The sequence below is a fragment of the Pithys albifrons genome, chromosome 7 (genome assembly GCF_047495875.1).
Source record: "Pithys albifrons albifrons isolate INPA30051 chromosome 7, PitAlb_v1, whole genome shotgun sequence".
NCBI lineage: Eukaryota > Metazoa > Chordata > Aves > Passeriformes > Thamnophilidae > Pithys > Pithys albifrons.
The window spans coordinates 21687623-21759711 of record NC_092464.1 but is presented as its reverse complement, the minus strand read 5'-3'; the positions used below and the strand labels follow the sequence as shown (position 1 = coordinate 21759711).

General features: G+C 41.1%; 2 protein-coding genes across 4 annotated transcripts; one reads left to right on the top strand and one right to left on the bottom strand.

Moving 5' to 3' along the window:
- The first annotated feature begins 33765 nt into the window (after positions 1 to 33765).
- PTER (phosphotriesterase related) lies at positions 33766 to 56679 on the top strand. Of its 3 annotated transcripts, none has more exons than XM_071560425.1 (5): positions 33766 to 33788; positions 45624 to 46089; positions 48436 to 48701; positions 52197 to 52337; positions 55793 to 56679. In XM_071560425.1, the coding sequence occupies exons 2-5, from the start codon at positions 45658 to 45660 to the stop codon at positions 56001 to 56003; spliced, it is 1050 nt and encodes a 349-aa protein (XP_071416526.1). In that variant the 5' UTR covers positions 33766 to 33788; positions 45624 to 45657; the 3' UTR covers positions 56004 to 56679. The 3 variants fall into 3 exon arrangements, with proteins under 3 accessions (XP_071416526.1, XP_071416525.1, XP_071416524.1); XM_071560424.1 differs by lacking the exon at positions 33766 to 33788 and adding an exon at positions 34325 to 34400; XM_071560423.1 differs by lacking the exon at positions 33766 to 33788 and adding an exon at positions 39059 to 39296.
- Positions 56680 to 56782: 103 nt separating this feature from the next.
- Positions 56783 to 65260, bottom strand: C1QL3 (complement C1q like 3). Its single transcript, XM_071560426.1, has 2 exons — positions 63985 to 65260; positions 56783 to 59530 (listed from the first exon to the last, which is right to left on the bottom strand). The coding sequence occupies exons 1-2, from the start codon at positions 64570 to 64572 to the stop codon at positions 59351 to 59353; spliced, it is 768 nt and encodes a 255-aa protein (XP_071416527.1). The 5' UTR covers positions 64573 to 65260; the 3' UTR covers positions 56783 to 59350.
- Between the last annotated feature and the right edge of the window lie 6829 nt (positions 65261 to 72089).

Here is a 72089-nt window from a genome sequence, read left to right as displayed (position 1 = left end):
CAGCCTCTATTAGTACCAGGCAGTTGCCCAGGCCCAGGCAAGTCAGCTATGTATATTCCAGAAAATACCTAATGAAGCTCACAGATAGTTTCTGTAAAAGGCAAATGCGGCAGGTAAACTCCACATTACACAGTGATATACGTACAGTGCCACATGAAGCTTGAGCTCTACAGAGACAACACAGCCTGTGAGGGACTCCCCTCATTAGGGTTCATCCAGGAGACAACTTGTCCATTAGCAAGATGATTAATTATCCTTTCTTTTGCTCACTGTTATGCCTCGTGTGTACTAGGACAAATGCGTAAGGACAAATTATCAAAAACAACCTCTGAAAATCCCATCTGCCCCTCTCTTGATTCCCAGCTTTGTGTACACGCTGTCGCTTGCTGCTTCCAGCAAAAGGCCAGATCCAAGTCTCACTGGCACCAGTGAAGGAAGGGGGATAGAAAATAGCACATTTAAAGTGGAAGCAAAATACCTACAGTTCCAAATATGCAAAATAAGGGACTGGAATTTCCCCCTGAAGGGTCTCCAGTGAACTAGTAAAGTGAGTGATATGCCACATGTCAAAGATCAATTAATTGAATATCTATAATTATGAGGCTCATCAACAGTATGCAAGACTTGAGAAAGAATTCTTAAGGAAAGAAAAGTGAAAGATATAGACACATACAGGAAATAAGATAGAGGTTTTTTTTCCAGAATAGATAAAGCCAAACTGTCCTGGTAATTTGGGGGTTTGTATGGTAATTGCTGATGAAATGTCCTAAATTTCATTTACCTAAATTTAAGATAATCCACATATTATGCCATATGGGAAACAGTTTAGGTGGAAGAGATTGGTTAGTGTAAGAATCACAAATCTGCTTAAAAACTGACTGTGATGGCAAAGAGAAAAGAAACAGGAAAGTTACTCGCAGAACTCCCAAACACAAGTCTTAGGATGTTGCATACTTAAATTTTTTACTAATGGCACTGACATAAGTGTAAGGATGCACAAAATTATCTGGGTTCTTCTGACACCCTACTTGGAGTAACAGCATCATGATGGGGATTCAAAACAGCCCAAAGGAAAAAACCCAAACAACTTAGAGACAGGGAGGGGAGGAACAGAATAGTAACACAATTGGCACAAAAGCTTTACAGGGATTTAGTAGGAGGGGACAAAAAATAGTCTTTTTTAGCTACTCCAAGAAAGCAGTCTAAATTCCATATTAAATTTTCAGCAATCATCATCCACAGCCTACCTCAGTGCAATTAATTTTTAAATCAAAGTGATATAAAATGCTCAGCAGAGATGTCTGTTGTTCTGTGCCTGAGTTTCCTCAGGATCAGAAGCTGACCCCCTTTCTGGGATGGGGCCTGTTCTAAGACCAGGCTGAGGAATGCCAGTCAAAACTGGGAGAGGACAGGTGCTTGTGCTCCCATGGCAAGCAGATCTACATAGGTGACTGAGCTGCTGCCAGTGAGAACTGAAGATGATGTTTCTAATACACATCTCAAATGTCTAGAGAGGTCTCTTTTTGGCAGATTTTCCTTTTTCTTTTTGGCAAACCATTCTGCCCTGTGCAGTAATACCTCAGCTTTGATCTGAAAGCCCTTGGGCCCAAGAGCTGTGAGGAAGGATTTGAGCAGCACTAACATCAAAAGCCCCTACCCTCCCAAAGCACCTTCAGTACTCAACCACAGTGGGATTTACTGGGTCAGCTCTCCCACATGCACTGCAGTGGGGAATGAAGGGGAGGAAGAGGGATAAGATCTTGCTGGATGTCATGCTTGCTTTGACAGTGCTCTATGTAATTCTGCATGGGTGTTTTTGGACACAGAAGCTCACTAAGGCTTTCAGTCAGGTGCTGGTTTGCAATCAGCTTGAAAAAATAACTGAAATAATGTCTGCCAAAGAAATAATGCAGCATTACAGAGGAAGTGAAAGACTGGGGAGCTGGGACAGAAGCTCTAATATTGTCCATGCTGCTGGACGAGGAATCAGAGAGTGCATGACTACATTTTTTATCCCAGCATAAAGGCCCACGGGACACAACATGATAGTCACTGTTTGGAAGACAGATAAGGGAGTATGTGCTTGAAAAGTAGCATCCCTTATTAGGACAACCTCAACCTGAGCAACACTCCAAGCTGGAAATCCCTCTGTTAATATGTTATGTATTTCAACTAGTTTACACTCATTCATTACCAGGATATGATTTTAAAGGCTCCTAATTTCATCTATTGCAATTTTCCACAAATAAGAATGATTGTGGGTATTTGCTAGTTACCATTATTTATAACAGTAATTTCAAAGACTAATTACTCTTAATTAAAATCAGTTTCAAAAGATGAAGGTTGCTGGTGTTATGTGAACAGGATAGAAACAAAAGTTAGAAACTACTCAGACTGTTTTTTTTCCAATTCTACTTCTGGGGAATCTCAACCAGCACTCAGTGGACACCCTGCTCATTCCTTGATGATAAGGAGAAGTGTCATCTGAGTTGTCTCTAATTTGTAAGACTAATAGAGTGGTTTAGGTCATCTGTCACAGGGCAGTGATAACAACTAGGCAGAAAACAAACATGGGACCCTGTGAAACTGGCAAGAGAATAGAATCTCTACAGAAGAAGGATGGGCTACAGATTATTCATCAATGTTGAACTAAACATATTCAGCCAGGAGAAATAGGGAAATTAGACAGTGAAGCTAAATTTATATTTATTTTATACTGGTGATAAACACAGATTTAAATAAATACCAAATACCAACAACACCCAAAGCAATGGATTTCTTCTTGAGGAGAGGCTGTGTTCTGGTCTTTTGCCTAATGGATGATGCTAGGCAGAGACTGTAGGCCACTCCTCCATGGTTGAATATCATGAAATACCAAATTTTAAAAATCACAGTCTATCTAACAAGTGCAAAATCTTTATCCCATGGCTGTAGTTGCATATGCAGTTTTCTTTCACTGTAGGCACAAAATCAGCAGTACAGTTGTATGTCTTTTGTATCTTGTTCCTAAAGATAGTTCAGTCTAGCTTGAGGCTAAGATTTTTAAATAGCAAAATCATTGCCCATTAAACAACTGTATTTTTAAGCTGTGATTAAGCTTTATAGCAACAAGCAAACAAGAATCTGATGTAAATAGAAATATACTAAGTGCAAAATATAAATAAAGCACATATATACCTTAGGAACTTATGATTTATTTGTTTGGGGTTTTTTTCTTGTTTCTGAAGTACCTCAGGGGCACAAGTCTGGTCACCACAGGGCCTGTCCTACTACACTTTCCCTTAGTACCAGCTTTGTACATTTTCTGATAAACATTTTTATTCCTAGACGCTAAACTTCCACCATTCCTCTTGAACTGATTAACAAAACTGTATCATACTGTAAGATTTGTGTTTCATTCATTAGCAGATGCTGATAATGGCACAGATTTCTCAGATTAAGCTCGAGAAAATCTTTTATACTTTAAAATAATTAAAATGGTCTGGCATGCAAATGTCAAAATGGAAGAAATTTAGCAGAAAATGGAGGAGAAATGGCCAGATCTTCCTATTATCACTTGCTGTACATCTCACAAGACAGCTGATTCCCGGCTCTGTATGGGTTCCAGCATTCAGTGATTTATTGGGTAATTCAGCATTTGCCAGTATGTCTTGTGCTAATTAAATGCATCGCACTCTATTCAGAAATGTCACAATTGATTTGTCTTCTGCAAGCACTGACTTTATTTCAATCTTCTAAAAAAGATTTTATGAGCCCCAGATAACTTATCCTGGCACATTCATCTCCCAGGGCAGCTTCTGCATCTGAGGGCAGTATGGGAAGAAACCAACAGTGAACATCCAATACAAATGTCTTCTTTGGACAGCTTATTTATATCATATATCCTGTACATCCAGGATTGTGTAGCCTATATGGTGAAATTACAAGCTGCTCCATTAATGTATAAAAACACATAAACATGACAGAAGTTATACACTGTATTGGCAGATTACATTGGCTGATAGACTGGGCCAGAGAGCCATGAGGATTGAGAACGCTGTAATCTGTAACAAGGTGCTTATTTACAAGTGGTTTTCTGACTGAATTTCGCTGTAAACTAAATTGCATCAAGAGGAAGTGAGCATAAAATAGCTTACTCTAAATATAAGATGCCAAAGCATGCTTAGTATAATATTCAGAGTCTAAGGACAATTCTGTCATTTTAATTCAGTACTTTTCCCCACATCCTATGCATAACAGTGCTGGGGGTGAATTGCAGCTTTTGCTACTCAGCCATGGAGAACATAGTTACAGTTTGTTCTGAGAAAGTCCAATTCCTGACACGTAATTGTGCTTGAAGCTTAATCAGAATTGAAAATCTGTGATGCACCTTTTCATGTGACAAAGAAGAAAATAATTACCTGTTTTAAGGCAGGGAATGATTATTCAGACAGCCAGCAGGAGGGTCAATGCAAACATTTTGAGTATTTTACTATAAACCAATAATATTCTGTTACTGTTACTCCTGTCCCTGACCCTTTTCTTCTTAGATTCTTCTGTGACAGAAATTGTTGCAGACAGAAAATTCACTGCCTTGACTAGAACCTTTCCAGAATAGGCTTGAATCAGTTAAACATGGTTTGAATTTGTCATTTTTACATTAGCAACTGAATGTTGCATTTGTAGCAGTTTGGTGTGTATAACAGAGGGAGGACTCTATTTTTTGCTGTGCAGGCTTCTGCTCCTGGGCCCCAACCAAGGATGCCTCCTATAAGTGGCTGTCTGAGATAACTGCAGCAGTGATGACATTTAACTGGAAGACAGTGATTCACACAGTTTACTCCCTGGTGTCAGACAGTGACTCTATATGCTGTCTTAAGAAAAGCCATTACAATGGCCATGAACATAGTTGTTTGGCTATGGCTGTTCATCTTGCCAAAACGTGGATGGGTGTGGAGTAAAACTGGATTGTTGGTTAGAGGTTCCTGTCCATTTGTAAGTCTTTGTCTCCTCTTTGTTGACTTGTCTGTGAAAGTGAGAAAACACGGGTTAAAAACTGGAACAGGAAGGAAAGTTGTGTCCTTTATTCTGTGTAGCCAGTGTTCAGCTAGTGTACTATACACTGCCTCTCATCAACTCATCATGCTCAGATGGCTGAAATTACCTTATGTGAGGCTGTTCCAGAATCACACCAGCAATTGGAAACATTTTTCTTCTAATTTCCATCTTCAAATGTATATTTATTTGTTCTGTGCTTGTATGATTCTTTGGCTTATATAGCTTGCCTTACTCTGACTACATATGTCCTTTATACATTTATAGAGCACAATTATATGCACTCCAGGTTTCCACCCAGCCAGTCTGCTAAGCTGTACCGACCAACTGTTCTCTATTCCTCTGGTCATCCTCAGTCCCTGCACCAATTCTAATTTTAATTCATGTTTCTAGCATACAGACAGCCAGAACTATTTCCAATAATCTATATTGTACAACGAATTTCATACTTTCATCTTTTTTCTTCTGAAAATACTTCGTATGCTAGTATCAAATTCAAGTTTTTCACAATTGCATGATAATTATTGCTTACAGCCATTCTGTCATTGAGTCACGCACTCCATTTTTTTTCTCCTTTTTCATTTCAAACCTATGAATTCCCAGTTTACCTTAAAAGACCACATCACTCTCACTTAAGTGCAATTACATTTTACCAGATTTTTATTACCTAACCTATGGCAGTCCTCTGGTTACCAAGTTCTTCATAAAATTCTGATTTGTGTCTCTGCACTATTTTCTGCTGAAACAATTTCTTTTTCTATATTCAGAATGTATTTCATGTAAAAACACAAATATGGTGTTTACATGAACAAGGGGAAAATTACATATCAGAAGACATCTTTGCTCCAACCTTATTTTACTATTGCTTAATTTTTCCATGTCACTTATAAAGAAGAGTGCCATGCAAGTAGCTATCCCTTTACTACTGAAAGGAGCATCTGCTTCTGTAATAAAGGGTAGACATTTGTCTCCAGGAGTATTTTAGGATATCATTACTGCAGAAGGCTGAGACTACTCACAGAAAAGCAGTATTTTCAAAACGACAGTTTTTCATAAGTGGCTGTTGTAAAGCAGGAATTAGCAGTTCAGCAAAGCTGGTATTTTAGAGAACTGAGATGAAGGAACAAATCTGGTTAATGAAGAGGATCACATCACATATGGAAACTTTGCTGATTAGTAGAGTCAAGGAATATGCCTCCATTTATCAGGAAGATTTTGTGATGATCCAGAAAGCTCAAGTCTAACACAGTGTGACTGATGTTCTGATAAGTTTTGCTTTCAGCTATGATTGCCAAGCTACTCTTTCAAGTGACCAGTTTAAGGTTATGCAGGGAATCAGCATTCTGGGGTATCCTCCAGAGTACTCACTGCTTATTTGCCAACCCAAGAAATCATGAACTATTCCCATTTACAATATTGTATCTTCCCACACAAACTTTTACCACCAGAAGTCATGTTTTCAGAAGGGCCCTCCAAATTTTCAAATTGAATTTAATGTCCTACCCATTGTGTTTGGTAAGTCTTCAAAAAATTTGCACAAACTGGGTAATGACAAAGGTGTGGTTGAGTGAGATGGCTGAGGGTTGGTACCCCTAGCCTGCTGTATACACAGTAGGGAAGTCATGTTTAAATGTGTGTCTAGCTGGAGACGCTGACAACAGTGTCACTTCTTGGTCTGCCCTTGGCACAGGTCAGCACTTGATGGGAAGGGACTGGTGGAGTCTCAGTCAGTCTCTGAAGAAAGAACACACTCATACACTCTACTGTGTAAGACTTCTCTCATTTCTTCTAAACTTAACTTCTGTCTTGAGCCCATTACATTGCATACAGGGAGGAGGGTAAAGGGACTCAGCTCAATTAAATGTTCTAATTGGAAGTTAGAGTAAAAATGCACAGTTAATGCCTGGATGATAGAAGCAATGAATCTTGATTCCCTTGAGCGCCTTCTAATGGGACAGTTGCTAATGTAGCTGCTTTTTCTTCTATATATGCAAAGCTGATGCACTTCTCTACAAATATTTCCCATTCTCTTTCCTGCCAATTCACTCCTATTTGTGTAATTGGCAAAACTCCCATTGATCACACAGGCAGCATGATCAATGCCTTCTGTACCTGGATGTTTGTCTTCCTTTTCAGGAAATATCTGACTGTGTTTCTTCTTACCAGCACACTTGTTCTGGCTACTTGAAGGGTTTTCCTTCATGGCAATGTAAAAAATGAAGATGTTCATTTAACAGAGGTGAGCAAAATCTTACCTCTGAGTCTTTCTAGGTGTAAGACCAGAGACGGAGACAGCTAGACAGGTGATAGTATGCATATCTACTGGTGTTTAGATTAAAAACTATGTAGAAACATCTAGGTAGACAGGAAAGCCTAGCTGCTGATTTGCAGGGTACATAAATCAAACACAAACCTTGTCTTAGACCCCTAGGATGCCCATGCACCACAGACGAAGTCTATGTTAGAGCACTCCAGAGGTCCACAGACACAGCACTGCTAGCTCAAGTCCTGAGAGAAGGCTGTTCTTTCTTCCTGGCTACAGGATTGCTCTTCTCTGCCTTGGAGAGGTCATAGCATGCTATTGTGAGCAGCAGAGACATCAGAGAATCTTCCCTGAGTTGTAAGGGACACACCAGGGTGGCCGAGTCCAGTTCCTGGCCCCACACAGGACAGCCCAAGAATCACACCATGTGCCTGGGAGTATTGTCCAAATGCCGCTTGAATTCTCTTCTCTTTCTTCCCATACTATTTACAGTTCTCAACCAGGAAACTAACTCCCTTTTCTCTATTTCTCATTCTTTTTTTGTATTCCCTCTCTCTTTGTTATGTCCCAGTAGCTCCAGTCCTGAGTATGGTTCCCCAAGGCAGGCACACTTCTTTCCAAGCTTGGGAATTTTCATTGGATTAAGGCAGAGAATGATTCTGTCTAGGACTATGCAGGACTGTTCTGCCCTTATTTTTATGTAGACTTCTGTCAAATATAAGCAAGCATTTGCTGTCTGAGCTGTCCTCTCACTATGGCAACAAACACAGATCTTAGAGAGGGGAAGGGAAAACAAGTTACAGAGAAATCATGTACACAGAATAGTGATGCTGAGCCCACTTTTAATGGTTCCTTGAGACGCCCCAGCTCAGAGGAACTGTTGCAGGATGATCCCGCGCGGCACTCTCACAGCCTCCTCTCCACCACCCACGCAGCCACAGCGTTGGTGCCAGGGACCGTCCCGCGCCTGCTGAGTCACAACACCTGCCACCCACCCAACAGAGGAGCCCGTTTGCCCCAGCATTACTGAGCTCCTTCACACTCGTCTTCTTCCCAAGGATTTCTGAGGGGAAAGCCAAAAGAGCCTTCTTCTCTCAGTCATTCTTGAAAGGCAAGCATTCATCCCACAGAAGCAAGAAGGCTATGTTTCTTTCATTTGCAATTAAAATACAGTTCTTAAGTACCACATTTTAATGTAGAAACAAAATAAACAATAAATCAACAAAGGCATGATTTCCTAGATAAGAGAAAACTGCTAAATTCTGTCTTTTCTGCTTGCTTTCTGGAATGCGATAGTATCCAGCCAGTCCCTGGGTGCCAAGGATTCAAACAAAAACTGTATACATAAAAACAGAGAGTTACTTCTAGCAGAATGTCATGATTCGTGCATGATAGGCTCTAGAATAGATATTACTCACTAGTTGCATCTGCTGAAAGTCTGGATCTTTCCCTGGAATCTGTCATCTTACCTTCAAGCCACAAACTGAACCAGCAGGTTTCTTAGGGGCTGTGGGCTCATATCTGCTGCGAGGGTAAAGGTGGCCACAGGTATTCAGAACAGCTGAGACAGCTGTGTGCAACTCATCCTCTTTCTCTATCTCATGGCTAGGCTTTACGAACAAAGATTTGGGAAGGGCTCTACCCACACTTGCTGCAAATGCATTGATGGCTTAAAGGGCAATGCATGATAGGCAAATCTGGTTGCAAAAGGCACAGAAGAAAGTCTCCTTAGGAGGTATTGGCAAGACACGGTTCTTTCTGTATTGTGTTTTCTCCTCAGGAATAATTCTGCATGCATTCTCAAAGGAAGCAGCAGCGTCATGAATGGTGTGTCTCCATGAATCCCAATTGGAGGCCAGAGTGGACCATTGGTGGCAGTCCATATGGCCAAGGCTGAGGTAATGTTTCAGGGAGTCCTTGTATCTCCTCTTCGGGGCTCCTCTCTTGTAGCAGTCGGTGGTGAGTTCACCACAGAGCACAATCGTCGGAAGGTGGTGATCTTCCATCCTGGAGACATGCCCTGCCCAGCACAGCTGCATTCTCATCAGCATGGCCTCGATACTGGTGACCCCTGCCTGTTCAAGAACAGACACATTAGTCACGTAATCAGTCCAGTGAATGTTTAGGATTGTATGGAGGCAGCACTGATGGAAGCATTTGAAGAGCCACAGGTGGTGGCGGTAGATGACCCATGGCTCAGACCCGTATAAAAGAGTGGACAGTACAGTGGCTCTGTAGACACTGATCTTTGTACTTTCCTTCAGATGTTTATTACACCAGACTCTTTTATGGAGTTTTCCAAAAGCTCTATATGCTTTTGCTAACGTGTTGTCTATCTCTCTATCAATCTTACCATCTGAGGAAATGATACTTCCCAGATAAGGTAGTTAAATGCCATCCTGGTGCCTGATTTCGTCAGATCTCAGAAGCTTGGCAGGGTCAGCCCCGGTTAGTACTTGGATAGGAGACCTCCTGGGAATACCGGGGGCTGTAGGTTCTCGTCCTGAGGACTTCACTGTCACCATCCAAGCTCACTCGGCCATGGCAGATGAACCTCAGGAGTTAAAGGGTGGGGCCAGTTCCACGCACACTCTGCCTTACCTAAAAAATCCACTATGCAGGCTCAAAGGACACACCCACATGGGCAGAGCCCTTTCCCAAATCTTCGTTCGTGAAGCCTGGCCATACATACAATACTTCCCAGATAAACTGCTGGACTGACTTGTGCTCTGATTCACCAATGATATGGGGATGATGGAAGACTTCCTGAGGTGCAGGTTGGTAGAAAATTTCTGTCTTCTTCAAGCTTTCAGTCCTTAAGTCCACACAGTAGGTGAATACTGGCAAGGCAGCTGGGGTTGATGGAATTCCACCTGAAGTTTGGAAGCATGGAGGCCAAGCACTCCATACTAAATTTCATGAGCTTATGGTACATTTTTGGGAACAAGGTGAACTACCATTGGAACTTCGTATGCAACTAGAACATTGAAAAATATTAGTCTTATTGCCAGGAAACTGACAGGAAATAACAATGATTTATGATTCTGGTGTACAGGAAACAACTGAGTTCATTTAAATTAGTTGTACACATTCAAACGAGCTGCACTTGGCCTCATCTGACTTCCTGATCATTTTGCAGCATGAGAAATTACATGCGGAAAACTTGTCCTGGGCAAGGGCCAGGGCTGTTGGAAATTTCCTCAAAAGGCACTGAGTAAACTCACCATTTCCCTGATCCCTGCATGTGTTTCTCCATTCAATTCTTCCTCTGTCTGTCATTCCTTTGGTGGTAGAAATGTTCCATTACCAAATTTCTGCAAGTTTCCTACTCTCCTGAAACACCAGAAATGCCTTCTCTTGGTGTGAGTGTGGCTATTCACAGTGACAGGAGACTGCAGAGTCCCAACTCTGGCTGAGAAGACACCCACTGTAATTGATAGATGAGACTATTACCACTAGAAACACTACCCCATGGAAGGGAAAAAAGCAGCTAAGTGCTGATGAATTCCCGCAGTCAAGTGGCAACTGAGTCACAGAATATCAGTCTTACCTGTTAATTGCTGTGATTTGCTTCTGAGACAGCTGGAGATCAGCAAGAAATAAATTTGTTTTATTTGGTAATACAGAAAAATATTTTGATTCTTCACCTGGGCAAGGTCAGACTTAACCTCATAATTTTATTTCAAAAAGAGTTTTAATGGAGGAAGGACATTTCAGCAAGTGTGAAAAAATCCCTCTTTGGGGTTCCTGTGACTGAAGTTTGAGTGAGAATTAACCCTTGCAGTCTGGACAGCAGGAAGTGAAAAAAATCACTGAGAGGCAAGCCATTTGTTTCTCCCTGACTTATTGTGCTGACTCTGGCAGAGAGTATGGTGACAAGCAGGGAGGACAGAAGAGATGGTCCGATGTTGCCTATGAATTAAAAACAAAAAAAGAGAAATCAGTCAATCAGGGAAATAAGAGGAAGATTCAGAAAACAGATCACAAACAAAAAAACCCAACAAAACAGACAAACAAACAAAACCCCAAACACCATTGATGATTAAGAAGGAAGAGGGGAAATCAATAAGGGGAAAAGTACCTCCAAATTTACTATAATCCAAAAGAAAAAAACCCTGACCTTTTAGTAGAAGCTGATCACTCAAACCATCAATGGGTAAAAGAAGTAGCAAGACAGGTCTTTGTATCTTGCCACATCCTCAGCTGCCTTCAGGAAATCAGTACATGTCAGCTGAAATGACACAAATGGTGTTTCTGGCCCAAAGATTTCAAATGGTTGTGATTAGCTGGCTGTCAATAGCAGGTGTGTAACTGAAGTAAAATCCTTTCTTAAACAAAGCTGCAAGTGTATCATTAAACACAAACCACAATGAAACCCAAAAGGTGGAGGAATCATCCACACTGACTCAGTGATGTTTGAGAGAGTCAACTCAGATGTGCATTCCTGTTTTTCAAATTGGGAAGAAAAATATTTACACTGAGAACCTGGGAAGCCTCATAACTTTAAGTGTAAGCAATATTTACTGGGCCATCTGATCACATCCACTTGAACAGGGATTATGGTGACAAATAGTCACATCAGCAAAGTCCCTTGTTTCTGGTATCACTAAGCAGGCTCAAATGCATCTCGACAATCAAGTTGCAACTTTACATTTTAAATGCCTTATTAGAAAGAAATTAAGATGGTATGTGGGAGGCCAGCTAACATATCCAGCAAAGGAACCCTCCTGCTCTTGTTGTAGGGCAAATGGTGAAATACTACAAAAAGCAAGAAGGTTACAGCAAGCAATGTGAGGATTGATCAAGCATGCTGATTTTGAGGACACTTAGAAACAAATCCAGCCTGATGTCAAGTTCCTGTAAAGACTGTGTCAAAGCGGAGTCATTAAATCTGACATCAATGCCACTTAGTATTGCCCAGTTAGTATTCCTCACAGTGCTAACAATAATTACTTTTCCTCAACACAGAAAATTCTTACAAAATTATCTTGATGATGAGAGAAAACCAATTTCTTCTCTCATTGCTAGTCCACTCCTCTTGGTTAGCAGATGGACCTATGTGTGCATGAGAATACGGGTGGGCAGACAGTCTGCATCACGTTACATGCAACTTCATGGAATCAGCTCTGCAAGGAGGGCTGATCCCTTACAGGACTCTGAAAAAGTCTAACAAAAATTTCACTGAAACTTAGCACCAGGGAAATCTAAAAAAAAAAAAAAAGGAAGCTGGAAAAAATTGTTCCTTTCTAGTTTTACTTTCCGTGTTACGAAGTCCTTCCTTCTCTTTCAAACAGTTGCAACAGTTTCAGACCAGATGGAGTCACTCATTGATAGGTAATACTGTATAAGAAGTGTCCAATAGTTAATAATTACTTGGCATTTCATAATGTGTTATAAAAATCATCATACACTAATTTACTGCAAGTATGAATCCAACAGGCAATTCCAGATGACTGCTATAGCTTGTCATCAGCTCATGTCCTTCATGTATGTATGGTACAGCACTTTCATTTTAAAAAAGAGCTCTAGCTAAACCTTACAGCTAAAATACACAGAAAAAAAATCAGCTCTTCTCCACACTGGGTTTTTCTGTGTCAATAGAGAGTGTAGATCTTCTCTTGTGAAAGGTGATATAAATGTCATACCTTTCTGATGGAAACCTTGTGACCACCTCTGGAGTGACAAAAATTTTCTGTCCAACAGCAGTAGGCTCAAGTTTTACTGTCTTTAAAGTAAATTAGGATTTCTGGTCCATGGCCTAGTAAGAAAAGCCTACTAAGGAATATTACAACTCAAGTACAAAGCTTTTGAGCTATGTTGCACAGAATGTACAAGTATAGCCTTACTTTCAACATATTGGTGAGACTTTGGTATCACAGCAGAAAGTCTTGAAAGGAGCAATAAGAAATCTGTTCACCTAACTACAATATGACTCTCACATGATTTTCACATGATACAGCTTCATAGGCTATTTTGTAATTAACACATGAACCAATGTGTGCACCAGGTTAGTGATATCTCTTGAGCCTACAAGTAGGAGCAGAGCATAATTACAAAGGTAATCAGCACATTTCTGCAAATAAAGAGGTCAGGGCCTCCTTCCTTTAGCTCCAGCTTATCACAGAAGCGTAACTAAGAGAGTTTCTGAGACATGGGGGAGTTTCAAATGCTTCTGACCACAGTTCCCACATTACAGTACAATGCAGCAGTACTGGGTTTAATCCTAGGTGTGATCTTTACAAAAAGATTTTGCATCAGAGCTCAGGATAAGTACTCAGAGAAACAAACTTCTTATTCACCTGTTGATGCAAACAATTTTCACTAAGCTAGAGTAACTTCATTTTGCCTTATGATCTAACAGGATCTTTCAGTGCAGAAAAGTATCTGAGAATTCTTCAGAAATGAAGAAAAGCGATATCTAAAACTATGCTTGCAATTTTCCATGGCAGATTTTTCCACGTTGCAGTTACGTCTGTGTACACTAATAGGTTATAATTAACTACACAGTTAATGAAGAAAATGCATATGTGGGCATGCAGGTGCATGGTCTAAATGCATAAATCTGCAGAAGAGCTCTGACAGCACATGGCAGGTTTGGTTTAAGGCATAAAGGAAATGGGCTTTCCCCTTTCTAGAGAGATTCTGCACAAGTGTTCCTGCTGTACCACCACTCTAGTGCCCCCCCCAACAGAAGCAGTGAAGAATGTGTCCAGGCCGCATCTAACACACAGTTTTGCTGTTGAAATATCATTAAGCCCTTTGCAATATTTAATGGTGCTTCTTAAAACTTCATCTCCTCAAGTTAAATAGTTTCATTGCAAAATGTATGAGGTTGGCTCAAAAAACTAAAACAAACCAACACCTCTCTCCCTCCCCAAAATCTCTAGCCCTAAGGGAAGCTGCTGAGAAAACCCTATGAATATAACCCAAGTGCTCTAAAAGACCAAGAAGTTAAATTGGAGCTCAAGCTGCATGACTTCTCTCAAAAGCACCCCTTCCCCACACTACTGGAGAAACCCTCCCCATGACAGTGGGGAGTGGGCAGCCCTCGGGCTGTGCAGCCAAGCTCCTGCTGCAGAGCAAATCTTTTGCTTACTCAATAACTCTGTGAGCAGGAGCACTCATCTCAGCAGCTCCCTGGCTGCTCCCACCCCAGCTCCCTGAAACTCAAATCTCTCAAATTTTTTTTCATGTCTTGTTCGTACCCCTGGAAGAGCCTTTTTGAATAATCCTAGTTTCAGTGTATTCTGCCAGTTCAGACAAGCTTTGCAGATTTTGGGTTCCAGCTTTTTCTTAGATACAGGCAAATTAGAAATACAAGCACATTTTAGGAGACTAGAAATCTCAGAGACATTTAAAGGGAGCTGGAACACTTTCATTGTTAAGTCACACCAAGGGATGTTACCTTTATTCAAATAACCTTTACATAAATGATCATTTGTACTGCCTGTGAGATGTCAAAGCAGTTGAGACAATCAGCAAAATGTCAATTCTCCTGCTTTCAACAGACTATGCTACAGACCCCAGCAGAATCCTTTAGCCCTCTGGGAGCAGAGTTGTCATGCTGCAGGAGTCAGAAGTGAAGGTGGGGTAGTTAATATCCTCAGCAAGGCACCTACATTGATCTCCAGTCTACTCCTGTTCACATTTCTCTTGGTGGGAGCAGATGCAGAGCAGCCTCCCCAAAGACCACTTAGCAGGCAGTCTGTGATTTGAACCACTTCAGGGCTTCTCGATCGGGCTGTTACCAAACACTAACAACCAGCATTTCTCAAGCTGCTCTGCCCTTTTGCTTAAGGTTGCTTCGTGCCTGCTAACCAAACTGATATCTCAATCATGGCAGATTAATGTCATTTTGCTATACCCTGAGAAAAAGGAGAGGAAAAAAAAAGCATGCTCCTTCCTTCATAAAAGCTGCTACACAAGGAGGGGCCACAATGAAGTTGCTCTATGCATTTGCCCATCTGCTCTGCACCCTCTCGATCAGGTGCTGTGTTTAATTCCTCTTCAGTAAGGCAGACTACCTTGTGTAATAAAAGACTCCTGGTATTACAGTTATAAACACCATCAAGCCTGTAAAAGCATGTCCTGGTTGCAGCCAGAACAGGGTTAATTTTTTGCCATAGCTGGGAAGGGCATGGGTAGGACACTGAGGTTATTCCATAGCACCTCATGGCATTGACAGGGACTGGGGAAAGGGGCTACCTTGCGGGCAGAAAGGGTTCCTTCCAGTGGAGAAAACATGGTGAAGGGAGCCATCCAGTATTGTCTATTATTGGGGTGGTTTCTTTCTGTGTGAATTGTTTTTTCTTATACCCTCTGTCATGGATATTGTTGCTGTTACTGTTCATTTTCTTCTCTCACTGCTGCTTCCAGTAAATTGTTCTTTTCTCAACCTGTCATCTTTGCCTTTCTAACCTCTAATTCTCCTCTCCATCCCACAGCAGCAGGGAGGGGAAAACGGGAGTGAGAGTGGCGTGTTTTGGGAGACTCGGTGGGGACACTGAATTGGGGAGTACCATTCCTAAAACATTACAAAGAGACAGTGAGTGATAAATAATTTCCTTTTATCAGAATTACTGAATCTTAGAAGTTCAGCAATTGCATGTCCTTCTAGTCCACAGTCATGCCAGAAAAGCTGAATAATTTCAATAGTCTTTTGGTTAGATATATTGAACCATTGTACAAGCATTAAACTTACCACTCTTACCTCTTGTCCTTCAAAAGCTGATGAGGCTGTTATTATGGTGGGGCCTGCAAAACGAAAAATGGAAGCCATTTCAATTTGATTTTTGGAGATTTTGTCATAAATCAGTGACAAACTGCCCCTGGAGGATGTTTATATCCTTACCTTCTTTTCAATCCCACTACAAGGCTTACTATATTTTATATGATCAGAAATACATGAAACTGCTCTGATTGTCTCCTGTTTCCCTTCCCACTGTTAGTGTCTGTGTATATAAAAATATGTGTGGTCACAAAAGAAACTGGGCAAGGGGAGGCTAAGAGGCCCTCCCTAAGCCCTGCATTCTGGAAGTGACAGCTAAAACACCCACTGTGACAAGCTAAAACTTTTCTGACACCTCAGGACTGGCAAAAGACCTGGGGAAGTGATTGCACTCAAACTTCCATTCCAGGTTTTCATAACCAAATGGGGCAACAGCAACAAAGCAACTTCTCTCATCTCTTCTTCAAAAAACTAGAAAAGATTTTTTTTAACGTGTTGATTTTCATCTCGATTCCAGGAATGAAACAGCTTGAGAAAGCACATGCCTCCCATGAAAGAACCAAAATTCCAAACCACTTCTCGCTGTCTGTTCTGTTCCTGGCCTTCTGATCTATGCTAATTGCCAAACTTTGAGTATGTACTTGAAATTTTCTGTGGGCAATGTGACTCTCTTCAAATAAAAATAGATGCCAGAATTTTTTTCTAACTGAAATACAGAGAATGACATTTAATGTAAGTGTTTAATCATTATTAATTGCTTTGGTATTCATTGAAATCATGATGGGCTCATTTGAATGTACAGCACCATTTAAGAATAATCTGAACAAGCAAATAGGCCAGATCAGTGTAAAAAAGCACAGTGAAGCTTTCTAGGAATCTTATTTAATCCATAGATGTGTATGCTGGAGATGGTTAGAAATTCCAATTAATTGCATATGTTTAAGAAAAAACCCACCTGTTTTATCAAATAAATAGTTTTGTTGAAACTATGAAGTCAAAAACATTTTCAAATCCAAATCATTAAAATAATTAATTTTAAAATTTGAAATAATTTTTTTCTAACAAGGTTTGTGATAAACATATGTTTTGTATTTTCTTTAAAATGTCAGAAAAAAAAAATGCCCAGCTCTAGCCAAGGTAGGCAGACAAATTTGTCAGCCAGATTACACAAGACCTGTCAGTGATTATGGCATCCCAGAGCCTTGCCAAAAAGGCAAGAGCTCCTTCTTGTGAGTCCAGGAAAAACTGTTAGCAATCCTGCCAGTTTAGGGACACAGAGACTCCAGAGCACACTAAGAGCACAATTTTCTGTTGAGACCCTTTCTGCATTAAAATATCTAACAGCAACAAGTCAGGACTCTCTCTAACCTCTTAGCGCAGAGGTTGGAGTAGATTTATCCATTTTTCTCTTCTCCAAAAAACCCTGTTTAGACTTTCAAGCTCTTTAGAACATCAGAAATAGAGTGACAATAACAGGCAGAGGCAGCAAGGCAAGCAGTAATAGCCACACAGGGCAATGTACAGCTATTTACTCACATGTACATGCGCAAAGATGCCATACAACTGAGTCTCAGAAGAAAACCAGTTTAAAATGTTATTACTTCCTCCTCTTATCTGGCAACTAACTGCTTCTTCCAATTTCCTACTCATTATATATACCATTTTCCATGTTTCAGCCATGTTCAGCCTTAGATGAACGGGGTCAAACCTTTCAATATTAGACAGCAATGTTTGTCATTGAGCCAGTAAATGGCACCGCAATTTTACTCAGTCTTTATTACTGAGAATGGGCACCAAAGAGAAAAGAGAAACAGGGCCTGGATAAAGGGAAGGAAAACATTTTTTCTGCTAGAAAAATCTATCTTGGTCATTGGGAAGAGCAAATGGTCTTCTTTTTAGAGTTATGTTTCTGAGCAGAGCAGAGTTTTATAAACCGTATAACTGTAGCTGCAGGAATTTAGAGCAATGGATGCTAGGAAATCATGAGTTAAAAATAAATTATTCTGAAAGATAATAAATCTATTTGCATGACAATTTCTATTCCCATTTCAGAAGGTGAGTGCACAGCTGAAGACATGCAGTGCTGAACGTTTGGGTATCTATCCCCACACTGCACCAGTGCTACCCATCCTGTCAGCCCTTCCGCACTGCAAATACAAAGCGCAGTAATGCACTTCTCTCTCATAATAATAATTGTATCTTAGCTCTCATGTTCTGTATTTACAGTTGGGAAACCTTAAATGGAAAGAGTCATCTGGCCTTTTATTTGAATGTGATAAAAGGATAATTACGATACTTAATCATATATAAAGACTATTTTGAACCAGGCAGAAAAATTCAAATACCAAAGTTTATATATTCTTTCAGAAAATATGGAGATGTTTCACTCTGCAGGCTTAAAGCAGATGAAGAACAAGCATAGTGACATTTTGAAGTAAGAAGAAATCTGACTTATTTGTAGAAGACAAAAGGCGACAGGAGATGTGAATTTGCTTTCTCAAATTAGAGAAAACATTTGAAAATATATGCCTTAAACTCCCTATTTTTATACTTGTTGATTGAATTTCTGCTAGAATTGGAGTCCTGCTACTACCTTTCAACAGATCAGTATTGGAGTTGGTAGGAATTTTTCTGGTAAAATAGCTTTCTGTCGCAAATATGTCAACTGCTCAAAGCCAAAAGTTTGTGCAAAAAATAGATGCACTTCAATAAAGATGATTTCCCCTATTCTGGTGGGGGAACAAGGAGGAGAGAAAAAATAAAGATATTTGGAGCTAATATTTGCATCTCAACCTTTTTCCCTCTGGTAACTGGCCAAAATACTGTGTTTTCAGTCATTCTAAGATGAGCAAGACCAGAAACAGAATGACAAAGGCAAGATAGGTTGTGCCCCTCATACTTTGTATGGTGTGACTTTCACTTTTAAACCTGAGACAGGGAATAAGCTTCTCCTTCCATGTCTCCATTCACATAATATTTATGTCTGTCCAGAATGTCCAGTCTATCTCATTTTCTCAATTTCTGTTTTTTCCAGTTTGAAAACAGGTGAACACTCTTGGATTAATCCCCATGTGGAACAGGCAATCAAGAAAACTTTTCCAAGGAGGCTGAAAAACATTTCTTATTTGGACTTTATTCATATTACTAGTGGCTGGAGAGCACTTTCAGAGTCCTAAAAAGGTGTTAAAAGAAAATAACCTTTCACAGCTAAGTGAAAAAAAAAAAAACCCCTGACAGCAAGATAGCTATCTTTGTGGTTAAAAACACTGGCAAAACTGTAGCTAAATGTGTTTCAAATTCAGCTTGGTTCTGTCTAGATAATAAGCTGCATAGCAGCTGAAAACCAAGGGAGACAAAGGAAGACATTCTGCTATTGAATCAGCAACCATGGCAAAATCATTCTCCTTGGACTGATGCATGTCCCCATCCCCGGGTTCTCTCAGGTACTGTCCTGAGAAACCTCCCCCACAAGATACAACCACCACTCACTAAGATGTATGATTGAAGTCACTCAAGCGACACCTGACAATAAAGAAATAGTATAAAATAGAGTTAAGAATGTGGAGAAGTTGAGGACGACTCCAGTGTAACATCTGGGATCAATTGACAAGCTTGAACCTGTGTTCTTCTCCCTTTGTGAACGGACAGGATGAGAGGGAATGGTCAAATAATACTTGAGTCAATGTCACTGTAGATTTGAGATAATTCCATCTACTTCTTTTTTTGATATTGGTAGATGTAAGCATGCAGGAATTACATTGCTGTCTTGCATACAGCATCAGATTGGGGTCCTGGCTTCTTTTGATTGTCTGCTGTGATTGTCATTTTCAGAATTACTCAATCACACCTTTGCCTTATCAATACTTTCTTTGAGTCTAGATACAAGTCTTCATATGAAGTCTTCATATGAACTTAAAAATATGTTCTTCAGGTAAGAATAGCATAGCATATATAATTTACTCCACTGTGATTTTTGTATCTATCTGCAAACTTTACCATGATGATTCAAAAATAATTAGCAAGACAATTGAACAGCAACAGTATGAGAACAAGTATCTTCTTCCTGCCAGATAACTATTTTCCCACTCTGTGAGACTTACTAAGCAGCCAAATTCCAGGTAATACAGGTGACATCAGAGTCACCTTCTCTTCCCAGTTTACTTTTCAAATTTAAAATCGAATTTCTAGAAATCATTATGAGAAGTGGTCAATTGCAAATGTTGGAATTTTTATACATGAAAAGGGAAGAACTTTTCATTTAAAAAATCACAATTTTATGAAGAAAAAAACATTACTGTGGAAAATTCATGAACCTCAAAACCCCATCTTCTGTAACATATCTAGAAAATTCAGGGCACTCTTTTTTTCTTTTTTTAAAATGTAGCTATAGAATATTCATCTGGTTTTGGAAATGTTCAGCGTCTGGAAGGACTACAGCTACTGAACAGTATCTCAATACCAGCAAACAAGTATCATTCATAACTTTGACTATAACTTGGTTATGAAGCAATTATAAAGTCCGTGTGTCTAAACAGACTCACATTAATGTATACATAGGAGTATTTCAGCATGCAGTCACCAGTACATGCTGCACTTGAAAGTATGATGACTAAGGCTTGAGAAATTTTAGCTAATTTTGTATAATGCACATTGCATATAAGATTATTTTCTGGAGCTTTCTTGTTTTAAACAAGGTTTTCCTCTCCTCTTTTGTTTTTTTTCTGTTTAAGTGCTTTTAAGAGAACAAATTATGTGAAGAGAAAAAATTATAAATTCATTGAAAAACAAAAGATTTAGAAAAGGAAAATATTGTGTTCAGTCTACTATGAGGGCAGGGACTAAACTATTGGTTTAAGGTACGCAAGAAATCCTCTTTGTCAGCACCCACTGATTCTCGGACACCTGAAATACAGACATTTTGTGCAAAGAAGAAGAAAATGAGAATATTCTGACAGGATGAGGAAACAGCCTTGTCACAAAAAACCACATTAGAATGAGCTGGATCACACCCAAAATACCAATTTGTTTTCAGGAGAGGAAGTTTCTGGAGATATTTCATATTTCAGCTACTATTAGTCAATTGTGTCTACATTTTAAATGAGACCATTTGCTTGTATTTGCTCCCTCAGTAACAGAAAACATCTGTGTTTTATTAGTCTGCCATGGAAAGACACTAGGGGCATAGGTTTATCCTAAATGAAGCACCTTTCCTACAGTGAGATGCCAGATTGATTTACATGCTCTTGCAACACATGGCTCACGGCAAAATACAGACACCTCTAATCTGAAACACAAGAGCTATTTAACAGTGCACATCGATACTAAAGTGTACGCCAAGCCGTGAAGATCAGAACACTTTATCCAAATCCATTACCAGGATTTTTGGACAGCATGAACACATACCTACCACATTTCATAGCACAAACCCCTCAAAACAGTACAACTACCAGCAGCCTAGACCTAAGACCTTGTCCTTCGGTTAGCTACACAACAGCAGGCTCCCCTGAACATACTGAACTGTGGCAATTACTTTTTGCTGCTTTAATGCAGATGTGATATATTCTGCAAATTTGCATCAGTCTGGTTTCCTAGTGAAGGAAGACACATTCCTGGATGCTTAAGTACAAGAAGACTCAATGCTAACAGACTGGTGGCATGAGAAAAATTATGTGCATCCTAGTGCAACAACTTACATACTGAAAGACTAAATAACAGAGTTCTGACCTCTGTTTTGCCTTGAACCCTCCATAGTCTTGGCACATGGTTTTCCTGACTCACAAGTCACAGAATACTCGGAGTTGGAAGGGATCCACAAGGCCCACTGAGTCCAACACTTGGAATGGCCCATACAGGGGACTGAACCCATGACCTTGATGTTATTAGCACCAAGTTTTAGCCAACTGAAGTAAACTCAGGTATTCAGATGGTAGAGTTGTTGCAAGTGCCTTCACTAACACTTCTATGCCAAAAAACTCTGCAGTCCTCATCTGGCTCCCACTGTGTTAACTAAGCATAGGAGGACATTCTGTCACTAGACTGGGGATCTACCTCTCAAATCTTCAGAAAAAAAGCATTGTGAATCTACTGATAATGTTATACAATATCATAATTCCTTCTTGGGTATTTCACCAAAACTAGTTTTGAAAATCTGCTGCTGCCCCTCTTCCAGCCCCTAGGCATATGTAAAAAACCAACCAACCAACCAACCAACCAACCAAACAAACAAACAAAGAAAAAACCAACCAACCAACCAAACAACCAACCAAACAAACAAAAAACCACCCCAAATCCCCACAGTTTTAAATAAGAAACAAAATTCAGATGCTTTTAACTACACTGAAAACCAGTTTTCCTTTTGTACCTGGGAGTATTTGTACTACTGACTGACTGGCATCTTCAAATAAATTGTTCATGGGCCAAGTACTCAGGTGTAAAGTTTACACAACTGAATTCCAAATGGAAGAGGGAAGCAAAGCTTGACACCTGCTATATCATGGTTTCAAAAATACATCTCTTTGAACCTGAAGTCCTGTCTGCACTAGAAACCATATGTTCTTATTAGTCAAGGTGCTAGTTCCTAAGTCACTCAAATACACATTGAAATGTCCTGTACCCTCAGACATCTGCATGATATGATACATAAAACAGAAACTGTGTCCTGGACTTACATGGCTTTATGAAGGGTTACAGGAGGATTTGAGCACCACCCAACTTTATTAAGCAAAAGTCATTATTATCATAGAGCTTTTATTAAAATAGGTATAATGGACAGAGATCAATAGAGTGCTTAACCAAGTGCTTAAATTAAGACAGGTGGCCCGTTCTCTTCTGTAGGACTACGTTTAACTACGTGTAACTCATTCCTACACAGCCATCAGTGCTAAACACTTTCCCAAAGGAAGCAATGGACCTGGCAAATTTGTGTGGGGAAAAGCCATTGACTTGTTATGAAAGAAGACATGGCAGATGGGGGGAGATCTATGATTTCAGCTCTGAATGCCAAAGAGCACTGCAATACTCCTGTTGAAGCAGTGTGAGAAGGACAAGCAAAGACCCAGCCTGCACGAGTCTGAACTACCTTCTCCTTCTGTTAGGTGGTCAACTAAATGTCAAATTACTGAGGCAGCAAACACTGAATTCTCACTGCTGATATTCTGAATTTTCTCTGGAAAAGTAAGTGAAAACTTTCAGGACTGTTAACTTGGCATCTTCCATGAACACTGAATTCACAGCAAAAAATTAAGAAGGGAAAAGTCTCCAGGCCAGTTTTAGAGGAACAACACAAGTTGTACTGAGTTGTGATAAACCACTAAAAGTGTGGAGTGACTCTATTTCCAAAGCAATTGAAAAGGTACTGTTTGAATGCAACACTAAGCACAACTAATTTGTTCTGGTAATGCCTTTAGGCTGTCAAATGCATTTGAAAAAGAACCCCATTTATGATGCAATCTTACAGTAAAACGTACCAGTGCTATCTAACTGGACAGTGAAAGCAGGAGCCTGCTGTCTCTCATTCACGCAGGAGTGGTGCAAGAAAAGAATATTTCTCTTGTACCACAATAACAAAGCTGTAGGTGACAAATGCATTTTCCTATCAGTTTCAGCATTAACAGGTCAGTACATTCACTATCCGGCTAAACTTCAACTTGCACTATCAAAAAAATTAGAACAGACAGGCACCACTTTAAGGCAGTTGGTGCAATTTACCTCGACTTAATAGGGTCTTTCTGTGGGAGGATAGCTAGGGTTATAAGCAGTCCTACAGATATGTTCACACCTTTCTTTGATGCTTTATAATATTGGATGCTTTCATGATACTGGTCACAGAGATATTTATCCTGCTCAGTTGTTTTTTGAATCTACATCTTCATTCTATTAAAAAATAGCAGATTTTTTTTAATGTTCACCAGGTTCAGCTGCAGCAATGATAAAGGGTTGTTTCAGTTTCTTCATGGCTGTTTGCTCTCAACTCTATTTTATGAGCAGCCATACTTTGGAGCTGACCTATCATGTGTTGCTTCTGCTGTGCTTCCAACAGCAAGACCAACAGAGCTCTACTGGGTGTGCTGCAATCTCTGAGTTCCTGTTTTACACAACAGTAGCTATTAGACAAATTTTCATATTTCCCATAATTGAAGGTGTTCTTGTTAAAGGAGGCATCCACTTCTCAGGGACCCTGGGGTAAATGATATCTCTGAAAGGAAGGAATGACCAGGATCCTTGTCATCCAGATAGTTTTGAGGCCCACTGGCTGGAAAATCCCATTGAGTCCATCTGAGTCCAAAACTCAGGCATATAATTGTTTCTTCATTGTAAGTATTTGTCCTGGGTTTAAGTGGGTGTGGAGCCTAAATTTTGGCTTTAGTTTCAGAGTAGACATTAGATTATCAGCTGACTTGAGCTGGGTCAGGCCAGCTGACAGCTGACTCCTACTGGCCAATGGTATCCATACCATATTCTGACATCATCTCAAACAAACACAGTACAGTAGGAGGAGTTCTCTCAGTTCCTCATGGCTGCTCGTCTGGGAAAGACATGTTCTTCTCCCAAACAAGGCCCCACTGCCACTTGCTGCTGTGGTATCTTAGGAGAGGAAAATGTTTGTCCTTAGTTTTCTCCCTGCTTGGGTCTGTCCCTCGGGGGATTGAGTTCTCTTGGGTGATTTGAGGCTAGAATGGTGGGACTTTTGGCTGATGGGGAGTGGGGAGTTATTGTTTGTTATTTCTAACTTGTATAGGTGTATGTTATATTGTAGTCTTCTTTTCATTTTCTCTTTTCTGTATAAACATATAAACCTGTTCGAAGTTTCCAGGTTTTTTCTCCTCCCTTTTCTCAGCAGGGGGGGAGCGGTTGTGACACTCTGTATTGGGCAATTGGCATTTTGCCAGTTCAACCTAAAACAGAGGAATTTAACAGAGGAAGCCACAAATTTTTAGAACATAAGTAGCTGGAACTGGTTCTGCATATTTCTAGCAAAGTGTCTTCCATGTTACAGACAACTATATTAAATATACCAAGTTAACATTTTGGAATTGATAGATTTTCAAACAGGAAATGAAAATATACCCCCAAATTTATAAACTATGCCTTTTATCTCTGATTAGTTTGTCTCATCTGTTTTCCTGAGAAAATTATTTGTCTGTAAACATGGGTTTTCATGTATGGTTGTTGTCACTGGTACAAACAAGAGGAGAAGTTTCACTAAGTACGATTTTCACACTCCTTGGAACAGGAAGATGCCTATAGCATCTGCATGACAATACAGGAACTGAGAGCTTCTGCAAGGCAATTAAACAGGCAGGTACAGGGTCCCAAATGCACACACTCTCTCACACAATTAATGTAGTATTCAGAAACTGTAACTTTGTCTCCTAAAGTGCAAGGTCTTCTGATTTATCTGTCACTGAGAGAAGAGAAAAAAACCACTCATTCATAATAGGAATATTGTGGCATGAGACTTGGTATCTTGTCCAACATAAGCAAAGCAATAAATCAAAGAATACAGCAGCCAAATTTTTAAAGAAAGAATGTTTTCAGCTGAAAGAGAACTGTCCTTGACTTTCTTCATCTGGATGTAAAACTATGATTCAACAGCAAATATGAATAAAAAATTAAAATGTACATATAAAACAACTGTAGCTCTATCCTCAAAAATCAAAACGTGAAAATGAGAAATCTCTTCCTGTGAGATGCTGCAATTGATAATGCTGTTCCAGGATACCAGGGGATACTGTCAGCTTATAATTTAGACAACACAAAAATTAACCAGAATAGCTTCTTTTCATGTCTGGTCTGTATTTGTGCATGTGTACTTTTGTGTGCATGTGGATGCAGATGCATGTGCAGCTTTTTTTTTTTTTTGCCTAGGAGATCAACTCAAACACGGCAAGACTGACTAATGCATCTCATGCTGAAAGTTTCTCTCCAGGGGGAACTGCCTTTGTCCACACAGCACACCATTAAAAACGGTAAGGCTCCACATGGGAGCACAGGCCTTCCCACATGCAGCAGCAAGCAGGATCAGGGGAATTAATGATGCAAAATGTTGTCTAAAGCAGGCATTTCACTAAAGAGCAAGAAACAATACAGGTCTAAAAATTTGAAGCGCTCATTGTAAATGAAAAATAAAAAAAATGGGTTTTATTTTGCCCTGTTCTCCCACAAACATTCAATATGAGAAAATCCCTTTTATTTGTTTGCCTGATCTCCAGTTGGCTATTCCTGAAGAGCTGTCAGTTTTCCCCTTTTCCCATGGCTACATCAATTCTGGCATGGTGTGCACAGAGCAGAAGGGAAACATTTTTACTTTCAGAGCTGGATTCTTGTCCCTGTTAGAAATTTTGCAACTGAGGAATTATGCAGGAAAAAGGTAAATCCGGGTCATCCTCACTCTAGCAATCCCCAGCAGCTGCTATAGACCCTGGAAGTGACAGTAGTCAGCCTTGAAATTTCTACAGCTATGTAATATGGCTGGAAGCAATACCATTGAACATACAGTTGGGATCATACAAATTAATACAGTGCAAATTCTGCTCCTTTGCTGATCACCCCAGTGAGCTCGCTCTTGCCCTTTCAAAGAGTAGCTGTGCTGATCAATAACTGGAAAATCTGTTAGAACCAGAGAAAATTGTTTGTCTTGTGAAAACTGGTTCTCTCCTGTAAACATTTGCCTTTAAATAGCGTGGACTGCAGCTGCATCCTAGATTGAGCAAGCCAGCAGAAATTGCTCACCCTAGTTTGACTTGAAAGGAGCAGTCACTTCTGCTTCTCTCAATCAGCCTTGAACTTGACCCCTCTCCCACCCAACTTAGGGCCAGTGCCAAGGGACTGCAGGATCAGGATCATTAAGCAGTGCTGAATGGACAAGTCCTAAAGTGAAGCAGCGGGACAGTCAATTGTAGCCAGAATGCAGCAGATTTATATCCACTAGGTGAAAGAAAAATGACTCCTAAGTGGGCTGGAGCAGCTGTGAAACTGGTCTGCCATAAGCAAGGATGAAGCATGGGAATCTCAGAGAAGAGACTTTTTGCTTTCCAGCTCTAAAAGCAATTACCATAGATAAGAATAAGTTCCCGGCAGGGCAGGCAAACTGACAGGGCTCAATCCTTAAACAGCAATCTGATCCCAGGGGAGCTTCCAGGTCACTTACAGACCTACCATCGCAGCATCGTTACAGACCGAAAATGTGACAACAGAGTAGGAGTGGAAGAGACCGTCCCTTCAAATAAACTGGTGTTGCCCAGAAAGAAAGGCATTAAAGAGAGGATTCCACATGGAAATTACTGTCCTCGATACACGTGTTAGGGGAAAGCAATATAGTCAGGATTGGTAAGAGTGAGCTGCAGTTCTACAAATCAGAAAGTAAAATTCTAAGGCATTTAAATTTTTAATTGAATCCCCTTTTAGTGTGCTAAATTTGATTGTGATTAGTGTTTTGTAGTTAATTTCATGGATCAGAACAATTGTTCTTTAATCTCCTAAACACAATTCTGTAAGGCCTAAAGCTGTATTATATTTTTGCTGTAAGCACAAACTAATATATTTTTTCTAATGAAAGATGAAATAATAATATGTTACATTGTGTGAGGAGATAACTATTTGGTCTAGTGGTAGACACTGGCTTATTTTAAAAAAATCAGAGAAGAAAAAAACAGAGAAAAGATCAATGTTAAAGTGAGGAGTGACAGGAAGACTGGAGAAAATGCAGTATCTTTCATTTCTCTAAAATAAAGTTTTGAACCCTGTGTCTCATGAGCCATGACAGAGAGCAAAAAGAGAGAAGACAGAGCAGAGCAAGGAGCATGGACATTGAAGCATGGAAAGATGTATGCTTATTATTACTTAGAGAGACAGGTGAAAACAACGGATAAGTGAACAAGTGAGAATAAAAGATCTAGAAGATGAGGTTAAAGCTGAAGTGGTACCAGATGGTCATGCTGCAAGAAGGGAAAATAAAGAAACTTTACTTCTGAAAAAATATATACCAATAATATGTTTACAAAGGAAGCCATCACAAATAAAACTTTTAGTGTGAGGATGGCTGGAGACAGAACTATCAAAGTTTTACTTAACAGGGAAATGGTTAAAGGCACTGTGCGACAACTCTTCTATTGCCTCTGTAGTGCCTTGGATCAGGCTAGCTTAGTGCAATGTGCAGGCAAACTAGGGCATGCATGGGTGCATCGTGATCACTAGGGGTAACCTAGATAGCACTAATAAGTACAAATACTTGAGCTTTCCTTGATCTAGCATTAACCAATTTCAGATCCATCTGTTCCACTTTGGATTGCAGCCTGGATGTTTCATGTTAACTTCATATGCTTCTAAATTGCTTTGAGTTGTGTCTTCTATTAACTAATGTTCATAATTCAATAACCATCTGGACAGAACATGGGCAGTGTTCCCCTCACTAATTTCAAGATTACTTAGAGAAAGTGGCATAGAAAACCTGACTTCATGCCCCTAAATTCACTCCCAGGTTTTAAAGAACACTACTTACAGAATCTTTTCTGTGCCCAAATTAGTAGAGAAACACATTTAAACTAAATAGAAATGTGCTTCAAGCAAACAAAGCAGAGGATAGTAAGCCAAATTTTAATTTTTTTTTAAATATAAGTGATTACATGACCTTCAGAGCCCTTTTTCCTAAGCATAGGAAATTTGAGGCTCTAAAGGAAAAATCTTGTTTGTAATAAAGAAATGGGATGTAATGAACTGATTTAAGGAGACAGGATTTGATCCAGTGAGTTAGTGGGAAAACAAAATAGTCTACCCTCCCTTTGTGGTTTACATTGAGCCTGTAGAGCCATCTCCATTTCAATTTTCCTCATTAAGGAGTTTTCTCATTTCAGTTTCTCTCATTAAAGACATAAAGTTTAAAAGGTGTCAACTAACTGGAAGAAATTGTGTTTGTACAGTGAATTGAAATCTAGCAGCCTCAAGTTTTGCCCTCAATTACATCCACAAGAACATATTCGTAACTTTAGTACTAATTGCAAGTACAGATGGTATCAAAGTCATTTATTTTCAGCACTTGGGATTTATCAAAAGAATGAAGGTAAAGTGGCAGACTGAAGTGACAACTCTTGGTCTACTCATGTGTGTTATCACTGATCACTGGTAGAAATAAGCTTGAATTTTGTCCTGTTGAATGAAGTCATCCTAGCACTGAGTTGGAAATAAAGCAGGAGTTGTTCCTAGATTTCCTCCACATAGTACTATCACAGAGAGTGAAACAGTAACATTCACTCCAATATTGTAAATAAAAAATATTGAAAAAAATATTGAAAAGAGCTAGTAATGTTTATTGTGGAATTTTTACTGTTGACCAGCAGCCCATTAGAAATTACACAAGTTGCCCCGCCATCCCATCTTCCACTCGAGCAGGGAACCATTTCTTTCCTTCTCCATTCCTTCTCATTCCTCTCCTACTGTGTAATCATCAACAGTAAGGCACCTGCAGTTTAAGATTATATGTGACTGTTAAACCCGTCATTTTCTAAAAAAAAAAAAGTCTGCATAGTCACTTGTCATCTAGATTGAGTAGATTTATGAAAATATCTTTGAAAAAATTCCTCCTCACACAGAAAGTGAATATGCACTTTTGGCTGAAAATACCTCAGAAGCTAACAGACTCTCAGGAATACTTGTCTGCATACTCCTCTCTGGGAAAAAATAAAATCTTTTTCAGATCAAACAAAAGCTTGAAAATACTTACCCTCTTAAAATATTAAACAAGAAGATAACAGGAGAGGTACCCTCATATAACCCACTTAGATTTTCTAACCTAGTAGACAAAGAAAAACAGATGAAGGTGCTCAGAAAATTGAATTCAATGGCATTCTGAAATAATATTACAGCTGAATTCTGCAAACTTTCTTAATGATCAGCCTAGTTTGGCTATTTCTAAATACCCTCCACTAACTCAAGTAATAACCAAGAATGTAGGATTAAGTAAGTCGTTAGTCAAAGTCAACATTGTTCTGCCTTTTGCCTCCAGAGACATACTTACTTTTGCTGTTAATGAATAGCTTTGTGTTATTTCCATTTAAATATTATGTGTTGCCTACTTCTTCCAATTTTCATCTGCTTCTTGGAATACCTGCAAATTTAACATTCAGATGTGTACCTACAACTTTAGCACATCAGAATTTTTCAAAAATAGTCACTGTCATTGTTGAATAACACTGCTAATAAAAAACTCCCAAACTTTCCTAAACAAAAAAGACATACCTGAAGCCCCTACCAAACAGTTATAGTTGATTTTGAAACTCTACTTGCCATACAATTATTCTCCTGACTGTTGTTCTGTCATTTAAGAGCAACAGGCATATGCTAGACTGAGTAGCAAATTCTTCTAACACCCTCTGTTCATGGAATCCCTTTGGGAAGAGCAGGGGGGTCTTTCCACCATGATCAGTGAAGGGTTTCCCCAGAGGATTACATTTTTTATATTTTACTCTTGCTGAATGAATTTTCTCTGCAGTGTTTTTTATGTTCTAGGGTTCCTATTTATTCATACTACCAACTTGTAAATTGTGGATTTTATTGTGTATGTGTGCAAATGTTACTCTCACTTCCCATTTCTCAACAGCATGTGCAAATGCTTATGCTTGCAATGGCCCTTGCACAAATACTGCTTAAATTACATTTTGCCTTTTTTTCCTCTCTGTGCTTATTATCTTTCTGAAGAAAGAGTAGTAGTAATCTGTGGCCTTCAGTCACTTATTCTTTTTAAAGCAAACTGGAATTTTCTTGTCTTTGAGTCATACCAGAAGAAAAAATCATATACAGCATGATATCAAAGAAGTGCTTGTTTGTGCCTGGAATTTTGTCTGATTTTCCAGTTACATTAGAATCATAAAATCATAGCACTTTTAGATTGGAAAAGACCAATGACTGAGTCCAGCCATTAACCTAACACTGGCAAGCCCACCATTAAACTATGTCCCTAAGCACTACATCTACACATCTTTTAAATACCTTCGGGGATGGTGACTTCACGACTTCCCTGAGCAGCCCGTTGGGCTTAATGAATGCTATAATGTTTCACTGTTAGGAGAGTCCCCTCAAAGCAGGCTTGTTTCAAAGAAGAAAAATATTGTATTTAAGCTAGTGTAAAAATTATCATTTGCCCTCTGACTAAGCCTAAAACGTGGCATGGTTTTTATATCTTCTGTTGAACCCTGCACAGATGATTTCAGTCTGGAGAAGACCACTCAGGGTCCCGGGGCGGTGGCTCAGCTGTTTCCATGGCTACACAGGTAGCAGTGGCTGTCACAGCCCCTCTGCCCTGGGAAATCCCACTTGTTATTGGGACCTCTGCACCCTTTGGGTATGGCCCCTTGAGAGCACTTTCCCCTAGGTTACCCTGGCCTGGCGTTGTACCTATTGGTCTGCTCTCCCTGAACCTTTGGAAAGAGAAGAAATGCTACTGAAGCTCAAGTAATGCAACTATTTAGTCTTATTTTGTGTCTACTGTTAAGTAGTGGACAGAATTTGCATCAGTGTCCCAAACAGGAAAGGTAACTTTGGCTTCAGTGCCCCTTTTGCTCACTCCATTATTGAGGTGGACAAAAGCAAAGGTGTGACTTAGCCCTGAGCAGACTGTAACTTCTATAAAAGCAACTGACATGAAGTTGACATGACCTGGCAAATCAAAGAACACCTTTTCTTTTATCTTTAATAGTAAACTACTTCTCCTTGTTTCTGAACTATGCAACATGGATATTTTAGCTTGTGATGTTATTGACAGTTGTCGCTCCTATTTGTATAGCTGAGGGGCTTGGGGGGCAATGGTGGGGGGTTGTTTCCCCAAAGTCATAAACCATTTAATATGGTAACTAACTTAATATTTGTAGAAAGCCCACAGCCTGGTTTTCAGACTCAGGAAAGTGAATACAAATGTCAGATACATTATCTAAAGTTTTGTATCACCTAAATTGTGAATACAGTGTCATATATATAGACTCTGCCAGCTGCTGACTTGTTTTCACTGTTCACTTTGCATCTAGTCTGAACAAGACAGTACAAACCTCTGTTTTGTCACAGGTTGAAGTCAAGGATGTAAAAAATAAAAGTATAGTACCTACCTTTGCTTTGGACATAGGGAAGATTGCTTTAAAGAGAAGCTCATTCTGCATGTGTAAAAATGCAGATTGAATGTGGTTTTACTTTGTACCTATCTAAGTTTTAATACTGCTTTTATATTTTAAAACACAAAAGAGATGTAGAAGTGCAGGTCTTATGTAAAATTCATCACAAATCTTCAAAACAGGTTTGATATGGCCAGTGACAAATGATGTCCCATAAAGCATTGCATGACTATTTTTAACATAACTCTCATACATAATTTCTCCTGCATTGATTGCCCAGCAATATGAACATGTTGAAATAGAAGGCATTATAAGCGACAGGCCTATGTATCTCCACTTAATCTTTTCAGAGCCCCTACTCACTTGATTTCATATAAGAAGCAAATAAAAACAAGTGATGCTGACAACTGGAACCATTCCAGCAGCTTAACTCTAGCCATTTATTTGTATTAATCACCGCTGCATACACATGGTGAGTGGCTGCTAATTCAAAAGATCCCAAGCACTTCACTGGCTTCACTGTCTTCATCTTTACTTTCCCTCTACTGGACAGAAATTTCCCTTTCAGCTGAGATCCTAAAGGTCAAGCCCTCCCCACACCAATATCACCAGTCACTGTGGACTCTAACCTTCAGATTTTCTAATATTCTCATAATGCTTTTTTTCTGAAGTGTTTTGATTTTGGGTTGTTTCTTTTGTTGTTGTTGTTTTTGTTGTTGTTTTGGTTTGGGGGTTTTTTGAAGACAAAATTCCATTTCTCTATCACTTTCATAAAAGCACAACTTTCTCTAACCTCCTACCTCTCTAAAGTTGTTTACTTGGGCACCCTCCTCATTTTTCATCCGCTGCCTCCACTTGTGTCCTTCGCTGTAAGACAGATGATAAACGGCCAGAGCATCGACATGCATTGGCTTTCATTCCCAGTTTTGCCCACTCACTTTCTGCATGACAGGATTATCTGGGATCTGAATAAAAGCTAGGATCCATCTCCCCCAGGCAACGAACAGCCATATTAAAGGCAGGCACACCAGAATCCATTTGCAGGCACTGTGCTGCAGCATTGGCCCCAACCTGGTACAAATGGGGACAGGGAAGGAGTCAAAGTAGAACGGAGAGAAGAGCAAGTACTAATCCCAAAAAGCTTGAGGTCCCCTTCCTGACTTCAGGTAACATGTCTGCACGGTGGACAGGGTGGCTTTGCTGCAACTTTGGCTGTGTAAAAAGGCTAGAGAAGTTCACTGTCCTCTATGCCTTTGGTGGTCATGTTGCCAGCATCTGCTTACCCTTCTATAATATGGAATAGTACCACAGAGGATGCTGTGAGCCTTAGGGAAATAAGACACTGAGATCCCAGGTGAAGGATTCTGAAGGTGAATTCTCCATTGGGAAGAATTACTTCACTGAAAGGGTTAAAAAGTATTGGAACTGGCTGTCCAGAGATGTGGTATAGCACTCAGTGCTATGGTTTAGTTGACATGCTGGGTTCAGCCAAAGGCTCGACTCGATGAACTTGGTACTTTTCCAACCTTGATGATTCTAACTTGTGTCACCTCTGTTTTCGTTTCATACTTTGCACCTGCACTTTTTTCCAGAATTACTGTCATTGTCATCCTGTCTGTGGATACTGGGAAGCACCTCTTCAACCTTCACAGTTATTTGCATTTCAAGGGTAAGTTAGAAAATAATTGCCACTTGCAAGCCCAAGCATTCAGCACGAACCCCCAACCCTCCCAGTGACTCAGTGGCTCCCAGCCTCCTTCCTGCTGTGCAAACACGGGGTACGCGCAAGGACGGGCACAGGGTGCTCACAGCCACCGACTCTCATTTGCACCTCGAGGCAAGGCTGGCACAGAGCAAGCACTGCTGCACCTCATTCCACAGGGCACAGGCTCCTGGGGACGGGGCAGGGGCACAAAGCACTGCTGCACCTTATTCCACAGGGCACAGGCTCCTGGGGACGGGGCAGGGGCACAAAGCACTGCTCCACCTCATTCCACGGGGCACAGGCTCCTGGGGACCGGGCAGGGGCCTAGCGCCGGGGCCCGGGTCGGGCGGCTCCCGGCAGGGAGCCAGAAGGGCAGCCCTGCGCTCCCGTCCCGCTCGCCTGTGCTACATCGCGGTGCCCGCAGCCCCGCTGCCCGGTGCCCGCCGCTCCAGCTCCCAGCCCGCTCCACCACTCGCTCCCGGCCCCGGGAAGTCCCGCCCCGCTCGGGGCGGCCGCGGCTCGGGCCAGCCGTGGCGCTGCCGGGCGCGGCGCTGCCGGCGGAGGGTTCTGCCTGCGGTGAGCAGCGGGTGGGCACGGCGGGGTCCGGAGCGCCCCTGCGGAGCCGCCTCGCGACCTCCCGGCGCCCCGAGCCGGGCTCGGCCCTGCGGCCCTTGGTCCCACAGGGGCACCCGGGCCGGGAAACTTCTCCGGAGCTGAGGAGCGAGAGCGGGTTCCGCGCCCTCCGTTGCCGGCCCGGGAGGGCCCGAGGCGGGAGAGCGGGACGGGCGGGCGGTGCGGGGGCGCCGGGGCCGGTCAGGGGGTGGCGGGGCCGGTCAGGAGGTGGCGGGGCCCGTCAGGGGGTGGCGGGGCCCGTCAGGGGGTGGCGGGGCCCGTCAGGGGGTGGCGGGGCCCGTCGGGGTGGCGGGGTCTGACAGGGGGTGGCGGGGCCCGGCCCAGCCCCGGCCCCGGGACGGGGGGCAGAGCGCGGCCGGGACAGCGGAGCCGGGTCAGGCAGCGGCACGTCCGGAGTGCGAGGGGATGAACCTCCTCCTCTCTGTAGCAGCGTTTCACAAGACCAGATGATAGTTGTCAGCAGAGCAACCCCGAGCTCAGGCGGCTTCACTGTGTGAGTGGAGCAACGCTGCTATTTTTAGTGCTGGTATTTAATATTTGTACAGTCATAACAAGTTAAATATTGGAACTACGTCCTCTCTAGTACTTCTCTCCCGACAGTCCCCAAGGGTGTCTCTTAGAAGGAACAAATGCCTGAATCCAAACCTGCCTTCAGCTGACTCTCCATCTGGAAGCACCCATATTCCTCTGCAAGAGGCTTCCAGAGTAACTAAAGCTTAACAAGGCTCAACAGCAAAGCTTCCTCCTTGCCTTTGAGCCTTGTTGGGATTCACACACCATGCATGTAGCCCGTGGCCTGAGGTGCTGCCCTTTACAGCGCACAGCGCTGGCAGACTCTGCTCTCTCCTCCGGCACGGGCCTGGTGAGCGGCGGAGGCAGCGCAGGATCTGAGCTAGGGAGGTTCAGGTCCCCCTGCCAGGTCTGCTTCGGTACTGTAGTCAAGCCACTGCTGGGCAGTCGCCTCTAGTGTCTGGCAACCCCTCTGCATCAGGACTTCTATTGTGATGAGTTTGGTCTCAAGCTGAAGCATTCAAGTCCTGGTGGTGAGGAACTCAGATGAGCCTAGCAAGAACTTAAATGTATATATGATATCTAAGACACTTGTAAGCATGATTCTTTTTCAGGTTTGTCTTTTGTTAAGGGTGGTGTCTTCTGTATGCTAAGGGCTTATGATAGCTGTTGAACAAAACAAATTTTTACCCAGAGGTCACTTGCATTTGGGAAATTTTGTTTTACTTCTCTGGAATTCCCTTCTGCTTTATACTGAGTACATTATTCAACATTCTCTGTTGTAATATGTTCTGTAGTGTTTAAAGGTTGTTGCTTTCTTTCTGCTAGAGGCTGTTTCAGTGATGGGTGAAGTGATGCTTCTAATAGGTAGTTTTGTATCATTTTGTCAGGTACTTTGGGATTGTTTTATGAAAGACTACATAAGTGTCATTTATTATTATGAATGCCTCTCATGGTTTGGAATTTAACAGACATTATATTTGCCATCATGTCACCATCATCACATTCAGTTTTGTAGTTGTAATCAAAGATGGCAACAACGGCATTCAGATGCTTAATTATATTTTATGTAGGTGACCAGTGCTAACTGATTGAATTAATGCATGGTGGAGCAGGAACAAGTGTCACTGCTGCTTCCTTCTGTGGTTAGGGAGCCATCAGCTTGCTTCTCACACATAAAAATCAGTATATAGTGAAGCATATGGCACCAGTGAGTTCTGTGTTTATTAAAGGACTATTTCTCTGAACATTCTGTGAATTTTATTTCTTATTTCACTTGATGTAGATCTAACGTGTTTTCCCCATCTTTCAAAACTTGGAATACTGTAAAAGTTCATTTTTTAGTAAGCTGAAACCAAGACTTCTTAAGGTTCATGAAAACAGTGAGATTTCTGCTTGCATCTGACTGGCCACCTGCCTGCTAGGGGGAGAAGAAGAGATCTATCTGGACTGTGGGAAACCTAAAGTTCAAGTCCCTAGTTTGATTCAGTTTTGCAGTTTTGCAATTTTTTACATTTTCTGTATTTCTGGAGAACTGGATTCCCAGCTGTATTGGAAGGAGAAGGGTTAGGGTTAGGGTTAGGGTTTGGATTAGTTCTAAGAAGAAATATCATCATATCAAAACAGGTAGGGTAGTTTTTCTGCTTTAATATAATATTTTGGTCCCAAATTAAAAAGCTTCCTCAGAATTTTCTAAGCAGTGGCCATGTGTTTGGTCTAATAGTAATATGCATGTGAGTAATAATCCAAGAAAAACATTTTATCATAGTAATAGCTGGGATATGTTTCACAAGTATTTAACTACTTGGATAAGATGAAAGTAAGAAGAAAGGTCCCCACCACCATGTCTTATATGGCAACTTTAAGTAAACCACAATTTTTAACTTGGATCTCAGAAACATGTAGAATCATTCTTCTCAAAGACACACTGAAACCCTAGTTTGGTGGAGCCAAAGCCACAAGGTTTTTCCTGAAGTAATTTCTGTGGAGGAGAGAGGACCAAAAAAGAATGGTATGTTACCTGCTAAACTACTCTTCCTTTTTCTGCTCTTTGGTATCTCACCTCTTACCTCAAAGTGCAAAAGAGAATTGTTTTATCCCACAGGTGTCTTTGCCCTGTCCAGAGTCACTGCAGTGAGGATTAGTCACCCAGTGGAAGGAATTTACCTCTTTTCTTTGCTGTGATTTGTGTACCTTCTGGCAGATGGGTCATTTTCAGATGGGTCTGGAAATGTTCAACTAGTTTTAATGCTTGAACTCTCATGGTTTGTAAGCTTTATTGCAGAACTTTATTCTTTGTTGTCCACTTTAGACTGGGTAACAGGGCTTTTTTGAAAAACATATGATAGTTTCCAGGACAAAAGTACTGACTTGGTATCTTCTTTCAGACGTACTGTGAAATCCCATTCCGTGATACAAAAATGCAGTGACAGGGTTCTGTGTCCAGTTCTTGTTAACACTGAATATTCAGCAATACCTGGAAAGGAAAAAGAGGGATATGCAGGAGATCTGACGATCTTGTCAGCTTGTGTGTGTTGGTTGTTCCTGCTATTCCTATACTGTTGTACCCAGATAGGGATAAGAATTTAAAAACAACAGGAGTGGTACAAGCTAGAGGTTTTTCATCTTGACCACTGACAAAGCATGTAGACTCTCCAAGGGCAGTCTCTAAGTTAAAAGATACTCATTAAGTTATACTCATCAGGTTTAAGCTTCCCCTCGACTCACATTAACTTTTCTTCTGTGGGCTAGTTTCTTGTTAGAACAGATGGGACCTTGAGAAGGGCATGCAACTTCCATTTCCTGACACAACCATAGAGAGGAGTAGTCATAGTAGAAACTCTGAAGGCTTTTCTCAGTTTTTTTTTTACAGTAGATCTTCCTATTAGTTGCAGATTTTGTGATGTAGTTGTTTGCAGTAGTGGGACATTGAATTTAGTTCTGTGCATCTAAGTTCACCACTCACTAGTAAAGGTGGTTTTCTGGAAGTCCTTGTTTTTCTCAGCTGCTGCAGTTTGCGGTGTTGACTGAAGCACTAAACTCAATCCCCGTGCTATTTTCCACCGTGCATGGAATGGCTTCACAGGTCTCAGTGGATCAGTGACTGCTGTGTTCTATGTCACTGTATGTGGCAAGGCTGACCTTGGGGTTCATTCATTTGAATTTTTCTAGCTAGTAATGTCCAGTGTTGATCAGGAGGTAATAATGCACATCAATCATCCACTGCTTAGAGATTTGTGTGGTGAGGAGCATAATACCAATTCTTTGGTGTCTTAGACCTTCATCCTGTTTCTTCTTATTTCTGCATGTAAAGATCACAGAGTGATTTTGTATGGCTCCTGGTGACAGGGCTGTACAGGTGAATGGTAATGCTCCACTCAGCATGCTTACTGAAATGTTTAAGCTCAAGTGAAAATATGTGTATGTGACCTTAAACTGATGAAATTCAATAGAATAACAGCAAGTGTAGAATTAGATGTATGCTTGTTTCAAATTTGAAATTGAGAGGGAATGAAGACTGGATATCCATTCCTGAAAAGCACAGACTTGTTTTCTTGTCTGTTGTTGTCCTAGAAGAAAGGGAATATGTGCTTTTAGCTCAGAACCTATGAGAAGCAAATAGGATTCCATTTAGTCTTAAGAATACAAATGTATGTATCAACATGCAGGACTTACCCCATATTTGCATATAGCATAATGTGACTTCAGTTCTGATTTTTGGCCTAAAAACACTATGTGTGCATGTAAAATATAATTAATGTAATGGTTGACCCTGGAGGAGAATTTTTATCTGACCTTTTATCAGGAGTAATTTTGGAAGCTGCCCAAAATGTAAAATCCCCTGAAGTTCTTCTAAAGGAGATATTAATGAAAAAACACTTATGGGTATGCTGGTGTCTCTGGGGAAGAGAAACTTCAATGTGACTTTGCTCAGAGCAGCCTAGATTTTGAGACTGTTATCTGCACAGAAATGAGGTAAAATGAAACTCTGACTATTCTAGCCACAACAGCTAAACTTTAGCCAAATTGAAGAGAAAGTTGTGCAAAGTACAGAGTGGGTTGGATTCTGCTTCTTGGGGCAGATCACTGTTGGTGTCCATACGGGGTCATTTGCTGACCACACGAGCTTGCTTTGACGCCGAAGGTTTGGCCGTACTGTGAGATCGGTATGAGCGGCTGCTCTTGCTCCAGTGTGGCAGTTCAGCTGTAGGGCAGCAATCTGTGCTGTGTGTGTGACCCTTGGACCATGTGGAGCTGGGAGGGCTGTCTGTCTGCCACGAGCTGAGCCACGAAAGGAATACGCAGGAAGAATTTTCACGTACCTTTCAGGTGAACATTTAAGAGCTTTGCTTTTCACTTACCCAGCTCCTCACCCCAGAATGTCATTTCAGAGGTTCTGAGGGCAGGGAATCAATATACTGGCCTTTACTATATGTGTATTAGTGTTTAAATTTCTCTTAAAATTTAAATGACTTTGCTTTTAGGTTGTAGAACGTGTAATACATTGCATGAGTTACAACTCAAGCAGTGTAACTGCTGTGGTGTGTGTACCTGCATATTTTGCTGGGATGTCTTTTTATCACTGTAGAGTTATATAATGCTTGGCTAAAGCTCTCGTATTTTTTTTCATTGCATATACAGTAACTCTTTATATAATCTTATTTTTAGTTCCATAGCATAGAGATTTTTTGGTTGCTTAAAGCATATGTAGAAAATCTAGTGAAAAACAATATTTAGCATTTCTTTTACCTTGACTTCTTAAGGAAATACATGGTTTTGAGTGGTTTGTGGACCAGAGGTAGGTTGTTGAAGGCCACAGCATTAACCCAGTACTGAGTGTGTTTCACAAAATGATGTGGCAAGGTAGGGATAGATGATGCTTTTAAAATATTCCCACCAAGGGGTCTCTAGGCTTTGAATTTCTACCTAGTTGAGAGATTACACATGTCTGAAACAGTGTGGTTCTTACTTGCTGCATGAAGATACAGCCACCCAAAGGTGGGAAAGTGCAGTGCCCCACTAAGGGAAGAGCTGCAACATATGCTCCTCTGGGATTAGACAGGAGTTTGTGTAGGAGAGAGGCACTGTACGTGTTCCCTTCCTCTCTGATAAGAGCTTTATTCAAGGCATGAAAAATCTGCCAGGTGACATAATTTCTTAGGACATGAAGCTTTGCCTCAGTGTTGATGCTTATGTTAGTACTAGTGTGCCCTTGTCTCCATAGACAAGGGGCTGTGCTATGAAAAGCTGTCACGATACCTTTTTTTTAATTAACAGAATATGAAGGTAGTTTAAAAAAGAACCTCAGTGCTTCTGAATAGGTAAAGTTATTTTCCTTGGCTCATATTCATGAGTTAGTGTGAAATTCAGCAAATCATGATAATCTCATAGCTCCAGTTTTGGAGAGGAAAAAGACCAATGTGACTTCTGACCAGTGGCAATTCTGAAGATGGGGAAAAACACTTGTGACTTTAATGAGAATAATCTATAACCTTCATGGCAGCATGTCTGCCATTTCTGCAGAAGACACAGGAGTTTTCCCAGAAACCTGCGTTTTGTCAGTACTTTCACACCATTTTCAAATTCTGTTTCTTGGGCAAAGTAGCCCAAAAGCAACATAAGATACAGTGTTGTCTCATGTAACACAGAGAAAAATTGGGGTGGTGTGAGAGTGCCTCTGTAAGAGCATCATAGGTTGTTGGACACCTTTGCAGAGACTGACACAGAGGGACTTGCTGGGCTAAAGGACAGGTGAGCCTCTGTCTGTCCTGGAGCGTATGCAAGTTCAGTCCTGCTGCTCTCCCCCATCCAGCTGTGCTGAGCTCTGCTCCACAGCCCCTGTAGCTGCACTTTCTGACACTGCATGAACAAAAAAGCCATGCTTATTGAAACCTCTGTATGAGAGAGCACATTGTATGAGAGTGTTTCAGGCGTGTTTGTCCTGTAATTAGCACTTGTAAATACATTTTTGAAGAAGATAAAGCAGACCCGGCAGCCATCTATTGGAGAAGTTAGAAAGCTTGCTTCTCTGGTGAGGAAGAGGAAGAACCACGCGGGCAGTATTGGTTTCCTTCCACCCTGTAAACCTCTGCAGGGTTGGCAGAAATATGGGAGAAGATAAAAATTATATTTTTAAAATTCTTCCTGACACAGTCTACATGTGTTCTTTTATGCTCTGCCTCTCCTTTGTCTTGCTGACTTTTTCCCTTGTTGTGAAATGTTTACATGTGGGGAATGGTGAGATAACACAGCATAGACTAGCTAATGGTCATTTCCTACAGATGTGTAATATATTTCTAATTTGTGGCTTTTCCATGCTCTGTAGGGGCTGCTCAAAGTAGAGTTGAATGCTCAAGACTTTTCCTCCATCTGTAAATATGTACTGAACCTGCACTATGTCACATTTCCCAAGACTGAATGGTTATAAAGGAAAGACCTGCTTAAAATGCTCTCGATGCAGCCAGGGCAGCCCTTGTTTCTAAATAGCAGCTGTATTTAACTTTTTCTGGATACAGTAAATACCTGTTGAGCCTTTTTTTTTTCTTTTGCTTTTTTTTTGTAAATTTTATGTCACAGGAGTCTGGATTTAGTGTTGCTGTGATCTCACATTGTAATGTAATGGCAGTAAAATGATTCCTGTACTAGTTTACATGGAATCTGTGCTAATGCCATTAAAATGTGCTTACTGAATCAAAACAAATGCGGCATTAGTGTGTGGAAACTGTGTCTGTGCGATTATAGTGCTTCAGCAATATGAGATTACTGTAGGAAGCAACTAATCCAAACCCAAGGAGACTTCCCATTACAAGACCATTAAAATGACACAATGACTGAAGCTCAAGTTTCAGATGGGAAAAGTGGAAACACAAATCTTGCCATCAGTATTCAGGCAAAACATCTATTGAACTCAGTGGAGTTTTTACCAGACTCAGGAATGCAGTACCATGACCTTTTTAGCAGCCAGTCTCTTTTCTCTTAACAATACCTCTAGGAAAAATATTTACTTCACCAGTATTTAATAGTTGACTGATGGGGAGAGTTGCATTTCATGCACCATACAATTGGTGGTTGTAAAGATTTGTCTGGAGTTTATCACAGAAATCTTAAAATACTGTTTCAAGGCCTTGGGAAATGATACAAGTTTTGGTTATATCTTAAAACAATTGTCATTTTATTCTGTCTGAATATGTAATTTTCAGGAAATACTTATTTCTCTCCCTATAGAGCACCTGGAGCAGAGAAGCCTTGGTCTGTCCAGGAGCACCCTGGCAATACGACCATATAAGTTAGTGATTTTCAAACCCAAATAGCTGTTAGTGCCAGATACAAGCCTACCTGTTTGTCTTCTGTCATAGGAATCAGGACCTTTCCTCCTCCCCTCAGAGTGGTTTAAGACTAAGGAAATAAAATTCATATGTCCTGTGTAGGACCATCTAAATTCTACTTACCCAGAATTGTTTCTTGGGTCCCTCCTTAGTCCATGGAAGGAGAATAGTATTACAGAAAGTAGCTTGTCCTATTACAGACATTCATAGTAGTCTGGATGAATTGTCTATGGGTGTGTTTTTCCATCTCCACTATGACAATGGTCTAGACATAAATAATTTTAAATGGCTAATTGAGGTGATATGAATTCAGTCCTTGGTGTATGAAAGAAGAAACTTCTTCAGAAGAAAGTTCCGTGTAAAGCGTGGCATGCAAGTCATTAGTAAAGCACATGAATGTTTATTTCTCTAGTAACATACACAAACTTAGCAGCCATTCTTACTCCATTTAAAAGCTATTTGAACCTAAAATCTGTTTTAAAAACACTTAATTAAATTCTGATTCCACTAAGTGAATCTTATTAGGAATAATGTATCATTATAGCATAATTGAGTTAGGTTGTCCATATAAATGACAGTAGGGAAAATATCAGCACAGTGGTTTTAAAAATTATTCCAGTCACAGGTTGTTGACTGTCTTTATTTTTTACAATTCTTTTATTAAATGTGGTGGGTTTCTAAAACTGTGTTAGTAAGCAGGCACAGGCATTAATATTAATTGTATTTTTCATGCAGATAAAATTAGGCCTACTTTAAATGCTGTTTGTGTCAGTTTCCATTTTTGTGATGCTTCTTATATTTATAAAATCCTTGGCCTCAATCAAAAGATTCAGTAAATTCTGTATGTGAGCTGTAATGTGAAATCTAGAGTGTAAAAATTAACAGGTTGGTGTCTGCTAGAAGAGAAACCTGGCACTGGAACTGGTAATTTTAGATGTTTTCTGCTGTTATAAATCAGAATACAGCAGCCTCAGGCTATAAGAAGGTCTCACATGTACAAACACAGGTCTTCACAATGGGCAGGCCAGATTAATTGAGGGTAGTCTGAATTAACTGTGTCAGAAAGGAATTAGTGGGAACAAATGCTAAAAGTCAACTTTTCATCAGTGGTAATCTGAAAGTGAGCAAAAAGTCAATTAGAGTGGCCTTTTTGAGTAACTGCACTATTAAATAACTAAGGAACTGAAGTGGAAAATTGTTAAGGAAACAGACTGTAATCGATTTGTGCAAGCTATCAAAATAAATAATTGTATATTTAGTTGTATGAAAAATTTGTATATAGGTTTGTTTTGCTAACTGAATAAATGGTTTGGAAAATTCTTAATGAACATGGGGAAAGAAAAGTGTGTCTCCAATGCAGAAAGTTGTTATCACGCTTTATGCTGTCAGGATTTTACTGAATGCCAGAGTGTAGATGTTTAATATTTAAAAAAAGGAGGGGAGTGGGGGGAGTAAAGGTAATGTGCTTAGAATTGTGTCAGTCACTTTGCTGTGCATATAACAATGACTCAGATCATTGAACTTCCTCCAAAATAGTGGGTTGCTCTGTAGAGCACCAACCTTGTTCAAGGATGGAATTAATGACTGGGTTGGACAGCTTAATTGAATTGCAGCAGTCAGCAGTTTCTGACTAAGACAGGTATTTTGCTTTTAATTATTTGCTCAAGAATAATACTTTCTGAAATCATGCAGTTCTTATTTGGCAAAAAAATAAATCATTGTATTAATCAGCCAGCAGTCTGTTCTATGAGAGTAATTATTCTTCTGCTTTCTCAAACAAGTTAACACACTAGTTTAGAAATCAAATACCTAAAAGAACAGTTCTTCCTAAGTCTGCTTTTACACAAGGCAAATAAACATAGTGGATCGTTTCTTATGGATGGCCAAGTTTTCATATTACAATAACTGCCAGCACTGCAGACTTCACTAGGCAGGCAAAAGCTGCCTTTCCCAGGGGCTGGGTCACTTACTTGCCTTGGTACTCTGGCAGTAACTGCTTCTTGTGAGATCAAAGTACCCCCAAAGAGGTCTTGATGTTCCTGTGCCCTTTGATATGTAGAGTTCAGTGCCCTTCAAATTTCAGGTTTTCTGTCATCCTGGTGGATTAATTTTAGCAGTTAAAAGGAAGATGTCCTCTGAGGGCTTTACCAGTAACAAACCCATGTTTATGACATTATTCACTAAAAGGGAGACAGGAATGGGAAAGACCTCTCTCTTTAATCAATAATGCATGCTCTAGTTAGTCCTTTCCTCTGGACATGATTAAACATGTATTTTGTTTCATAACTGATGATTTGGTTGACTAGGGATTTTAACTGTATATCCTCAAGCCTTTGTGACTAGCATCAGGAAGATCTAACATGAACTCCCACTCCCAAAAGGAAAAAAGCAACAAAATCCCAGTGGGGAGAGCTGTGGCTAATTCTAACCTGCAGTCAGGCCAAACTGGTGCAGGGCCTTTGGCATGAACCAGCTGCAGAGGGTAGCCTCAGTGTTTGTCACTGCTCATAGGCAGTTTTGAGACATATTGTTGTTTCATTCATGTTAAAGATGAATAAAGAAGTGTCTGGGATGCTGAGCCATGTAAGTGTCAGATTAAGGGCTGTTCTTAACTGGTAAAATATTTGGCCAGTAAAGCACTTTGGCTTCTCCACTGCTGCTTGGGGGCCATGCTACATCTTTAGCAACTGCTCTCAGCCTTAGAGGAGTTGTCGTGGGCTGTTCCAGACTTCCACAACAGAGCTGGTGGGGGAGCACCTGAGCCCTGCTGAAGCCAAAGCAGCAGATACCACCCCCATCCCTGCATTCCTCATGCAGAGGGGCAGACAAGGTGCCCAAACACAGACAGCTTGCTTGGCATGTGAGCGGGACAAGGAGTCTTGGAGGACAGAGATAAATAAACTGAACATGCCAGTATGGAATATTCAGCCTTGGTGCCAAGTGTGTTCATGTAGTGGCTCAAGCTGACAGAATCTGACAGCTGCTGAGGAGCAAAGAATCCTAAATGAACATACAGTGATTGTTGCTAAATAGGAAACATTTGTCTTAATGTGATAACTGACTGTAGCACAGTAAATGATGATGATTTTCTTGTACTGTAATGTGATGTGTTTATGTTGCTGGACTACCCATACAAGTGCAGTTGGGTGAAATAAATGCCTTGGTTTTCATACTGACCACTCTGCTGCAAAATACTGTTTTTGAAAACATCCCAGCAAACACACACAGTGTGTAGGTACATGTGAGAGAAAGAGTAGGGAATTCAGAAATTGCTTGAGAAAGGTTTTCTCTTTCTAAAATGTTTTTGTTTCCTCTCTTTTTTCCTTCTCAGACTCTGATTTTTTTTTACCTTTTGTTGAAGAAAAATGCCTTCCTTGAAAGGGAAGGTGCAGACTGTGTTGGGCCCCATGGAGCCAGACTGCCTTGGCTACACATTGACTCATGAACACTTGACTATGAACTACAGCAGCTGTTTTTGTCCACCTTCTCCAGGCCAAGAGCCTTTGTCTGATGGGCCCATTGAGATGAAGAACTTGTTTTGGATTAAGCAAAATCCCTACAGCCATAAAGAAAACCTTCTTTTGTATCAGGAAACAGATGCTGTGAGGGAGGAGCTTTTGCATTTTAAAGCAGCAGGTGGTGGGACTATTGTGGAAAACACAACTACGGGAATTGGTCGGAATGTGAATACTTTGAAGAAACTTGCTGAAGAAACTGGAGTTCATATTATTGCTGGTGCTGGGTTTTATGTAGATTCCACTCATTCTTCTCAAACTCGGGCCATGACAGTGGAGCAGGTTAGTCTTAACCATAGCTTTGGTGTCTCTCTTCTGTGAATTAACTCTGGGTAAGCCAAAGCTGGAAAGAAGTTTCAGCAAAATAGATGAAATATAAAGGTTCTCAACATGAAAAACTTGGGAACAGCATTACTGCTTGTGTGTTATCATTGGAAATGATATAACTTTTCTAATTTTTTTAATGGTCCTAATTAACCTTTTACTTAATCACAGGTTCTGTATTAAGCCTTAAATCACTTTTAGCCAGCATATAGCAAAAAAGTTGTCATGAGTAACTTTTGTGAGAACACAGGTTGAGAAAAGTACTGAAACTGTAAGTTTTATTCAAGTTAACCTTGATAATGTTTCAACAAACAAAGCCCACAAGAGGAAGATGTATTGTTGAAGTTGGACATCTGGAAACGAGGACCTTTTGCAGAAACCAGCAGATAACTAAGAAGACAAAGGCTCAGTATTTGTAATGGAAAAAAGTTACCAGAGGAAAAAGATACTAAAAAGAGTAAAACTGTGAACTAACTAGCATAAGGAACAAGAGATTAATAACTAATAATGGATATAATACTAGTTAATGAAAGGGAATTATGTAATTTAGAACCAATAGCCATTAATTTAAAAATGTGTAAATAGGTGAAAAAGTGCTGTATTGGGGTCTGTATGGAGGCAGGATTTTTGTTAGACACATATACACCCAGCACTGCAAATAAAGTCTGCCTTGCTTTCTAACACTAAAAACACAGTGTTAGAGGGTTCTGTTATTCCCTATGATTTTGGAGGTATTTGGCAACAATATAGCTGGAGCAGCACTACTGCATGTGCTGGGATTATCTGTCAGCATTTCCAGTTCTTAAGCTCTTTTTTTCTCTGAGGAATTTGTTATAACACAACAGTAAAGGAAAATAAGGTACTTCATGTGTGGACAGCTGGTACAACACCAATTATCCTGGATTTTGTTACTGTTTTTAAGGAAAGAGTATATCCTTTCTAGCTCTTTTGTCTGTTTTTCTGGCTAATTGCTTCCCAATGAGTTTACCCAGCAATCTTGTAAAAACCATGAATAATTGCAATATATATAAGACAGTTGTAGATCATTGTGTTGCTCAGGCTGTGTGTTGTATTTCCCTATCATTTGTCCAGGCTTTTCAGGGAAATCTACATCAGGTTGTCTGTACGGTGCCCAAGACAATGTGTTAATAATAACAGAGGTCCCCAGATATTCCCATAATAATAAATATTCATTCATCTTTTATTAAGAAAGTGTGATGATGGCTTGAAGAGGGAACGGAACTCTTCAAGGCAGGAAGCTGTGAATGCACAGGAACAGAACTGAGAAAAGTTTTTTAAATCGGTCACAGTTTACAAATTAGTCAAATTCATTTTTAAAATCAATGGTCAAACCTTGGGCTGTGCTGCCAACAAAACTGGACCCTAGCTGGCCCAAGATGTATGCAGCAGTGCTGCTTTTCCTAAATGTTCTTCCATCACCTGAAATTTGATACAAATAGATTTCTCAAGGCAAAGATTTCCCTTCTGTATTTGCTGGATTCATGGAGACCCACACATAACCTGTACTGATCACTTAATCCAGCACTTAATCCAGTCCAGAAGGCCGGTCACCATCAGTGCCATTGTGTGCTCAGCTCTGAAGGTGTGCTTGAGATACATGGCCTACTCCGGAACAGGAAAACTAAAGCCTTTATAACAAACTACTTTTATTAAGAGATTCTGATGTTGGTTTTGCCTTTAAATATTTTAAAAGCAAGTTAATTGACCCTGTAAATTTATCAGATGAACTTTGTTTTTGTGATTTTGAAGTCAGCAGAGCTCCTGTTGTTTTACATCGGCATTCCCATAAACAGGATTTGCCTTAAACTTATCTCTTCAGGATCTTTGCCAGAGTTTCTCCCTTCCCTATCTGACTTACATGGCTTCCTTATTCTCTGATCCCTTGTTTCACAAGAAATTAAATTGTGTCTGGAGCCAATTCAGAAGTGCAAGACACAGGTTTTGGAATAAACTAACTTTTTTTCCCCAAGATTTAATCTCAGCCTAAGTCAGAGTTCAAATTATATGCAGACCAGTCTTCTTGGCAAACCTGGACAAATGTGTGAATGGATACTGTAAAATTGATTTGCTTCTTTCCTTGCTTTGGTCTTAGTGAACGGCTGGCATAACATTAGTTGACAGAAACCAGATTTTAACTGCAGTGTTTTCACACATCCAGCTGTTAATTAAATAAATTCAGAAAGACCTTGGAAGTACAACTAGCACCGTGTCCATAGGCCAAATGTGATGTTATTTAACACAAATAGTATTAGTAACCAAAAATGTAATTTTCCTGTTCTCTAGCTCACAAACATTATCGTTGATGAGATACTCAGAGGAGCGGATGGGACTAACATCAGGTGTGGTGTGGTGGGAGAAATAGGCTGCTCCTGGCCTTTGAGTCAGAGTGAACACCGAGTGCTTCAGGCAACAGCACAAGCTCAGTCACAGCTTGGGTGCCCTGTTATCATCCATCCCGGCAGGAACAGCGACTCACCTTTCCAGATTATGCGCATTCTGCAGGAAGCTGGGGCTGATGCTTCAAAGACAGTCATGTCTCACCTGGACAGGTAAGCAGACTGTCCATCCTGCAGGGTTGCTATGGCTCACTGGACTGAACTACACTGGAAATAGTTGACATAAAGTATTATCTTCAAGTTTACTGACTTAAAAATAAGTGCTTTTATAGAGCTTGATCAGCCTCCAGCAGGGCAGTCAGGATCAGCTTTTAGATTCACAGTGATAAAGAGATTTTGGTATTTTAAATGCTCTCTTTGAAAGCCTGGGAAAGAGATTAGGAATAACTGTAACCACATTTTAAAAATGAGAATTCCATTAATTTGTATCCCTGCACAAATCCCTGTATTTACAAAGTACTGGGCATTTAACAGGTCTCACCAAATTGGGTGGGAAGTTGCTGTGTTTCCAGCGTGTTTGAAAACTGGGTCACTCTTCAGGGCCTTAATAAAATCTCACATAAGCTAAGAGAGAACTCCTTGATTTATCTGGATTCTGGCTCAAAGCAGAAGGCAGATTTTTAGTGTTCTGCTACCTAACAGAAGAAATACTGTTTAAAAAGACAATAGTTGGGTTTTGGATAGTTCATAGCATAGCCCAAATAGCTAAGTTTTAGTTTCCTTAAGAACAAAACCCAAGAGCTTCACATCAGATGTGGAGAGGAACTGGGATGCTTTTCTGTCTCCAGTTTAGAAATGCAGCCTCTATTACCAGATCAGTTTTGTATGACCTTGTGTTGCTCATGGTGAGCTGGACTATGTCCAAGCATCGATTAGTTTGGCCAGTTGCTGAATAATGGAGGCTGTTTGTGGTCAGATGATTCTCAGCAATTGGATTGTTTGCCTTCAGTGTGAGTGTAGAATAGGCAACAGAGCTGTGCTCCAAATTTCTGATGCTTTGGGTTCTAAGAGGTAGCAAATGGAGCTACAGGTGTTTTGTATGCAAAGCTCCTTGTTTTACTTGGGAGTTTTAGGAACATAAAATCCAGTGCCATGAAATCATATTTGATTAATCATAAATAATATGGACTTCCTCTATGTATTTACCTTCATTCCATTGTATCTCTAGCTGTATTTTCTTCCCCTTTTCAAAGGAACACCAATTACTCTAATCTTTTTTATGAAAGGACTGAGGAAGCTGTAGGTATCAGTACTTATATAGCCATTTTGATACAACATAACCATGCAGTTATGGTTTTTTGCCTTTATACTCTTGTTTTGGGTTGAGCTAGCAAAACACCAACTGTCCAGGACAGAGTGAAGAAGGTTCCTCCTCCCCCCCAACCAGCTAAGGGAAAAAGAGGGAGAGGGAAAAAGGAACTCTAAACCAGGTTTATGCTGAAACTAACTATATGTATTTATACAGAAAAGAGAAAATTAAGAGAAAACTACAATATAACACACACTTACACAAATTATATATATATATATATATATATATAAAACAAGGAATAACCTCCCACTCTCCAATTAATACAAAGTGTATTACCCTACATCTATAAGTACTAGTTTTCTATACTCTAAGAGACACCATGCAAGAAAGAGAAGGTATAACAACAAAATATTTCTACTTCCCTGAACTCAAACAAAATGCAAGTAGCGGCAGCAGGAGCAGGGCCTAACAGATGAGAGCAACTGCGGCACGTCTTCTCTGTACTCCAGCCATGGTGGAACTGACCAAGCCACTCCCACACACTGGATTTTACACCCTTGGAGATGATGTAGTATGGTGTGGAATACAATATTACTGGCTAGAAGAAGTCAGCTGTTAGCTAGCTCAGCCCAGCTCAAGTTAGCTGACAATTTCAGGCCTAGTCTGAACTTTAAAACCTAGATTTAGGCCCACCTGGCCAAACCCATAACAACTCTGTTGTAAATTGTTGAATTAAGTATTTTAAGAATTAAGTAATGGTGGAAATTAAGCAATATAAGCAGACAAACAGTCAAGACAGAGATGCAGTTTTACTAACAGCCTCGGATGGCACAGTATGACATTTCCTTATATCTCTTCCTGTCATTACTTTCACACATTCAGATTGGCACTTGCTATAACATAAACTACTGTGAAGTTTGGCTTTGCAATGTGCATTTAACATTTTAAGTCTCTTCCAGTGAGAAAAATCCATGTGGAAGCATCCTAGTCCTTTAAATGTGAGATAAATTTGTACATGTTTTTGTATTTCTATATTTCATGTCTCCATTTGACATAGGCAGAATGATAGTTTTCAAGTGGATTTACAATGAAATAAAACTAAAGTACTGGCTACTGAGTTTTGCAGTGTAGCATTTTAGAACAAAAGGTAGCAAGTGTCCCTAGTGGAACTGCCTCCCCATGAACCAAGCAGGGCTGGATCTAAAATAACCTGTTCTCTTGCTCTGCACTTTAAAAACTCATTTGGTGATAAATGTTCAGTCTGTAAACTGTAACATTTATTTTAAAATAACATTTTTATTAATTACAGTTGGCAAGTCTTAGACTCCTGCTGATGGCAGGCTTGTTTGAACGAGATTTTTCTCTCTTTCAACCCATCTGTTCCTCCTACTTGGTCCTGTTGTTAAGTCATAATATTGAAATTGTGACATCAGTAATTTCCGTAGCAACAGACTGTGATGTAATTCTATAAAGTAAAACTTCTTTGTGACATCAATATCTGCAATAATAAAAAAATTAAACTACTGCCCTTTTGGTTAACTGTGCTGCTCTTGTGGAAACTTGATTTTTTCTTAAATGAAGAGAATTGTGGCTATGAGGATAAAATCGTATCATTTGAGTGCTTTTGTTTTCCTCTGGACAGCTTACACACTTGGTAAAAATGGTTCAAAAACCCCCACAATATTTCAGAGAGCATTTTTTCTGTTGCTGTTCTTTTCCAAATGAGTGAGATGTGTTAGAATCTTTGTTCCTTCACTTTTCAAATCTGCTGCAAAGCCCATGTCCCAGGTACTTACAGTGCCATTATATATTTTGGTGAGAGCATTTCCTTAAGGCGTTCTGTTCAGATCCCAGTGCAAACAATGATATATTGCAGTTCTAATGGCAATCTAGAAACATCACTGTACAGAACAGAAACTAAAGACAAAGTTGTGTATTACCTGTGTGTGATGGATGAAACAAGCCCTGGATGGAGCTGTTTTCTGTAACTCTTTTGGGAAAGTAAATCTGTCTTGTGTAACTAATCCATTCTCTTTTTTTTTTTTAATGTCACTATGAATTAACCTCCTACTTAAATGTCCTTCCTTGTTAGGTTGTCTGTTTGAGAGGGTTAATGGTATCAAAAGTAAGTAACCTCCCTGTTTCCATTTAAAGACTATCATAGATGTTTTCATTATTTCATGGGGAAAGAGTTGGTTTTGTTTTGGAGGTTTTTAATGCATGAAATCCCTTAAGTTGCATGTGTCAAAGAGGAGCCCTGATTTTCAAAAGGATTAATTAAATCTTAGATTATTGTTTCTAACCTTGCAAGAGGGAGTTCACAAAATACCTGTCCTCGTAGCATGAGATGTTTTATTTCTGTACAGTGCTGACTGTGTGTTATGTGTGTTCTGCAGGACCATATTTGATACAAAGAAACTTCTGGAATTTGCTGAACTTGGATGCTATTTAGAGTATGACCTATTTGGTACAGAATTTCTTCATTATCAGTTCCATCCTGATATTGACATGCCAAATGACAACGAAAGAATTGCAAGGTATCTGTTCCCATGCAGTTTAAGCTATAGCATGGCCATTGACAAAAACATATTATTGGTACTTGTTTTAAGACCTTCACAGACTGATTTTGCTTGCTGTTCAAAATTGTCTTCTATCATACTAAAATAATACCATTTTCTCCTGCTGCAGTCACACCTTTAATAGCAGAGTGTATAATTTCCTCTATCTGCAGAGGGAGATGCAGAATCATAGTATTGTGCAGTTACTTGAGAAGAACATCAAGAGCTTTTTTAACTTCATTCTCCATCCTAATTCCATGCTGATCTGGTTGAACTTTATAATTTACTGCATTAATACACTGTAAAAAAAGGAAAGTCTGGAGATACTTGATTTATCTTAGGGTCTGGCTTTTGTTCGAAACAGCATTGGAAATCTAGTGCTGATACTAAGCATCATCTGAACCTGTTACATCCCCTCAGTAGTGTACTAACCCAGCAAAACTCACTGTTTGTTTTGGTGGATTTGATCCTGTGCTTCTGTCCTGAAAAACTGCCTTTTTGTTTCCAAGTACTTTATCACCTTTCCACCCCCTCTCCTTTTGCCCTTTCTCTCTTCTGAAGGATGTGATTCCTGTCTCCTCAGAGCTCCCATGCTCCTCACACTCACTCACAATGAGAAAATATTGGTCCCACTGGCAGGATACCTCTTCCCTGCTTCTCATCAGCACCTGCAGTCTCAGCTCAGCTGCAGAGCAGATCTGTTCTGCTGTGCTAACACAATGTATTGCCAAGGAGATGCGTTCTGTGCAGAAGCTGTCTGAGAGGAGGTAGGATCAGCTGGGAATGGGCACCTCACTCCTTCCACTCCATCTGGAGGTGTGATCCTTCTGTGCTGTTTGTCCACAGCATTTGTGAGCAGTGAAATGGCAGTTTCTGAGGGGTGGGGAGAAATCCTGCCTGTGTCGTTTTACCTTCCAGTCACAAATGGTTCTTACATTCTCCTCGATGGGATAGATTTTATGATCACTGATCACTAATGAAGCAACTTCTATCTTTCATTTACATTTCAGACATAGTTTCCCTCCCCCTCATTGTCAGATTAACCTTGAAACTAATCTCTGTTTTCAAACTGTTACCTCCTAAGAAGGTGTCGTGGTTACTCTTCCACTCACTGCCAAGCGCTTGCTGCTGCTTTTCACACTAGAAATAGTTTCTCTCTCTTAACAGTGCTCTCAGTCTGGCACTCAGTATTTTAAACTGTTGCAATGAATCTGCAGTTTTCACATTTAGAATGGGTAAAGTTGCTCTGTCTCCTGTGCCTTCTGCCCTCTCCTGTGCCACGGAAGGTCAGCATCTGCAGAAGTACTGCAGAATATGTATAGAGGACTGGACTATGCCTTGGTTAACAAGTGCTTGTTCAACCATGGCAGTTTTGTTCCGTCCATGATACTTGCTCAGCCACTGATGTCTTTCCTTAAACTCCCTGGCATTTGAGTATTTCTTGCAGCAGGCTGCTCATAGGAAGAAGTGAGGAAAAATTTGTCTTCTCATTGTACAGTGTGAATATGTGCATTTGAGTTAGAAGTGCCCTTAAATGGATACTGATGCACCCACAGTGGACTTAAGATGGCAGTGGCAATCACTTTAGGGTTTTGTTTTGTGAAACACCACCAGAGAAGAAGAAATCAAATTGACCTCTAAATGAAAATACTAAATGGAAAATATATGTTCAGGTCTTTTCTGTTCAAAACATAAACTTATGTAGTCATAATGTACCTACTCAACATTTTAGCCATCTGTGTTCTTCAGCAGTTTGGCTGCAATCTACTGCTAAGGCAAGTAAAGCACTTGATTTTTGTTCATGGACAGTTTTGTTCTGAGTGAGAAAAAAGTACTAACTGAACTTAAAAGAATAAGCAAATAGAAGCAATGAATAGGAATGGAAAGGATCATATGCCTCCCCAACCCAAACTAGTCCAGATATGAAAATAGAGGTTTCTAAGATGTTTGGTCAGCGAGGAACTTAGTCCCTCCAGTGCCGCTGCTCTTAACTCTTCTCTCATTGAGAACTGGAACAGACTCCCCAGGGCAGTGGTCACAGCACCAAACCTGTCTGAGTTCAAGAAGTTTTTGGACAATGCTCTCAGGCACATGATGTGATTTGTGGGGTGTTCTGTAAAGGGCCAAGAGTTGGACTTGATGATTCTGATGAGCCCCTTCCAACTCAGCATTGTCTTACAACCTCTCTGTATTTCAGGCTGCAGTAGATACTTTTGATGTTCTAATGCTACAGTATACATAGTGTTGTGCACTATATGGTACAGTTATGGTGTTTGAAAAATTTTAGCAAATTCCATCCTAACTTGCCTTCTTTCTGCTGCCCATATTGATTAGATCCTGCTACATGCACCTTCTCATAAGTAACTGAAATAAAAACTGGCAGTAAGGGCTTTCAGATACAGTGTGGTTACTTAGAAAATTCAGTATTTGTTTTCTTGCTGATCAAAGCGCGGTCAGGAAGGTAAGAACTAGAATTGCACAGTTGTAGCAAATGATTGAACTGGACACCTTCATGAGGAACGAGCACTTTCCAGGTCTGGTCTGTCCGTCTCTGCCACTTCAGTTCTGCAATCTACTGCCAAACTAAACTGAAGCTTACTGGGAAGCTTAACAGTCATTCAGAACAGTTTAGAGATTCACCTAATAAATTCTAAAAAATTAGGTGATCAAGGCACTAAGGCTACCCGAGTGAAACATGGAACCAGAAGCAGTTGTAGCAGTCAGGCTGCAAGGGAGTGACCAGAAAGATTACTTCTTTTTCCAGGCTGACTTGTTATTTTGCCAAGCCTGTTTCGCTGGGATGCCATAGTAACTCCTCTTATTTCCTGGCACATGCTAGCACTGTGCCATGCCTGTCTTATTTATCTTGTTCTTTAATGAACATCTTTGAAGTGTGCTTGGATGGTCACTGTCTATATGGAACATGATCCTGGCAACTTCCTAATTTTATTAACCTGGTTTGCTAAATGGGATTTAACTGAATATGTGGAAGTATTTGTGTAATTCTGTCACACACAGACTCTGGTCATTACAAATGTAATGGGATCAGCTTTGTGACAGCAGCAAGAGGTAACCTGCTGAGAAGGAGTTTAGGTAGCAAATTATTACTTACTCATGTATATAAAACCTGTGTCTCATGTATGGTGATGCTGAAGCTCTGGAATTCCTGTGTGAACTTCATGGGACTGGGGATGCAAAGTCATGTGCCATTTTGAGATGTGTGGTTTTCAGAGGTAGTTTATTTTCATGCAATAAAAAATGTGGTTTAATTTCAAGTAAATATAAGAAGTATGTTTTCTGAGCACCTAAAATAAGTATTTTCTGCTATAATACAGTCCATCAGTGCAGTAAGATTAGGAATGTAAATCCTGGTCAGTTCTGTGTTGTTGCAGTGGGAGAACTTTTCACTCACAGGTATGCCTTTAATTTTTCAGGATTCATACACTGATTGATGAAGGCTATGAAGACAGAATTCTGATGGCTCATGATGTACACACCAAGAACAGATTGATGAAATATGGAGGTCATGGATATTCACATATCTTTGAAAATATAGTTCCTAAAATGTTAATTAGAGGCATATCCCAAGATAAAATTGATAAAATACTCGTAGCAAATCCAAAGCGGTGGTTGACTTTTAAGTAGGAATAATGAATAAATATTCCTGTTCTATAGGGAAGCTTGATAAAATTCAGATTTCTTTCAGGAGAGCAGTCATTTTAAAATTTGGTTCTTTCCAGAGAAACTGAAATTTAGTAAGGAGATGCAAACAAACTGATTATAAGTTTTCTTTTTAATTAGAAATAAAAATTGTGTATTGTCTCTGCATTTTATCCCTTCTGTAAGTTTGTTCATGAGTGATTTACTGATGAGCCTACCTACAAAATCTTTTCAATAGAAATTTTAAAATAATTGTTTAAAGAGCATAATCTAATACTATTATTGAATGTTACCCCAAAGTGCTTTTGAAGATACATCACCTGGACTTTGAAAGAAATTATGGTTTTCAGTTACATTTGCTATCTGCAGGGGCTGACTTTAGTCCTTGTAATAGTGACAATCTTCTTATTATCCTTGCATTCTTTAAGTAATACTTGATGAAAGGTCTGGAACTGTTAAATAGCTTCCATAGACAACACAGGGTAAAAGGCATCTTAAATAAATGTAAAATGATAATGTTTCTTTATAGTTTTACAATTTACTTAATTTTAACTGAAAGTGTAAAAAATACATGGAAAAATATATTTTTGAATAAAGGAATTTGATGACCTCTTAAACTATGTGCAGTATTATTACAGATGTCTTTTTTTAATCACATTCATTTTTTATCATGAACTTCTGAAATCTCACAGTGATCATGTAAAACTTGATGCAGACCAGCTTCTTTTTTGTAAAGATGCAACACCAGAAGCCAAAATATATTACATAATACAGTTTTAATGAGTTGCAATAGTTATAACAAAGGTTGTGATATAAGTCTTTACAAATCAGTATATCAAGATATGATGAAAAAGGAAGAAATGTTTGCCTTATATGTGATTTTTACATGAAGTGTGTTCTTTGTTCTTGTCTAATTTTAACCAGGGCAGGTGATCTATCCAAAAAACGGTCTCACCCAGTAGCAGTAGGAGCTTGATTTCAAAAGCTTCTTCAAATTTGACCATACCCGTCTTGTAGTATTGAGCTTTTCCAATAAACACCTTAGTAAATACACATTGCTGGTTGTAAATGATCTCTAGTTTGGTGCATCACTGTGGGACACTGCGTGGAGGCTCTCTAGCTACACTGCTGTGTGAGTGCACTGGCCAGTAAAGCAACAGTGAAACCAGCAAACGAAGTCAGTTATACATCTGTTATTAAATCATTGCCTCATAGAAATAAAAGGAGTAATCACTACAATGTACAGATATAGGCTGGCACTTTGTCATAAAGTAAAAGCTTAACAGTTCTGGTGAGATAATACCCAAGCAGCTGGCAGCACTATGTCCCCTTATAAACCCTGCCTGAGCTTGCCTGGCATCCTCTGTCAGCTGGGACTCATTCGGCATTTGTGTTGACTTGGACGACTCAAAACAGGAACAAAGAGTAACGAGTTCCGTTTAAGAGTAGCTTCACTCAGCCAAATGAGATTTTTAGAGAGATGTGTAAAATCTTTATCAGACTTTTGCTGAGCATCCAGAGAGCTTTCTTGTCACAGTGACAGACACTTCAGACATTTTAGTGCGGTTAATCTTGCAGTTGTACCCTTAGTACATTAGACAAGGCTGCTCCTGGCAAAGTACATGAAATAGCAATGCTAGGAGTAGCCTCTATTACTCTCCACTGATTTATAGAAATGTTACCTTGATTTTGCCAAAATGTTAAATAACAGCCAACCACACTACGGAACTATTTAGTAATCTTGCTAAATGAGGTTTCAAATGAAATCTGCAAGTTTTAACCTGAGAGAAACAGAGAGCTTCTCAAAATCAAAAGAAATAATAAATCCATTTTCTGAATAAAAACATTATGTGGACATTACTGGTATGACTGATTTTAAAGCATTTTATAACTATGTAACTCATAGTATCTATGTTTAGTCTAGTTCTCCAAGCCGTTAATCCTCTATATGGGTTACACTTCTGTGAGAATTTATATATCTATATCTATATATATCTATATGAATGAGAAAAATAAGTTTTAATACACACTTTTCATTTAAATATCTGCTTCTTTCTTTGCATATGTATTATCATTTTTGGTAATATGCTTATCTGTGTCCATCGTATAGGCACACTTTACTACAAACTGGTAACAAACTTCCATGGAAAAGGTCTGTGTGACAGCATTTTCTTGTGTGTCAGATCTCCCACTGCTCCTTTGCAGGAAGAATCCCACTAACTTCAGGGAGGCAGGACACCTAAGACAATTAAGGTTTTGACCCATTATATTCCTATGAAATTCTTGTGGAACATCTGCACTATATTAATCCTTAACTAGTCTATTAAAAATAGTACTCAAGTACAGACTAAGTGCTAAAAGACTAATGAAGACAAATTGCTGCAAAGAAAACACTCTACCTTAGTCTGATGATGTGGATGCCAGGCTTTCTAATTATTTACACAACTAACCATTAAGAATGGGCCTGTAATAATTGTCTAAATATATATTTACACATATACAAATTAAAAGCCAAATCCCTTTTCCACTAATAGCAATGGGAGTTTTGCCATTGGCTTTGGTGGAATCAGGGGGTTGGTCCAATGGAATAGTTTGACAGTTATTATATTTTTCAGGGGAAAATAAAGTGTTTCTTCTGTCCTCCTTTTTCTTTTAGAACACAGCTATGGGAAAGACAAAATTTAAACAACTCCACTGGATTAATTTTAATGTAAAAGTCTAATGTAAACCTGCAAAGCAGGAACACTGAGTTAAGGCTTGAAGATGATTAGTTTCTAGGTTTAAGTGGAAGGGTAAGAAAAGTACAAGGCAAACAATTTCTTTGCAGACAGAAAGTATATTTTGATTACCTCTTCCTTTTATTGTAAAATCATTCCTCACCACACTATGAGTGGACTCCAAGCATCATTGTTAGCAAGTAAGTCACAAGAACCAAAGCTGAAGTATGGATAAAGCAGCAAGATCATAACACATCAAAGTACCATATACACTGAAGAAATAACTCAGCGTCCTTAGGTGGGCTTTTTTTTCCTATAAAAACTTGATCTATGTAGAACTTCATTCACATGGACACGAACAATGAGGAAGTATTTGCTTTGGCGGTAGTGGATCGCACATCTGTTTAACTTGGTTTGTGTTTTTTTAACATAAGGTTTCTCTGTGTTGTACAGATGTGAATCAGGTAGCATTTGACTTCTTTCCCCCGCTGCTGAGGTGTTTGGTGGTCACTCTCTGCTGGGGTGCTCGTTTCATTGACTTTTGCCACGCAAATCCATTGCTTAGAAGAGCAGGCTTCATTTTTGGACTGCTTTGGTGGGTCTTTTTATTCATTATCAGTCAGCATAAATAATAAATCCAGAAAATGTGCTGTATTTGTTGTTGTTCCCTCCATGTGCTTTTCCTCCATCTAATTTAATGTAAACTTCATCTCCTGGCTCCAAATGAAGCACCACACTGTTACTGGCATAGTCATAGTTCTGATCCGCATCCTGGGCAATCGCACTAGCTCGAACCTACATAAAAAATACATAATGAGTAGTTAAGAAAACTCAGGTACTTTTTCCTGCATGGTGAAATTAAAGCATATGCTCAACATTTTATTCAGCATGCATGAGCTGCCACTTTAAACATGTGGCAACCTATACTGTAATTTTTTACTAAGGTTATTGCTTATTTTCTCCTACAATACAACATCTGAAACTAAAGCAATAACATGCTCCTTTCTCAGTCATCTGATGAATGCTTGGTCTCTTGTAAATGCCTTTTTAAATATATCTGCAAGAGTGGAGAACTGGACCTGGTCGTCAGCCAGTTTTACATTGGTGTAACTTTTATTTCAGTGGGACAAGTGATTGACAGTGGTGAGGATCCACAGGTAGCTCCCAAGCTGGACTTTTTCCAGAGGCAGTTTATTGTCGTACCAGAAATACGATCATGCTGCAAAAACAGAATACAAAAAATACACACCCATCCACACACATGCATATGAGCAGGTAAGGATACTAATCTGGGTTTGGGAAAACTGCTATTGCCACATTTCAGTAAGCACACGTTTAATTTCACTGTGTTGTAAGAGATACAAATTTGAAAAATCACAGACAAGTCACTATTTGCTTTAAGAGGTTTTTGGAATTTACAAGTCATTGAGGGCTTTTCATTTGCAGCTTTCCCTTAAACATACTTTTTCCCCATTTCTCCCTTGCTGTTCTGCTACTGATTAAATTTGACATTTCTTGCAAACTGGAAGGAATCTGTAGTTTCAAGATACATGTTGGTTTCCAGCAATGAACAGCCTGTGCCATTGTAAGTCTCCAAATCATTTATATATAATTTGACCCTGTTTGGTAAAATATTTAAACATGGTTGTATGTGATTTATTTCAGTGTAACACGTCATCTGCTTGTTGCTTGTCTTTGTTCTAGTGTAGTTACAGAGCAGTAAATGATTTAGTGGCATTGCAAAGCTGAACTAAGTAATAATGCATGACTTGGCGTACTGTATGTGGGATTTTATCTGTTCTGAATTGAAAAAATAGGCTATAAGTCACAGTTTTTCATGGATTCCTTTCAAAGTTTACATGATAAATTTCCAAATTAAATTTTCATGTGATGTAATTTGACATTAATATTGAAATGTTAAAAAGAGGGGGTTCTTTTACCATGCAGGATCTTATGGCATTATGCAGTTTAAAAATCACAGTAGGTGGAAATTCTTTATGCATCTTGTGAGAAGAATGAGAAAGTCTGCAAAGGCTTGCAGTGCTGTGACAGGCTGCAAATTTAAACTGATAAATGGCATGATGATAAACCCCGACTATTTCAGGGCTCCTTGATCCTGACTTTCCTGGTATTGTTTACAAAGGTGATCTATTTTGCTAGTGTTTAAGCAATAATTATTCTAAGCACCGGATATTTCCTTTGGATTCGTGATTGGCAGGGTGGAGTTGAAGGGTCTGTGGGCTATTAACCCTGGAAATTCCTTCCAGAGAAAGTAAGGGACTGAGATGGTTGCTGGCAGCGTAAATGGAAAGGGCAAGTGGGGAGGAGTGAAAAGACTAGAGATGAGGTAGAAAAACTTCCACAGAGAGCTAGTATCTTGCATACTGGCAAGCAGACGGTTTTAAATTACTTTTCAAATTGCCATTTGCATCCTAAAGAAATGCTACTTTGTGGATTTGTATAAAATACTGTGTTTCTATGGATAGTAAAGGAGAATTCAGTGACTATCCTAATGGAGTCAGCATGTGAACATTGATGACAACACTGGATATTTCATTTTTAAGATTCTACATAGTACATACTCGCTGAAAAAAAAAAAAAAAGATGATTCTGGTATTGAAGGTCTAGAAACCAAAGTGCGGATCTTACTGCCCTGTTTGTAGCAGCAAAGGTCCTGTAAACTCCAGTACACTATTCTCAGTGGTTTTGCTTGGTTAGCCAGCGCAATTTCTTTTTAAAGCCTAGGAGAACAGTCTCAAATGAATTCTCAGTGAGTGTACTGCTGCAAGACAGTAAATGTAACTCAAAATTAAAGCATTAAGGGACAATACATTTCGCAAGTTCCATGCAAGTTCTTTCATGAAGCTATGCTCTCAGACTCCACACACATATCTGCTGAGCTGACTGATCTCAGCACTTCCCTGTTCAAGGTTGATAACCACTACAGTAGTGTTAAGACCTTGAGGTTCCACATATGTATTGCTTAGGAATGATCTTTTTATACTTGACAACCATCTGGCTTTTTTCATTGTTACAGAACACTGGATTAATAATGTTACCTTTATCAGTCCATTTAACAACTTCCAAAATTTCAGAGCTTTTTTACAACTAATACATGAAGTTAACTGCTGTGACATCAACATTTAGTGTTTAAAGTATAAATCATAATCACTGATGAATTAAAAGTGTGAGTCAATTTTAAACAATTTATATGCAGGCATTTACCTAAATACTTATCTCACACAAGTTTATACAAATATATACATAGGCCTTTTTTTCTTCTTTGAATAGAGTTTGTCTGTCTGGTACTGAAAGGAGCTATATTTGGGAACAGTTAGACTTCAGGCTCAATTGAAAATTTATAACTGGGTACTTCTTTAAAAGTACTGCTATGTATTTTCAGGGTTTGTAAAAATAAACACTTTAAAACATTATAAATAGGGGTAAGAAATAGATTTATGCTTTATTGGCAGATAAAATGGTATTGTCGCAGTAGACAATACTGCCTTTGTATGAAGATATCAAAGCGAATTTATACCAATATATTTTGCTTTAGTAGTCCTGATTTATCTGCTGAGACAGTATTTATGGCAGATATTTTCTAAGTTAGTTAATTGCCGCTGGTGTCCTCATTTTTCTGTTTTCACAGGCCTTCTGATGAGCCATAAACAAAAGGTTAAGTGGCGTTATCAGATTAATTTACGGGCGGCCGCCGCTCCCGTGTGCGCTGAGCACAAAGAGCCGTGAGCCGGCGGGACTCGGCGGGGGAGAAACGCCAACGAACGAGCCCCTTCGCGACCCGCCGGCACGGCGGGGACATGGGGGCCGGTGCTCGGTCCTACCGACACCGCGGGGAGCTGATCAGTCCCCCAGCCCACCCCGCCGCGGGGCGCACAGCCCGGGCAGAGCGGCAGCGCTGGCTACGGGCTCTCCAAGCCTGGGAGAGCCGGCACAGAGCCCCGCAGCCCCCGAGTGCCAGAGAGGCGAGGGACCTGTTGAGCGGCCGGTGCTTGGCGGGTCCCTCGCCCTCCCGCCGCACGGGGGGCCCGCGGAGCGGCGGGAGCACCGCGGAGCTCCGAGGACACAGGTACGGCCGGGCACCCAGAGCCGGAGGGATGGCAGTACCGCTAAGCGCCCGTAGGAATTCGAGCCAACCTATCCGTGTCTGTTAACTACGTACGGAAGGGACGCAAAATTGCACAGGATAGGCACAGCCTCTGTGAGCGCGATGGCAACGTTTATCCTAATTTAAAGGGATGACTCCCGTGTCTTTCAGACACAGGTAGCATCGCAAGTCATTTAATTATTTCCGTTGTTTCGATCCTGCCCGGGTGAATGCCGACAGACCCGGACCGTGCCTAGGCTCTCCGGACGCCCGGTGTGTGTGCCCGGCACGGTCCGTCAGCCGGCGCCTCCACCGCCGCTGGCCCGCCAAGGGCCGAGGTCTGCGGCCGCCGAGCTCAGTCTGTTACCGGCTCTTCTGGCAGGGGGAAGCCTCGTTCCCCGTCGGGGGCTGAGCGTGTCAAACCCAGCGCCCCGTGGGAGCCCTGTGCCGTGGCTGCTTTTCTCACACCCACCTCATACTTGCCTCACGCAGCACCCCCCTCTCTTGAGCTCACCCGCCGCCCCCGGCTCCCTTTCCTTCCCGGGGAGTTTCCCATCCTCGGGGGAACGCCGCGCCGCGGACCGGGCTCTGCTCACGCCGCTGGGGCAGCGCTGCCTGCGCGCCCACCGCCCCCTCGCCCCGCCCCGCTCCCGTCCCGGCAGAACTGTGGGCAGCGCTCCCTCGCCTAGGCGGGCTGGGAGCAGCGCCAAGCAGGTGCTGCTGTGCCCGCGGGGCGGCCCTGACAGCGGGTCGGAGTGGCACCGGCGGGGCGGCTCTCGGCTCTGCGCGGAATCCCGGGCCCTCGGTGGTCCCCGGGCACCCTCGGTGGAGCGGGGCGGCGCTGCCTGCAGGGCCGTCCCCAGTTGCGGAGAAGATGGGTGCCTGTCCCCCCACTCATCTCGCCCTGGGCTCGCCCGCTGCGCGTCCCCCGGGCTCGGGCTCTGCTCCCCCGCCCGGCACCCGCGCCCGCGCCGTCTCCGGCTGCCGCTCCCCGCCCAGCTCCCGCTCCCGGCTCGCGCTCCCGGCTCCCGCATTCCGCCCTTCCCGCGCCGCTCCGCCCGCGCCGCGCCCGCTACAGGGGGCGCGGTGCTACCCGGGCACCTGCTGCCCTCGTGTCCGCGGCTGCCGCCGGCGCGGCGCCCACCTGGTTGTTCTTGCAGAGGTCGGCCCACATGCTGGTGCCGTCGCCGCCCCGCATGAGCACATGGTAGGTGAAGAAGTAGATGCCGGGGATGGAGCAAGTGAACTTGCCGGTGGTGGGGTCGTAGTGGTTGCCCAGGTTGGTGACCACGTCGTCGAATTTGAGCACCTCGTAGCCCTCGTGCTGCCGCTTGAGGCCGGCGTAGAAGGCGATCTTGGGGATGGTGCTGTAGGTGGCGGCGCTGATGGCCCCTGCCGCGTTCAGCCCCGGCGCCCCGGGGGGGCCCGGCAGGCCCTGCCGCCCCGGCTCGCCCTTCTCACCCGGCGGCCCAACCGGGCCGGGCGGCCCCGGCTCCCCCGGCGGCCCGCGCGGCCCCGCTTTGCCCGGCCGGCCGGCCTCCCCCTTGGGACCCTGGATGAAGGTGGGCAGGGACTGCATGAGCCCGCGGTCGGGCGTGGCCGCCGTGCTGGGCGCCTTGGTGCCGCCGTAGGGGTCGCAGACCATACGGCAGGTGCCCAGCATCTCGTAGTGCGCCGAGGTGCCGGCCGAGCTGACCAGTACTGGGATGAGGATGACCAGCAGCAGCACCATCACCACCCCCAGCGCGCCGGCCGCGATCAGCCGCCGCCTGCTGCTCACCAGCCGGCTCAGAGCAGGGCGATCCTCTTGTCTGCTTTTGGACAAAATCTTGATGGTTGGCGGGGTTCCTCCTCAGAGCCGAAAAAACGCCGAGCCCGTGCGAGCTCGGCTCCCCTGGGGCTCGGCCGCCCTCCCACGGGCCGCTGGTAGCGCGGGGCTCCCGCGGGTCGCGGCGCTCCGGTGCGGCCGCTGCAGCCGCCGGGCGGGCGAGGGAGAGCAGGGAGAGCTGCCGCCGCGCCCCGGCCGCCCGCACTTTTATGCTCCCGGTGGCGATCGACTTTTTTTTTTTGCAGGCTGTGCCAGTCCGAGTCAACTTTCCCTGGAACTTGCCTTTCCTCTCGCGATCGTCCCGCTCGCCTCTTCGCTCTCTTTTTTTTTTTTTTTTCGCAGAGACGACAGTCCTCAGCGGGGACGTGCCTCCTGGCCGGCCCGCTGCCCGCCGCCCAGTGCCCGCGCTGCCGTGCCGAAGCCGAAGCCGGAGCCGGAGCCGGAGTCGAAGGGAGAGCGGGATCCTGCCCGGGTGCCACCTGCCAGGAGAGGAGGAGGCTGACAAGCGCGCTGGAGCAATTTATAGGCACCCAAAAGCGCAGGGGAAAGGGGAGCTGCTTTGGCATCTCATTCCAGCATCTGCTCTGCTCTTCCCACTCACAGAGAGTTTGGCATTACTCTGGCAGTGTGGGAAATATATATTTTTTTCTTTTCTCCCTCCCCCACCCCTCCCGCAAACGAATGAACAGAGAAATCGTGAGCCTCACTCACTAGCTGCATCTTGCGATGACAGCTCTTTCTGGAGCAGACCAAGAGGAAGAGATGTGCTTAGCAGCCTCCGGGTACCCTTCAGGTCACCGATCGAGAATTGAAAGGTCAATCCACCTCCTGCTTAACGCTTCCTTGAGGCCACTGTACCATGTTGGTGTTTCCTGGGAAATACCGCTTTAAATGTAGAGATGCTTTACCTATTGTTCAAGTAGAAGTAATTTGAAAATATACCACCCACAATAATAGAAATCAACATTTCTGGCACTTTTGGATCTCCCTCTTTCCCTTCACCTTGATTACGACCATAAAGACAGAGAAGGAAATAGTTGTTCCTGTGAAATAAAATTGACATACTGATCACTGGCAGCAGTGTTTCCCGATGTTAAAGAAAGCCTGGTACCACCTGATTGCAAACCGACATCGAGGGAAAGTGTTCCCTTTTGTTTAGAAGCCAAAGGAAAGTGCGGGGCATATGCAAATCAACAGATGCCTGGACCTGAGAAAAAAATCTCTTTGGCTTAACTTGGGGGCAGCAAAGCATTTTGTTAAATTTTTGGGGTTTCTCTTTCTTTTTTCTCCTTTCTTTCTTTCTTTCTTTCTTTCTTTCTTTCTTTCTTTCTTTCTTTCTTTCTTTCTTTCTTTCTTTCTTTCTTTCTTTCTTTCTTTCTTTCTTTCTTTCTTTCTTTCTTTCTTTCTTTCTTTCTTTCTTTCTTTCTTTCTTTCTTTCTTTCTTTCTTTCTTTCTTTCTTTCTTTCTTTCTTTCTTTCTTTCTTTCTTTCTTTCTTTCTTTCTTTCTTTCTTTCTTTCTTTCTTTCTTTCTTTCTTTCTTTCTTTCTTTCTTTCTTTCTTTCTTTCTTTCTTTCTTTCTTTCTTTCTTTCTTTCTTTCTTTCTTTCTTTCTTTCTCTCTCTCTTTCATTCTTCCTTCCTTCCTTTCTTTCTTCCTTCCTTTCTTCCTTTTTTTCTTATTTTTCTTTCGTTGTGTATGTGTGCTCATGAAAGTCTTCTCCCCCAAGGTCTGGTGAGCACCTCTGTGACTGAGTGGGAAGGTGAATGTGCAATATTAGTGGCATTGCTGCCAAGAAAATATTAAGGAACTTGTTCTGCCTACAGATATCCAAGGTACACAAAGAGCTGTTTAAATAAACAAACAGAATTGATTCCTAAATCATACTTCTGTATTCAGGAGCAATGGACGTCAATCAAATGCGGGTGACATTTGCCTGTCAATACAGGGATGATGGCTGGAAAGAGTGTGACTTATTACAGCAAGGCAAGAATCAGAAATGAGCAACAGCAGCAAATAGCACAACAACCAAATAATGGCATCTCCAGCAATGATCAGAGGGCTGTGATCTTGTCTTGGATTTTTTTAGCATGAATCCCCTCTCCCCTCACCCATTCTCTTTTATTTCTTTTCTATTCCACAACACAAGAAGGTCAAACAAGCAGGCAGTGGGAAACAAAGATTCATTGATTCTTCCTTTTAAGCAGAAATGTCAGCAGCTCCTTTTGCTCTTTCCTGAGAGACTCAAAGGCAGAGAGTGTGTCCATGCCATGTGGAGATGGGCCAGTCCAGCTCCTTATCTCCCCAGAAAACTCCTGATAAAAGTTCCATTCATACACTTGTAAATATCCCTCCCTTCTCTTTTTTTAAAAAAATTTCTTTTTTCTTTCCTGTAAGGATCTGTCTTTAAAAAATTCTTTATCTAGCATTGACACAAGCTAGCCAGTTCCTCCAGCTAAGAGCTTCCCCTCAAGACCCAGGAAGGCAATTGAACACATCTACAGGATTATGTTCATAACTCATCACTCTCTTCACCTCATAGGAAAGAGCATTGCTCTTTCTTCTGGGCAAGAGAAAAGTTGGGCCAGGAGTGACTGTACTGTATTATCCTGTAGCTGGGCCCTTGAGGTTTTGTATTTAGACATCCCTAACCCAGCTGGTTTTTGTGACAGGGCCTGTGTGAACCTCCATTGTGGTGGCTGTGTTACACACTGAGCAAAGAGCAGATCTCTTGTCCTCAAACAGACACAAACCTACTGTGATCTGTCAAGCCGTAGTGATGCTGAATGACCTACCTGCAGCAAGCACACCCTCAGTTCATTACACCAGCTATGGTAACCCTGATTTTTGAGGTGAGGTCCTACCATACCAACCATGTTTTCATTTTTATTAGACAGTATTATCCTCTTGTGTATCACCAGGGATGCTCATTCACTCTAAACTGTTGCAGACTTTCTGCCAAAGAAGACAGCCACAAAAATCACAGCCAGAGTAAGCAGAATAGAGAGAACAAAGCAAGCACTGGTGCTAGGTTGTCAGTGGAGCTTGTATGTTAGCTGGGAGCATAACCTAGGACCTTGAATTTATTTACCAGATTATCCTTACTTCCTAAGGAAAAACTATTTTCCAAGAAAACTGAGAATAGGAAACCAAAGGCCTCAGAAGTTATGCTGGAGGTCTGGAGGTCCCAGTATCTGGTGCAAAGTAAAGGGAAATGTAGAAACATATTTTTACTACCTTGTTTCCCTGAAGTGATGTGTCAAAACTTTGATTTGCTGTAATTAAGGCTTGGGCAGCACTTGTGTTACAATCTCTCCATGCTAAAGGCTAACAGTTCAGATTGACAGTCCATTCTTAATACAACCATTATATCTACATGAGCTGCTGCCAGCTTTAACACGTTCAATTTATTTGTATTTTCTAAGTCCTCTTGCAGGCCTGCTCCAGCCTTTCAGAGTGTTTGCTTCCCTTCCTGTTCCTTGGGCCCTTAAGCATTCAGACACGCAGCTGGCGTTTGAGCTGCATCCCCTGCAGCTTCTGCCATTTGAAACAGCCTTCTCACAGCTCTTACTAATTAGGTAATATTCATACAGAGACTTAAAGATGTACAACATAACATGTATGTCCATTTTACATGTGTGCTGTTGTCTCAGCACCAGTCCAGGGGAAAACCGAAGAAAAACATCTAAGAACATGTTCCCACTGGCACACGGGAATGTGTTCTGCAGCCTCCAAGCACAAAATGGCTCCTTGTGCCTGCAGTGCTAAATTCAAAGGGTTAGCCAAGGGAAAAAATATAAGGGAGTGCAGCCATTTACCAACTACAGTAAGCAGGAGTAATGAGGAAAAAGGCGCATGCCTACCAAAGGAATGTTTGAACACTGTGCCAAATTCCATATGGCTTCTGCTCACTCCTATCCACATCAGTTATGCTCTTGCTTATATTTTTACTTCTTATTATTTTAGAGAAGTATTTTGGATTTCAGTCTACTTGAAAATTAAAGCTTTGCTACACTGGACTGTTACAAGCACTGGTTTAATTATGTGTGTAAAGGTTAGCATTTTAACCTGCATGCCAGTGGTATGATCAAAGAAAAACATACCCTCACTCCAACAGGTAAGTGGGTTCAATGCTACAAAATAAATCATAGAGGGGAAAATATTCATATCAGTATAAGTGGCATAAAGTTACTACAGTGATATGGTGGTGATCTGCTGTCCTAAACCATTCTTGGTATCTTATTTCAGTTCTGTTCAGCTGGTTTGGTAAAACTCAGTGGTGGCACATGTGTCACTAGGTCCTGGAAAGGGCCACATCCTGCACCAAGATACTCTGTAATAAAATTAGGATTTTCATGCTCATGGAAGGAAAATTAGCTTTTGTGTGTAAGAGAAAAAAACTGGTTTGCTGATTTTTTTAAGCTCTGGAACATAGGAAGTCCTTCTGCAGGGTATTCTCTGCTACTCAGGGATTTAAGCCATCTTTGTGTATGGGATTGGAAATATTCTAGATTATGTTTTATCAATAAAGTCCATTGAAGATCAGCTTCTGAATGCAAAAGCAAACAGGAAAATGATCCAAAGAAAATGTGTCCAGCCTTAAAATCGTTACATCCACTTTCCAAATCTGAACGAGGGGGAAATTCAGGAAGGGCTGTCACTAAAGTGACAGGGATCAACAAGGAGAATTTGCAAATAATTCGACATATCTCTTCCTTTTTAGTTTTTAATCTGAAAAGATCAATCAATCGTGACTGGTTACTTGGTGAGGGGGACAGAATTAAAATGGGAAGATTGAAACCCAAGTCATGCATATCATGTTTTGACTGGTGAATTACCGCAGATATAAAAATGTAACTGTGTATGTAAAAATAAGTCTTAAACACATAGGGAGCTAAAGATTATACATTCAACTGACAAAATTTAAGAATATAAAATAATCATATATGGCACTTGGTAATTGCCAACATAAATAGCAGTAATTAACCATAAAAGATGCTCATAATTGCAAGTGCCTCTGTTTATTCCAAAGATTAAAACATCAGTTGCAAGCATAAAAGATGGTTCTTTCAGGTTTCTTCTTTCCCATGCACCTGCAAGCCTGCTGCTTTGTCTTCTCTCTATTCCATCCCTCCTGAGCTATGATCAAAGATGGGGAATACAAAGCTGTAGTGCTGCATGGGAAAGTGTACAGAAAACCTTGGTAGTATTTTTGATGATGATGGTAGTACTTCTCCAGCCCCAGTGGTGCCTGACCAATTGATTGCTCTTGCACTGGTGATGGTATGGAACTGCTAGAGCTGTATGTAGTCTCAGCTTCATGGTCTCTGGGTAAAGCTGCACCCACTGAGATCCTTTTTCTGGTCTGTCCTCCCCTCCAAGTGGTAGGTTCATGCTTTCCTTTGCAGGAGGAGCTGAGATTTGGACAGTTTCTGGAGAGGTCTCTAAGATCCATGGTGCTATGGAGGTGTAGTTGGGCAATACTTGCACCAACCAGCAAATTCCTCCTCCGTAAATAGCCTCAATTTGCCAGTAAGTGCACTGCATTGCAGGAACTGCATTTTCAACAATGAGGTTTTTCTACACAACCCACCAGTCTTCTTCACAGGGGCCTGGGCATCCAGTGTCCCCAGAGACCATGATAGTATCTGCTTGCAGCAGGGTCCAGCTCAGAGTCTAGGTCAGCTGTATTTGCAGAAAACACCTTTTTTTTCTCTACACACCCCACCTTTCCCTCCCTGTAGGATGGGCATTTTAACTCATCATCGTGTTTAATGTAGAAGTCTTGGCTTGTGCAGCCACCTACGTAACCACAACAGTGGTGGCAATGATTTCCATGCAGGCTTTCTGCATGATCCCCCACCCCCTTTAACTTCTTTCTGAACAAAATCTATACCAGATAACCTGTCGTAAGAGTGACACAGAAGAACTCACAATGTTCATTAATAAAGTCCAAAATACAGAGATATTCATAAGTGCTATTAAATCAAGGAATATTGCTAACCGTGAAGGCTACAGTGTTGGCATTCTTATGAAGATGTAAATAGTAAATACAAAGGGGTGGAAGATGAATGCCTGTAACATGGGAGTAAGATTAAACAACCACTTTGTGCCTGCCTAAAACTATACCAATAAGCAAAGGCATATATCATGTTGCACTTCTATTAAAAATTATGTCAGTAGTTAGAGTCAATCAGGAGGAGGTTACCAGATGATCTGCCCATGAGAATGATTTTGGTTACCTTTGAAATGGTTATTAGACTGACAATGCTCTTAAAGAGAGATGTTAGGGGCAAAAAGGAAGATCAGAGACAAGCTTTTCTAAACTTTCATCTGCGATTTACCCTTCTTTCCCCAAATCTGAAAGACTCCCTTCCATTGTTCTACCAACCCAGCAATCTTCTGGCATTTCATACTGGAGTCCTTTATATTCATCAGGAGGTTGATGGATGGGCAATAAGAATGGATAGCTGGGAGTGGAAAACTCAAAATTAAAATCCCCAGAGTGGCAAGATGCCCAAGAGATTTATTCTTTCTTCTGTCATCCCCTCAGCTGAATTTCTTTTTGTGCCTGATTATTGATTTCTGGAGTAGTTAATGGTGTAATTTACTTTGCAAGTTGCAATTACCTCTGATCAGTCATTTTTCTTTCTATCTGTTCATTAGTTAAAACAGGAGACCCTTTGATCCCAAACAACCAACCCTACAACAAAATGGTGTACAATGGGCTTTGGTGAGATCCCATAACATGCTGAGTTTTCATTGTTATGGTAGGCTACTGTGCTCAGAATTTTGTGAAAGTTGGCATTGCATTGTTAAAATAGGCACATTGCAATATTATTCTGCAGGGCTGATCCATCACAAACTAGGAATGACTCCTCTGAAGTAAGCTGTAAAATGAGATGATAACGAAGGCATATGAGATTAGAAGTGGGTCTGCTATTGGCATCATATTCTTGGTATCCAATTTCGGTTCTGTTCACCCAGTTTGCTAAGATCAGTGTGCTACGACAGAGTTGCAAATCACAGGGAGATACAATGAGTGCTCTTCTCCCCAAAGGGACTGATTATACCTGCACAAGGAGGAAGGGACCAGACTGTTTACTTGCGGTGTTGTAGAGATACAGTCATGCAGAGGAACCATTGTGTGTGTCCCAGCATAAAGTATTGCCAATGCCATTATTAATAGGCTATCCTGTGCTGGATGTAACTGGGGGTTTGGTATTTGTTATTTTAACTGAGATTTGTGAATTTATCAATAATAACAAGTAAAGGATGTAGATGGTATAGAAAAATTGGAAGTATTTACCACCTCCTGAGAGATGTATGTGCTCTTATGCAATGCATAGATTTTCAGCTAGACTGCTTGTATTCTTTCTGTGGAGCATTAAAACTCTATTATGCATGATTACTGCAAAAATCCAA

Excerpts from the sequence above, each read along its gene's own strand:
- PTER (XM_071560425.1), top strand. The coding sequence starts at position 45,658 with ATGCCTTCCTTGAAAGGGAAGGTGCAGACTGTGTTGGGCCCCATGGAG. Across the intron at positions 48,702-52,196 it reads GTCATGTCTCACCTGGACAG|GACCATATTTGATACAAAGA; the intron begins GTAAGCAGACTG and ends TGTGTTCTGCAG. Across the intron at positions 52,338-55,792 it reads GACAACGAAAGAATTGCAAG|GATTCATACACTGATTGATG; the intron begins GTATCTGTTCCC and ends TTAATTTTTCAG.
- C1QL3 (XM_071560426.1), bottom strand. The coding sequence starts at position 64,572 with ATGGTGCTGCTGCTGGTCATCCTCATCCCAGTACTGGTCAGCTCGGCC. Across the intron at positions 59,531-63,984 it reads ACCTCTGCAAGAACAACCAG|GTTCGAGCTAGTGCGATTGC; the intron begins GTGGGCGCCGCG and ends TTTTTTATGTAG.